The 72,089-nt window shown below is 37.7% G+C and overlaps 2 protein-coding genes across 3 annotated transcripts; one reads left to right on the top strand and one right to left on the bottom strand.

Moving 5' to 3' along the window:
- Positions 1-33,196: 33,196 nt before the first annotated feature.
- Positions 33,197-36,352, bottom strand: LOC110824859 (Putative thiol-disulfide oxidoreductase DCC). 2 transcript variants are annotated; one of them, XM_088212028.1, is made up of 8 exons: positions 36,162-36,351; positions 35,737-35,879; positions 35,509-35,616; positions 35,218-35,274; positions 34,800-34,865; positions 34,595-34,655; positions 34,164-34,207; positions 33,197-33,503 (listed from the first exon to the last, which is right to left on the bottom strand). In XM_088212028.1, the coding sequence occupies exons 1-8, from the start codon at positions 36,307-36,309 to the stop codon at positions 33,465-33,467; spliced, it is 666 nt and encodes a 221-aa protein (XP_088068154.1). In that variant the 5' UTR covers positions 36,310-36,351; the 3' UTR covers positions 33,197-33,464. The 2 variants fall into 2 exon arrangements, with proteins under 2 accessions (XP_088068154.1, XP_088068155.1); XM_088212029.1 differs by lacking the exon at positions 33,197-33,503 and having other exon boundaries at positions 34,172-34,425; positions 36,162-36,352.
- A 196-nt stretch (positions 36,353-36,548) lies between these two features.
- Positions 36,549-61,746, top strand: LOC110825084 (succinate dehydrogenase subunit 7A, mitochondrial-like). Its single transcript, XM_088212030.1, has 4 exons — positions 36,549-36,730; positions 36,881-36,949; positions 37,452-37,554; positions 61,506-61,746. Exons 1-4 carry the CDS (start codon positions 36,674-36,676, stop codon positions 61,586-61,588), a joined length of 312 nt encoding a protein of 103 aa, XP_088068156.1. The 5' UTR covers positions 36,549-36,673; the 3' UTR covers positions 61,589-61,746.
- Positions 61,747-72,089: the final 10,343 nt, after the last annotated feature.

Genomic DNA, 72,089 nt, shown 5'->3' with positions numbered 1-72,089 from the left:
TTTACAGCTTTAAATGCATTATGGGGTTTGATGTGTTCATTTTATAGTTTCGAACGCATATATTACTGTTTTATTAATTATGGGTTGAATGACTGAAGAAGTGATACTGTATGTTGTCTGTTCGGCATGAATTATGATTTGCTTGTTTAAATGTGAATTGATGATGCTTATTGAGGAAAAGTGAAATGAAACATTGTATAGACTGATAATTGTATGATGGGGTCAGCCTGACTAGATATCCTGGGAGATGGTGGACGGACCGGGTCCGTAGGGAACCCTACCGAGATTGTGGTCTCACATGCCGGACGGGGTATGGAGATCTTATGGTTTTGGCGCCCATACCGGACGGGGTATGGGGACGGCCCGTTTCACCCTCATACCGGACGGGGTATTGAGGTTTATGGTTTTGGCGCCCATACCGGACGGGGTATGGGGACGGCCCGTTTCACCCTCATACCGGACGGGGTATTGAGGTTCATGGTTTTGGCGCCCATACCGGACGGGGTATGGGGACGGCCCTGGAAACTGATTATGAATGTTAAAGGTTAACGGGTAGCGGGACCCCTAGGGACCCCCATGGATACTAGTAGGCTGGTAAATGAGAAAAGGATATGTTGTATAATGATTGAATTACAAAAGGCGTGATAAGTGCTATGTTTTACAGCTTATATTATTCCATGATTGTGATAATATTATTATTTTCTTATATTGTTTTCATAAATTCCACCGAGGTAAGTGGATGGTAAAGGTTTTCATGTTAATAAACGAGTTTATTGTAAATTATGCTCCATTGGTCTTTTTGTGTTTTTCTACCCACCTTTACCTCCGTGACGGTGAGATATCGTGATGTTCTTACTGGGCTAGTGTAGCTCACTCCTTAATTAACCATTTCAGATCAGGAAGACATGGTTCCCGAGCCCGTTCCGCAGGAGGACGACGAAGGGGATGCCTAGAGACTCTGTAGTCATGCGCATAGTTTATTTTCGAGCTTTCTTTCTTAGTTAGTTTAACCTTTTATATTTTAAGTACGTTTTTTTGGTTTTTCGTGTAAGGGATGTTAACTGAAATTTTGATCTCGCTTCCGCATTCGATATATTTAAATACTCATTTCATTTTAATATTTTCCGGGGATGTTATAGTTGGTATCAGAGCCGCATTTCCTCGGACCCATCCCTTACACTATAGTCCTTTAAAAAAAAAAAAAAAATACTCACCGATGGGTCGTTACTCAACCATTCCTTGTAAATGCAGGTACACAGAAATGAGGAGAGGAAGGCCCCCACTAAACCGAGCGGCCCAAGATAATTCGCTTCGGGAGGATTTGGACAGATTATATGAGATGGTGGAAGCTCTCGTAGCTGCCCAGCGAAGGCAAGAGGAGAGAAGGGAGTTACCCGGACCTCCTCCGCTAGCGCAGGTTGAGCCCCCGTTACAGCAGGCTGATCCCGAGCCACCCCGGCAGGAGCCTGTTCCTCCACAGTACCACCCGGCACCACAGCCGCGGTACGACCCGGTACCACAGCCACAGTACCAACAGGTACCGCCACAGCATATTCCAGTGCCCCCACCCCATCAGCAGGCGCCACCACAGGGTCCCCCAGTTCACCCTCAGCCGGCCCCAGTTCCTTTACCTCGGGACCCCGCTCCCTCCTTGATCGACCCCGGTTTCATAGAGAGGTACAGGAGACTGAACCCTTCTACTTTTTCAGGGGGATCCTCTTTCGAAGAGGCCCAATACTGGCTGGCGGAGACTGAGAGAGCATTTGAGACCTTGGGAGTAATTCCTGAGCAGAGGGCTGCCATTGCCTCCTACATGCTGGTAGGGGAAGCAGTACGCTGGTGGGAGCTCAAGCGGGCCACCTTACCTGTACCAGTTACTTGGGAGCAGTTCCTAGCGGCTTTCCATGCGGAGTATCTCCCTAAGCACATCCAACATTTAAAGGAAATTGAATTTGCTCAGTTGGTCCAGGGTAATATGACAGTGTCGGAGTATGCCCGCAAGTTCCTGGAGCTGGGTCGACATGCCCCGGAGACATTGTTGGATGAGGGCCGAAAGGCCAGGAAATTCCAGTGGGGTCTCCGCCCGGAGATCAGACAGCACTTGTTGGTGATGGAGCTCGAGACATATTCGGCAGTCCTGGCAAAGGCGCAGATCATAGAAAGGAGCTTCGACACCCGCCCTCAGCTAACGGGAAGTTCCCGACCTTCAGCCCCGCTCCGCAGGCCAGCGCCTACCATGCCGGTCCAACCCAGTAAGAGACCCAGGCCTGCCGTTCAGGGCCCTCCTCAGGTTATGGGGGCAGCTCGTGGGAAGATCTGCCAGTACTGCGGTAGGGATCATGGGGACCGACCCTGCTACCGCCTCAACAACACCTGTCGCATATGCGGCAGTGCCCAGCACTATGCGAGGGAGTGCCCTAGGAACCAGAATCAAGGGAGGCCTCCAATCCAGGGCAGAGTTTACAACCTTACCCAGAAGGATGCCGATGCAGACCCGGACGTGGTACATGGTATGTATACTATCTCTGGCCACATTGCTCATATTTTGTTTGATACTGGTGCATCACATTCTTTTATTTCACATGTTCTTGCTTCCAAAATTTGTGTATCACCTGATAGACTAGATTCATTATTGTTTGTATCTACCGCTGGGGGGGAGACATTACTAGGAGAGGTTGTCTACAGGGCATGTGCCGTGGAGATAGCAGATAGGAAATTGAGGGTAGACCTGATAGGGTTAGACACAGGGGATTTTGATGTAATCCTAGGAATGGATTGGCTGGCGGCGTATCACGCCACCATAGACTGCTTTAATAAAAAGATTGTATTTAATCCTCCCAACGAGGAGCCATTTACAAGTTAATAAAATTATTCGGTACTGATTCTCCCTAATGACAAATTCTTTTCTTCTTAATTCCCAGTGCGTTGATATTGTATTTTCCCTAACTAGGTAAACCCAAGAAGGAAGTTTGTATCCAAGAGATTCCAGTAGTCCGAGACTTTCCAGACGTATTTCCGGATGAACTGCCCGGTCTACCAGGGGACAGAGAGGTCGAGTTCACCATAGACTTACAGCCAGGAACCCAACCCATCTCGGTAGCTCCTTACCGAATGAGCCGCATCGAAATGGAAGAGCTAAGGAAACAAATCACTGAGCTACAAAACAGTGGCTTCATTAGACACAGCATTTCCCCATGGGGTGCCGGGGTTACTTTTGCAAGGAAAGGAGATGGAACGTTGAGGCTGTGTATTGATTATAGAAGGATAAACAAGGTAACAATTAAAAACAAATACCCTCTCCCCCGGATTGATGACCTTTTCGATCAGTTGCAGGGTGCACAGGTCTTTTCTAAAATAGATCTACGATCAGGTTACCATCAGGTAAAAGTGAGAGCAGAAGACATCCCCAAGACGGCATTCCGAACCAGGTACGGACACTATGAGTTCCTGGTTATACCGTTTGGGCTAACCAACGCCCCGGCCATCTTTATGGATCTAATGAACAGAATCTTCAGAGAGTTCTTGGATAAATTTGTCATCGTGTTCATCGATGATATCTTAGTCTACTCAAAAAGTAGAGAAGAACATGCTCATCATCTTGCCCAAGTCCTCCAGGTACTCAGGGAAAAGAAGTTGTATGCAAAGTTGAGCAAGTGTGGATTTTGGCTCGAGCAAACCGCCTTCCTAGGACATGTTATATCGAAGGAAGGGGTGTCGGTGAACCCCGAAAAGGTTGAAGCGGTACTTGGTTGGAAAAGGCTGACAACAGTTAAGGAAATTCGCAGTTTCCTAGGGATGGCGGGTTATTACCGCCGGTTTGTCGAAGGGTTCTCCAGTCTAGCGGCCCCTCTAACCCGACTCACAAAGAAGAATGCAAAGTTTGATTGGAATGAGAACTGCGAAAGGAGTTTTTCAGAATTGAAGAAGCGACTGACTACTGCACCCGTGCTGGCTCTACCGAGTGGATCAGGAGGGTATACAGTTTATAGTGATGCCTCCTATCTGGGCCTGGGTTGTGTCCTGATGCAGAATGGAAAGGTTATAGCATATGGGTCTAGACAGCTAAAGAATCATGAGAAGAACTATCCTACCCATGACTTGGAGCTTGCCGCAATCATACACGCCTTGAAAATCTGGCGCCATTATTTGTATGGAGAGACCTTTCAGATCTACACCGATCATAAGAGTTTGAAGCACATCTTCACTCAGAAGGATCTCAACATGCGTCAGAGAAGGTGGATGGAACTCCTCAAGGACTATGATTGCGACATCCTATACCATCCAGGTAAGGGCAACGTAGTAGCCGATGCCCTCAGTAGGAAGAGTGCAGGCACCCTAGCCCATCTGATGGTTTCGGAATGCAGGTCCATTGGGGCTACGCAGCAGGTTCGACTGCAAGATCTGAAGAGGGCCACATGTTTGAGCCACCTAGCAGTCCAACCCGAGTTAATCCAAAGAATAAAGGAAGCCCAGTCAATCGACCTCGCCCTAGTAAACCGCAAGAAGGATGCAGAACAGGGAGTGAACTCAGAATTTCAGATCTCTGCCGACGGATTGATTCGTTTCAAGGACAGAATGTGTGTCCCAGACGACAATGAATTAAAAAGAGACATCATGACAGAGTCCCATAGTTCAAGATTCGCCATGCATCCAGGAAGTACAAAAATGTACCAAACTATGCGACCCCGATTCTGGTGGAATGGGATGAAGAGAGATATAGCCGACTTCGTATCTAAGTGCTTGGTATGTCAGCAGGTCAAAGCAGAACATCAACGCCCAGGGGGGTTGCTTCAGCCCTTACCGATTCCAGAATGGAAGTGGGAACACATCACCATGGACTTCGTATCGGGACTACCCAAGGCACGATCGGGACACGATGCCATATGGGTAATTGTTGACCGACTCACTAAGTCTTCCCACTTCCTGGCCATCAGAATGACTGATTCGTTGGACAAGTTGGCAAGAATGTATGTCCGGGAAATAGTCAGACTGCATGGGGTCCCAGTAACAGTGGTATCCGACAGGGATCCCAGATTCACTTCTCGGTTTTGGAATAGTTTCCAGCAAGCTATGGGAACAAAGCTGTCCCTCAGTACTGCCTTCCACCCCCAAACCGATGGACAATCAGAGAGGACAATCCGTACGCTGGAGGATATGCTCCGAGCTTGTGTCCTTGACTCCGGAGGCCATTGGGACGACCATCTACCCCTGATAGAGTTTGCCTACAACAACAGTTACCAAGCAAGCATCGGCATGGCCCCATACGAGGCGCTATACGGGCGTCCGTGCAGGTCACCGATTTGTTGGGAGGAAGTGGGCGATAGAAGATTGTTTGGCCCGGATTTAGTGGAAGAAACCACGTCCAAGATAGTTAAGATCAAGAAGAACATCCAGACAGCTCAGAGTAGGCAAAAGAGCTATGCTGATACCCGGAGGAGAGACCTAGCCTTTGAGAAAGGTGACCGTGTGTTTCTTAAAGTCACCCCCTTCAAGGGAATCAGTAGGTTCGGCAGAAGGGGAAAATTAAACCCCAGATACATTGGACCCTTTGAAATCTTAGACAAGATTGGTACCACTGCCTACAGACTTGCACTGCCCCCTGAGCTCTCCCGGGTTCACAATGTGTTTCATGTATCTATGCTGCGCAAGTACAATCCGGACCCTTCTCATGTCGTGGCTCATGAACCGCTTTCACTCCGAGAGGACTTGTCTTATGAAGAAGTACCGGTCAGTATCACGGACCGAGAAAGCAGAATACTCCGTAACCGGGAAATATCATTTGTAAAAGTCTTGTGGCAGAACCACACGCCTAGGGAGGCGACTTGGGAGCTGGAATCAGAATTTAGGGCCCAATATCCTCATCTATTTAATCAAGAGTAATGAGGCAAATTTGGGGACCAAATTTCTTTATGGGGGGGAGAGTTGTAGCACCCGGAAAGGAGGAGGGAAAAAAAAAAAAAAAAAAAAAAAAAAAGGGGGCCACGTCAGCAGCCACATCAGCAGCCACGTCAGCAGTCCCGGCCAACCAGGGCCTGCCACGTGGCAAGATCGCGTCACTCCGAAAGGAGCCACGTTGGCGATCCGCGTGGGTGCGATCCGATGGCCCAGATCAATCACGCGATCGGACGGCCCAGATTCAATCGCACGGACGGCCCAGATTCAATCAAAAACGAACGGCCCAGATTAAAACAAAATGAACGGCTGTGATCAAAAGGCAAGGGGTTATAAATAGAACCCCCACACCAGACCACAAACCCTAGCCGCCAGCCGCTCGCCGGAGAAGACGAACCAGAGGCCGACCGCCGCCACCCGCCGCCACTCGCCGCCGCACCGGGGAAATTTCCGACCGCCGATCGAGGTAAATTTCATACCCCCGACTCGTTTTTCCCCACTGATTCCTCCTATGGCCAAATCGAAGCCGAAATCCCGGCCAAACGGCCGGAATACGCGGCCGAAGCCCAGCGGCGCCGCCGCGCCCCCTCTCGGTTTTTGCCTCCGACGAGGCCCTTCCCGGCCTCCGTTCGATGCAATTTTTATATCACCGTGATCACCATTCTTTTCTCTACAGGTTGACCGGAGCCGAATCACCAAAACACGAACCTCGCCGGAGAGCCGCCGCACCCGAGAGCGCCGCCGCCGGTAAGCTCCGTTTTTCCGTGATTTTTTGGCCCCCCGAGGGCCCTAGGGTTGTTTTCTGACAAGGACCAATGCGAGTGTGGCCGAATTCGGCCGAAAACGGCCGAAAACAGTCAACCCGAGGCGACTCGCCGCCGCCAGCAGCGGCGCCGTCGCCGGAGCACGGCGGAGCCGCCGTGCCGGAGTTGCGATTTGGGCCGAAGGAGGCCCTGGGCCTAATTTGGATTTTTTTTGGAATACGTGCAGGTACTGTTAGTGTGTTTCAGTTTCCCGGGAAAAATTCAGGGAAAATTAGGGACAGCCTGCAGGCGCACTGTGAATCGTATTCGGATCCCGAAAACAGGTAAGGACCCCTCACCCTATTTCCTATCACGGTATTAAAGTTCAAAATAATAAAACGGTATTTCTTGAATTAACGCATGTGTGAAATTGCTTAAGGTTGCTAATGGAGCCCGAGTCTAGTGTGATTGATGATTTACTGTTATTTGGCCTGTTTTACAGCTTTAAATGCATTATGGGGTTTGATGTGTTCATTTTATAGTTTCGAACGCATATATTACTGTTTTATTAATTATGGGTTGAATGACTGAAGAAGTGATACTGTATGTTGTCTGTTCGGCATGAATTATGATTTGCTTGTTTAAATGTGAATTGATGATGCTTATTGAGGAAAAGTGAAATGAAACATTGTATAGACTGATAATTGTATGATGGGGTCAGCCTGACTAGATATCCTGGGAGATGGTGGACGGACCGGGTCCGTAGGGAACCCTACCGAGATTGTGGTCTCACATGCCGGACGGGGTATGGAGATCTTATGGTTTTGGCGCCCATACCGGACGGGGTATGGGGACGGCCCGTTTCACCCTCATACCGGACGGGGTATTGAGGTTTATGGTTTTGGCGCCCATACCGGACGGGGTATGGGGACGGCCCGTTTCACCCTCATACCGGACGGGGTATTGAGGTTCATGGTTTTGGCGCCCATACCGGACGGGGTATGGGGACGGCCCTGGAAACTGATTATGAATGTTAAAGGTTAACGGGTAGCGGGACCCCTAGGGACCCCCATGGATACTAGTAGGCTGGTAAATGAGAAAAGGATATGTTGTATAATGATTGAATTACAAAAGGCGTGATAAGTGCTATGTTTTACAGCTTATATTATTCCATGATTGTGATAATATTATTATTTTCTTATATTGTTTTCATAAATTCCACCGAGGTAAGTGGATGGTAAAGGTTTTCATGTTAATAAACGAGTTTATTGTAAATTATGCTCCATTGGTCTTTTTGTGTTTTTCTACCCACCTTTACCTCCGTGACGGTGAGATATCGTGATGTTCTTACTGGGCTAGTGTAGCTCACTCCTTAATTAACCATTTCAGATCAGGAAGACATGGTTCCCGAGCCCGTTCCGCAGGAGGACGACGAAGGGGATGCCTAGAGACTCTGTAGTCATGCGCATAGTTTATTTTCGAGCTTTCTTTCTTAGTTAGTTTAACCTTTTATATTTTAAGTACGTTTTTTTGGTTTTTCGTGTAAGGGATGTTAACTGAAATTTTGATCTCGCTTCCGCATTCGATATATTTAAATACTCATTTCATTTCATTTTAGTAAATTTTGATGGTATAATTAATATTATTGTATTTGTGCACGTAATTGTAAAAGTAAGTTGATTGTGTAACACCCGGGTCCAGAAATTAGACTTGAGATAATCAAATTTTAATAATAAATAATTTAGAAAAATTTAATTTCTAATTGTTATTTGAAATTTTGAAGAAAATTGTGTTTTGAGTGTATTTGAAAATATTTTTTAATAATCAAGACCAAGGTAGAAATAAGACTTCACCTATTTAAAAGGAAATCTAAAAAACTGAGACAAAAGTGAAAATAACATAAAAGTGGCCATGTGGACTGCCACGTCAGAAAAGTGGCCATGTGGACTGCCAAGTCAGCAGTGTGGCTGGTCGCCGTGCGTCGCGTTGTAAACACGCATCCATGAGGGAAGCCACACAGGCAATCTGCACGCAATGAATCCAACGACGATCTCCTGGCATGCGCATGGACGACCCAAATCCGTTTCATCTTTAAGCTCAATCAAACAGTCAAATTTAATCCGATCGTGCGGTTCAGAGTCGTTTCGCAAATAAGAGTGATCCGACGAGTGGGAATGGGCCACGTGTCCCTACACGAACGGCCCAGATCGACACGAAGAGGGTATTTAAACCTCGCTTCCTAAAAACCCTAACCCTAGCCGCATCTGACCCCGCACGGAGAAGAAAAAGAAGGGAGGCTGAAGGGAGAGCCGACCACCATCGTCGCTGCCGATACCGGGGAGGTGAGTTCTTTTCTCCTTTCACTTCAAAATTCAATTCTAAGCATCCTCACACCCATATCGGCATTGAAAAACCAAAAGGGAAGCCGAACATTGAGAGCAGTGCTCGGTCGAGCCACCGCACCGCGACCCAAAACTGCTACCATGAGCCCGATCCCGTTTTCCGTTTCCTTCTATTTTTTGACCATTGAATTCCTAACATTTTTCTATGCAGGACGACTGAAGAAAATCTCTGGCAGCGAGAGATGAATGGCGGAGCTACTGCATCAGAAAACCATCCCATCGATAAGCTTTGATTTTTCCTTTTTTTCGCCCAAGAAAGGCCACTTAACCTTGAATTTGACAGGTTTTCAAACAAAAACGGCCAAAACTAGCCTGTCCGAGAGGAGATGTTGTCGTAGGCGACGGAGCCGACGCCAAAGCACGACGACACTGTCATGTCAGAACCCTAAACTGGCCAGAAAATTTTAAAACTCTTATTTCGGCCTCTTTTTGGGTATTTCGGGATATGTGACGCATGTTTTCGATTTTCGCAGAAAAAATCCAAGAAATCCGAGAACCACCGGAAAGTGCAATGAAAAAGGTGGTGTTTCGAACACCGACCTGGGATAAGAATCCCTCACCCTTTTCTCCCGTTATGGTTAATTAAAGTTTAATAAATAATAATGGTGTAATTTGTAAATATTAGAAACTCTTAATTAATTAAATACAAGTCAATAGTAGAGCTGGTAACTGGTCAGTATGAAATTACTTATTTTATCTATACTGTTCATTTATTGCGAGACTGTTATTGTTTACTTACTACATGCACTTTAATTCATAGGTTTATTTGCCGTCTCGTTTGTTTATTTACTTAACCGTTTAACCCTATATATTGATTAGTTTGAAATGAATGCCCTGATCACGTTTTTCTTTGTGTAATTGATAGCTGGTTGATAATGTAAACATGTATGTAAAAAGCTTACTGGGTATCATGGAAAATGGTGTACGAACCCGGTGCATAAGGCAAACTCTGCCGTGGACATTACCTCAATCGAACGGGGTTGAGAGGTTCCATACTAGAAGGGGTTGGGAAGTATTTGATCACCCACCGGACGGAGTATTGAGGTGGTGGTACGTTTGGCACCCATTATCGGACAAGGTAGTGGGACAGCCAGTTAATTAATGGATTAGATATTGGGTCCTTGTGTAGGGGGAACCCTATGGACCCCCAAATGTACCAGTAAGTAGGTAAAAAGGTAAACTTTGACTATTATTATTCCTTAGAATATATAATGAATTGCTATCTTGATTATTGCCTTCACAAGTCGAATTTTAAGAACTAAAATGGTGAGTATGAAACTTATGTTTTTAAATTAAATGAATTTACCTATAAAGGAAAATAGCTCTATTGGTTGTTTTGTGATTTTTACCAACCTTTAGTTTTTCGTATCAGTTGTTAAGTGTTGACATTCTTATCGAGTCAGTGTAGCTCATTCTCCTTATTCAACAATTTCATATCAGGAAGACCAAGATCCGGATCTTGAACAGTAAAAAAGTTAGTGACTAAAGGTTCCCTCTCGTTTCCTATCAAAGTTGCTATGCGGAGGTCGATCCTATAGGTTTCTAGTTACATTTCTATTTCTGTTATTTTAATCTCCTTTAAAGGACATTCTTGTAATGTTATTAGGCATCCAAATTTACTGTGCAAGGAATGTAAACCTTAAATTTTCAATTATTTCCACTTATATTTCATTAATTCTATATTTCCATTTCATTAAATTTTGGGCTTTTATAGTTAGTATTAGAGCTACGTTCCTCGGAACCGTTCCTTGAACAAAAAGTTAGAATCATTCAATACAATCCAACTCTCAACATTTATTATGAAATGCAGGTACAAGTACATGAGAAGAGGAAGGCCCCCATTGAATAGAGCAACCCGAAATGGGTCATTTCAAGAGGATGTTGATAAGCTCTTCGAGATGCTTGAGAGATTTATCTCTGCCCAGTAGGCTAAAGTAAAGAGGAGAGAGTTGTCTAATCCTCGACCATTGCCACAATATGAGCTACCCCTTCAACGAGAGGATCCAATACCACCTCGATATAACCCTGCTCCCCCATCGTATCATCCGGCACCGCCGCAGTACAATCCGGTGCTCCCACCATACAATCAGGTACTGCTAGAGGATCACCCGGTCCCTCACTAGCATAATCTAATTCCTTTTCAATAGGATCCAACTCCATCCGGGATGGACCCAAGCTATATTGAGAAGTGCAAAAGATTTAACCTATCTACTTTTGCAGGGGCATTCATGTTTGAAGAAGCTGAGTATTGGTTAGTAAAGATAGAGAAAACCTTTTGCAACTCTTAGGGTGGTTCCTGAACAGAATATCATACTTTCCACTTATATACTCGTGGGTGAGATAGGACATTGGTGGCAACTAAAACAGGCAACCCTACCCATTCTGGTCACCTGAAAACAGTTCCTGACAGCTTTCAATATAGAGTACCTCCCATAACATCTTTGGCATTTGAAGGAGATGAAGTTTGCATATCTGATTCAGGGTGATATGACAGTGTCTGAGTATGCCTAAAAATTCCTATAGTTGGGCCAATACTCTCTTGAGAGCATCATGAATGAAGGCAGAAAGGCGATGAAGTTTGAGTGAGGCCTCTGTCCTAAGATTAGACAACAACTATATGTATTCAAGCTTAACACTTACTCCGCAGTTTTGGCCAAGGCACAGTTAATAGAAAAGAATCTTCGCATCTTTCCTCCAGCAGTGGGCAATTTCAGGCCCCCTGGTTCCACATCGCAGGCCAGCACCTACTGCACCGATTCAGCAAGACAAGAGTCTAGCCCCATGACTCAAGCTCCTCCTCAGACCCTAGCGACAGGACGCAGCAGGACTTGCCAGCACTGTGGTAAGGACCATGGGGACCGACCATACTATCGCCTCAACAATACATGTCGCATATGCAAAAGTGCCCAGCAACTATGCGAGAGAGTACTAGTGAAATCAGAATCAGGCCTAACCTCCAGTTTAGGGCAGAGTCTATACTCTCACCTGCAGGATGCTAAAGCTAACACGGATGTGATACATGGTACGTACACTATTTGTAACTACCTTACATATATTTTAATTGATACTGGTGCTTCACATTCTTTTATTTCACATATTTTTACAAAAAATTAAATGTGTTACCTGAAAGCCTTGATTCTGTATTATTTGTATCTACACTTAGGAATGGAACACTATTAGAAAATGTTATATACAAAACTTGTATTGTAGAAATAGCAAGTAAAAAATTGAGTGTAGACTTGATAGCACTAGACATAGGGGATTTTGATGTAATCTTGGGAATGAACTGATTAGCAGTATATAACACAACTGTAGATTATTTTTATAAGAAGCTTTTATTCAACCTTTCTAATGAAGAGTCCTTCATAAATGTATAAAAGTTTTAGATATTATTCACTCATGGTAACTGCATTGGTTATCAGATGCCTTAACTCAACTATTCTTTTCTACATTAGGCAAACGTAAGAAAAAAAATTACATTCAAGAGATTCCTGTGGTCCGAGATTTTTCAGACATATTCCTTAAACTACCAGGACTGCCGGTAGATAGAGAAGTGAAATTTGTCATAGAGCTTCAGCCTGGCACCCAGCTCATTTTGGTTGCCCCCTACCGAATGAGTCATGTTAAAATGGAAGAACTGAGAAACAGATCAAAGAATTATAGGATAATGGGTTTATCCGAAATAATATATCTTCCTAGGGTGCTGGAGTCATGTTCGTAAGGAAAAATGATAGGTCTTTGAGGTTGTGTATTGACTATAGGGAATTGAACAGAGTCATAATCAAGAACAAGTACTCTCTCCCCAGGATTGATGATCTTTTCGATTAATTACAGGGTGCTCAGGTTTTTTCCAAGATTGACTTGTGTTCGGGTTACCATCAGGTAAGAATCAAAGCATAAGACATCCCTAAGATGGCCTTCAGAACCCGGTATAGACATTATGAGTTCTTGGTCATGTCATTCGGGTTAACCAATATACCTACCATCTTCATGAACTTGATGAATAGGGTCTTCAGGCTATTCTTAGATCAGTTAGTCACAGTGTTTATTGATGATATCTTGGTCTATTCAAAGAGTAAAGAGGAACACGCTCAACATCTGACTTAGGTCTTACAAGTTTTTAGAAAAAAAAAACTATGCGCAAAACTGAGTAAGTGTGGGTTTTGATTTGAGCAGACTTCTTTCCTATGGTACATAATATCAAAAGATGGGGTGTTAATAAATCCCGAGAAAGTTGATGCATTAATGGGTTGGAAGAAGTTAACTTTGGTTAAGGAAATTTAAAGCTTTTTGGGCATGACATGTTATTACCATAAGTCTGTAGAAGGATTTTCAAGCCTAGCCGTCCCCTTAACCCAACTTATGAAGAAAAATGTCAAGTTTGATTAGAATGATGAATGTGAAATGAGCTTTACAGAACTCAAGAAACGATTTACTACTACGCCAATTTTGGCTATGCCAACTAAGGTAGGTGGATATACAGTATACAGCGATGCATCTTACTAATGACTAGGTTACATTCTGATGCAGCACGAAAAAGTCATAGTTTATGGGTTCAGGCAGTTAAAAACTCATGAAAAGAATTATCTCACCCACAACTTGGAACTTGCCGTAATTATCCACCCCTTAAAGACTTGGCACTACTATTTGTATGGGGAGACATTTAAAATTTATATAGACCATAAGAGTTTAAAGTATATATTCACCCAGATACATCGTAAGAGTCATTGGATAGAGCTCCTCAAGGACTACGATTATAAGATCTTGTATCACCCATGTAAGGGTAATATGGTGGCCGATACTCTCAACAGGAAGAGTGCAAGTATGTTGGCTCACATGATGGTTTCTGAATGCAGGGTCATAAAGGCTACACAGCAGAAACAGCTCTGGGATTTAAAAAGAGCCACATGTTTACCTCATCTAGCAATTCAACCTGAATTAATTCAGAGAATAAAAGAAGCTCAATTGACTGATCCCACTCTAGCAGCCCTCAGAAATGATACAGAACAGGGTTTAAATTCAAAATTTTGAGTCTCTACTGATGGGTTGCTCAGATTTCAGGACAGAGTATGTGTTCCAAATAATTATAAATTGAAAAGAGATATAATAACAGAGGCTCATAGTTCAAAGTTCACCATGTATCTCGGAAGTACTAAGATGTATTAAAACATACGACCCCAATTCTGGTGGAGCGGGATGAAAAGGAAAATCACTGATTTCATCTCCAAGTGCCTTGTATGTCAACAAGTCAAGGTGGAGAACCAATGTTCAGACAAACTACTTCAGCCATTACTAATCCCAGAGTTAAAATAGGAACATATCACCATGAATTTTATAATAGGGTTGCCTAGGGTACGCTTGAGGTATGATGCAATATGGGTAATTATTAACCGACTGACTAAGTCCTCTAATTTCTTAGCCATCAGAATGACTGACCCCTTAGACAAAGTAGCTAGAATATATATTCGAGAGATAATCAGACTATGTAGAGTTCTGGTGACAGTGGTATCAGACAGGAACCCCAAGTTCACCTCTCGATTTTAGACAAGTTTTCAGCAAGTAATGTGAACAAAACTATCCCTTAGCACAACATTCTACCCTCAAACTGATGGACAATCAGAATGAACCATTCATACATTGGAGGATATACTCAAGGCTTGTGTTCTAGACTTCGAAGGGCATTGGGACGATCATTTACCCCTAATAGAGTTTGCCTACAATAACAGTTATTAAACAACTACTAGCATGGCTACGTATGAAGCATTAAATGGCTGACCTTGTCGATCTGTTGGGAAAATATGGGTGCTAGAAAATTGATTGACCCATACCTCGTAGATGAGACCACAACAAAGATACTTAAAATTAAAAAGAACATCTAGACGACTCAAAGTAGGTAGAAACGTTATGCGGACACTCGAATGAGAGACTTGGAATTTGGGAAGGGTGATTGAGTGTTCCTTAAGGTCAACCCCTTTAAGGGTATCAGTAGGTTTTGAAAGAGGGGCAAGTTGAATCCCTAATTCATCGGACCGTTTGAGATCTTGGATAAGATTGAGACATCTGCCTATAGATTAGTACTATCTTCAGAACTATCCAGAGTCCATAATGTGTATATGCTATGCAAGTACAACTCGGACCTCTTACATATCTTGTCTTATGAATCACTTCTACTCCAAGATGATCTATCATACGATGAGGTACTGGTTGGGATTTTGAAGTAGAAGAACAGAGAGTTTTGTAATAGAGAAATTCCCTTCACCAAGATCCTATGGCAAAATCACTCGAAGGACGAGGCCACTTGGGAGCTAGAATCAGATCTTAGGATCTGGTACCCTCAATTGTTTAACTAATGAGAGAGTGACAAATTTGAGGGACTAAATTTCTTAAGGGGAGGACAGTTGTAACACCCAAACTTGAAAATTAGGTATGAGATAATCAAATTTTAATAATAAATAATTTAAAAAAATTTAATTTCTAATTTTTATTTGAAATTTTGAAGAAAATTATATTTAGGTGTATTTAAAAATATTTTTTAAAAATCAAGGATAAAATAGAAATAATAGAGAATCTATTTGAAAAGAAACTGAAAAACTAGAAAAAAAAGTGAAAATAATAAAAAAGTAGCCATGTGGACTGCCACATCAGCAACATGGTTGCCCGTCGTGTGCCGTGTGGCAGATATGCGGACACGCATCCACATGGGAAGCCACGTGGGTGACATGCGTACCAACGGATCCAATAACCCAGATCTACTTCTGCACGCACGAACAATCCAGATCTGTTTCCTCTTCAGGCATGATCGAACGACCAGATTTAATCCGATCGTGTAGCCTAGATTCATTCCCAAAATAAGAGCAATCCGACGACTGGGAATGGGCCACGTGTCCCTGCACGGATGGCTCAGATCGACACGAAGAGAGTATTTAAACTTCACTTCCCAAAAACCCTAACCTTAGTCGTATCTGACCCTGCTAGAGAAGAAGAAGAAGGGCGGCCAAAAAAAGAGTCGACCACCGTCGCCGCTACACCAGAGCCACCGCTAACACGGGAGAGGTGAGTTTTTTTTCCAATTTTGCTTCAAAATTCGATTCTAAGCATCCCCACACCCATATCAACACCGAAAAGCCAAAAGGGAAGCTATAAACCAAGAGTGGAGCTCGGTTGAGCCACCGCACCTGCGACCCAAAATCGCTCCAGTGAGCTCGATCTCGCGTTTTGTTTCTTTCCATTTTCTGATTTTTGAATTCTTAACCATTTTTTGTGCAAGACGACTGAAGAAAATTCTCGGCCGCAATAAAAGAACAATGAAGCCATCACACTAGAAGACCACCACGTTAGTAAGCTTCAATTTTTTCCTTTTTCCAGACAACAGAGGCCACCTAACCTCAAATTTTACAGGTTTTTGGCCGAAACTGGCCAAGCCGAAAGGAGGCGCTGTCGTAGGCAGCAGCGACGCCATGTCAGAACTCTAAACCGACTGAAAAATTTCAAAACCCTTATTTCAACCTTTTTTTATATTTTGAGATATCTGACACGTGTTTTTAATTTTCGCAGGAAAAAAACCTAAGAAATCCAAGAATCGTCAGGAAGTGCAGTGAAAAAGGTAGTGTTTTGAACACCGACTCGGGGTAAGAATCACTTACCATTTTCTCCCGTTACAGTTAATTAAAACTTAATAAATAATAACGGTGTAATTTGTGAATATCAGAAATCCTTAATTAATTAAATACAAGTAATTAGTGGAGCCGATAACTAATCAGTATGAAATTACTTATTTTATCTATACTGTTCATTTATTGCGAGATTGTTATTGTTTGCTTACCGCATGCACTTTAATTCATATGTTTATTTGTCTTATCATTTATTGATTTACTTAACCCTTTAACCCTATCTGTTGATTAGTTTGAAATGAATGCCCTAATCACATTTTTCTTAGTTGTTAAAATGTCAATTTGTATTGCATATTTAATTATCGCTCTATTGTTCTGTAATTATGGAATGAGATGGTTGTGTATAATTGGTGGCTGGTTGATGATGTGAATATCTATGTAAAATACTTACCGGGTATCATGAGAAATGGTGTACAGACTTGGACATACCTACCGTAAACATTACCTCAGTTGAACAGAATTGAAAAATCACATACCAGAAGGGGTTAGAAAATATTTGTTCACCCTCGTATTGGACAGGGTATTAAGGTGGTGGTATGTTTGGTGCCCATTACCGAATGGAGTATGGGAACGACCAGTTAATTAATGGATTAGATATTGGGTCCACGTGTAGGGAGAACCCTATGTCTCCTCAAAGGTACTGGTAAGTAGGTAAAAAAGTAAATTTTGACTATTATTGTTCCTTATAATGTATAATAAATTGCTATCTTGATTATTGCCTTCACAAGTCGAATTTTGAGAACTAAAATGGTGAGTATGAAACTTACGCTTTTAAATTAAATAAATTTACCTATAAAGGAAAATGGCTTTATTGATTGTTTTGTGATTTTTACCAACCTTTAGTTTTTCACATCAGTTATTAAGTGTTAATATTCTTAGGTTAAGTGTAGCTCATTTCCTTTATTTAACAATTTCATATCAGAAAAATCAAGATCCGTATCTTAAATAGTAAGAAAGTTAGTGACTAAAGGTTGCCTCCTATTTCCCATCAGAGTTGCTCTGTAGAGGTTGACCCTATAGGTTTCTAATTATATTTCTATTTTTGTTATTTTAATCTCTTTTAAGGAACATTCTCGCATCCCTATTGGGTATCTAAATTTACTGTATCAGGAATATAAACCCTAAATTCTCAGTTTCTTCTGTTTATATTTCATTAATTTCATATTTTCATTTTATTAAATTTTAGACTTTTACAGAGTGAATTGACTTGAATAAATAGATTTGTGCTAGAATTATATTATTTATAAAAGTTGAGTTTTTGTTGAAGTATTAATCCCATTAAACATAAGTACGATATCCTAATATTTATGCGGGTACTTATTTAAAAAAAAATCATTAAATTATTTAGAATAATTAAATTTTTACATAAAACTGTATTATCTGTTTCCATGTCTTATTTTGTTACTGAATACATTTCAAATTTCTTACTAAAAGTAAAATATGATTGTAATAGTAAAAATAAAATAAAATTGAAAAGACAATTGAGTATTTTGCATGAGTCATTACTCTTTTTCATTTTTTATGCTATTAAGTTTTTTTTTTTTTTTTTTTTTACCATTTATTTGGATTTTTCCTCAGAGGTTTTGAAAGAGTGAAATTGAATTACTCAGTCATTTATCTTCATAAGTTTGTACCGATTGAAAATTAAATTAATAGTTAAAATATCACGAAATTAAGATTAGTTTAGAAATTAGGGAGATTGAGAGAATTAATCACATCATTAAGATTTAAATATAAATTAGTTCTAAAAACGAAATTACATGCACTAATAAGATTTAAATAAGAATTAATTTTAAAAAACGGTATTAACTTATAAATAACCAAGATCTATATAATAATTGAAATTATCAATATCGATAATGGTATTAAAATCTATATATACAAAATATTTTATAAAATTAACTATATAATATGATACTAACAATTTTTTCATCGAATAGACATAAAATAATTTTATTTAAAAAATAATAAAACAAATGAAAAAAGAACCTATAAAAGAAAAACAAGATTGAAACTCCGAATGTAGGTAGGACTTTGAGAAAAACAAAAATAAATTTATTTTATTAATTATTTATACAAAAAAAAAATACGTTAAAATATGAATTCTATGTATAAAAGAGTAGTGACAAAGATAACAATCCCAATAGTAAATATCTAAATTTATGCTAACAATTCCTTCAAACACAAAATTCTATGCTACTTTCTATCAATTTAAATCATCGGTGGACTCACCAGAGTCCTTGCCGTTGAACTCTCTGTACTTTTTGCAGAAATTATTGAATTGCACGGTCTGTGTGCGCCAGATTCCAAAATCAGAGACATCCAGTCTCCTCTCAAATTGATCAACCAAATTTCTCCACCAAGCCTCCTTTCTTCCCCAAAAGCTCCTCCGTTCGCGGCCTTCGGTTCTCCACCAAGCCATCGACATTGATTTTAGAGAAAACATGATGATGACGAACAAACAAAATAGGAAATCTTTTTTATAAGGCGTTGGGCTAACACGTATTCAACAGGTGTAAGTAAATATTTTAAGTTTTAATATAATTTGTGTAATTAAGTATGTTTTTGCAGGTCAAATAAAGGTCTAGAAATTAATTAGTTTGAAATTTCTTTCTACCGTGTTTCCTGGGAGTCGGACTTGAGACTTTAGAATGCATTATTAATTCTTAATCATAATTAATAAAATTTTAATAAACAAGATTAGAGGAATGAAAATAAAATTAATTAGCTCTATGATCCTCCCGTGGAAGACAAGTTAAGAAAATATCATATAAATTTATTTATATATTATTTTAAAATATTTAAATTAGTTTTTTACTTGCAAACAAAAAAAAAAAATTATGATTTAATTTTAGTTTTTTTAATTTCTTACTCAAATAATTAAAATTTACATGATTTTTTTATATGTCTTATGTGTATAATGCTCTATAAAATTATATCCATACGGTACTAACGTTTATTAACAAGCAATTTAAATATTTTCTAAAAAATAAAAGAATTAAAACTTCAAAAATAATAAAAAAATTATTTTAAATATTTTTTTGTATGATACAGGAAATAATTTATTATTTTAGCCCAAAATCTAAAGCAAAAAATAATTAAATTAAGACAAATTTTCTATTTTTAATAAATCCAGTCTACAATTTTCATTTGATTTCATGATTAAAAAAAGAATTTAGTTATTGTTGTCATCATATGATACAAAGAAGAACTTTGACAAGAAAAAATTTTATAATTTTGCAAACTTTATTTGCTAATTAACAATTTATTTTGATTAGTAAATAGTATAAATTCACAGATATACTTTTACAAAATTTTAAAATTTATTTGAAACAAAAACTTAGTAAAGATTGATGGTTTTCATTCCTGTTACTGTTTTATATATATACACACAAATAACCTAAATACTTAGTAAATGAAGTAGTATAAGCATATAAAGTATTATTTCTATTGTACCTAAATATTTATTACTTTTTTTTATTATTGTGCGTCCATCAAATTATTTGTTTTCAAGTTAATAACAAATATAATGTTTTAATAAGTAGTTGCTAATAAAACTAAGAATTGAAATTTGTGATATTGAATATTTTTCTTTAATGATTTATTTATTTAATTGAAATATAAAATAATTAAAAGATGAATATTTTCTTTTCTTTTTTTTTTTTTTTGTTTCATTTATTCGGCTAATCTTGCAATAATTAGGTTATAACTTCTTTCATTTCCTCTTATATCAATGAAAACTACATGATTTTGAACTTTTCTATTTTTGCAGTTTGAGAAAAATTCAAACAAAAGTAAGAGGTTAATGTACATTTCTTTAATATAAATTTGTATATACAGCCATCAATAGATAGATAGTCGTATAATCCCCTCTTTTGTAATTAATAATATGAAAACTAATATTAAGGTTTATATTAAATAATGTTAGAAAAAAGTTTAACAACTTTAAAATTTATTTATAAATTCAAGCATTTTAATTTAAAAATAAAATAAATTCAAGTTAAAATAATAAAAATTTAATACATCTAGAATTCTGTGTATTTACGGTCCACTTGAAGTTTGTATTGTATAGAGCATGATTTAAGGTAGTTTATTCTTTAAGCGTCCAGGATTACATCTATTTATTTCTTAAAAGTAATGAATTTTTAGAAGCATCTCATACATGTTTTCCTCTTTAATTCACACTTATATTTTAAAATACTTTAGCTCACAATTCATTAAATAATTTATCTTAGTGATGATGTAACTTATAAGCTATTTATATGAGATATATCAATAGAATACTGCAGTTTTTTATACGAGATATATCAAGAGAAATATTATAATAACTTATATTCAATAATAATGTAACAATTTATTCAATTAATCAAACAGATGTTTACTTCATTATATTATTATATAACTTAGAATGATAAATATCATTATATATAAAAAGACTATAATGAAGTTGTAATAATCAAATAATCAAATGATATTTGTTACAAATGGCTCGGTTTGACCCATTAGAGGTTACTCCATCAACTCTTTATTTGGCTGCTCTACAGCTACAATAATTGAACTGCTATTAGAGGGACTTCACCTACAGCTACAAAGTTGATTACTGTAAGTTGGAATTGAATGAATTTTTGAATGTTAGTGTAAACACGTCTTCCCATCTCAAAATTATCGCCAAGACTACGAAATATGATCTTTCTTTGGCTATTATGTGGCTTGAATCCCTATTGACAAACCTATATTTGCTTCTTTCAATGTAGGTGCATCATTGGCAACTGTTACATGGCCTTTATGTTTCAAGCATTCAACCATAAGGACTTTGTCCAATTGAGATGATCTTTACCTTTCTCCATTCTTTCCTCTGGACTATACTTTCTAAATTCACCTTCTATCACTTCACCACACAACATCTTCTCATCACCTGATTTTAGAATCACACATTCAGTTGCAATGAAAATACAATTAAAATACTATCTCCAATTATCATTTTTATGTTCACACCTGCATATTGACATTCCTCTACACCTCTTTTCACCTCGGGTCTACATGGGTCTTTTATGCCCACCATCCCGATCAGACTCAACTTCTCTTCTTTTACCCTTTTCTATTCATCTTTTGAAATTTGAATATGTGCACTTTTGAAGGCCATACCTTAAATCATTTGCTCCACTGTGCTTCTTTCATTATCAGTAAGGTCTTTCATAATTCCAGAAGTGCAACTTTTATAACCATTTCCCCACTTTTCCATTTCACTCAACATACCCTATGATTAATAACACATCCATGCATCCATGTTCTGAATAGTCAATTTCAAACAAATAAAAATTTTAAGGTAGAAAACTACATATCCTCTCAATCATTTTCTTTTATAATCAATTTACAATCATTGTGATAGCTTGAAAATACCTCTGAGTTAATTCCTTACGTTTGATATATTTAATTTAGCTTTTATATGTGTTTGAAAATATATAATAAGATTAAAGACATAGTTTAGAGTTAAACAGAAAAATGATAGATAAGGATGAATAAGTTAGAATAAGCATGAAGAGACATAAACAAATGTGGGAACCTTTTAGATGAAGTTGTATAATGAAAAATGGTAATTTTTAAATGAAGTGACATAACAGAATGTGACAAATTTTAGATGAAGTGACATGTGAAAAGTGGTAACATTTTAGATAAAGTGACATGTGAAAAGTGGTAATTTATTATATAATGCAACATGTGAAAAGTGATAACTTTTTAGATAGAGTGACATAATGAAAAAGTGATAACTTTTAGATGAAGTGGCATGACAGAATGGTGACAACCTTTCTCTCGTGACTCCCTACTCCTATAAATAGGAGATGAGAGAATGAAGGAAAAGACATTCCGGATGAAGGAAAAATGGTCAGAAACATAAAAGTAATGGAAGAATGAGTACAAAGTGTGTGATTTTTGAGAGTATTGTGAGGTTTTAGATAAAAATCTTGGGAAAACTCTGCTAAATTCGTGAGAGTAAAGGAAGAGGAAGAGAAAAGGAAGAAGCTCATGGTCAAAGAAGGTTATAAACCGTTAGAAATGTGAGTCTTTTTTTAAGTTTTGAAGTTCGATTTCTCTTTAATTTTTAGAATTAGTTTTTGAGTATTATGTTGGATATTTTTTAGTAAAGAAAATGATCGAAAATAGCTTGAAACATTACCGAATTTTTGAAAGAAAAATATCATAAATAAAGGCAGAACTCTATCGGAATTAAGATTAACTGCTAAGGACATAAGGTAAGTGGATATTATGGATTCATTAACATACATTGCTTTGAAGTATTTTATGTATTTTCAATATAAAAATGTGAAAATATTTAATTTGTTTTTCGTATTTGCTAAGTAGATATTTGTTAAAGTTTTACTTCAATATAAATGTTATTTCCCTTTATGTTTTCAAAATTTAATTTTCATATGTGTGCATCACTTATTATGAAAAGAAGTGTTTTGAAAGCACCTGCATTATACTAGACTTCAATATGACCATACATAATCGTTATGTGTTTTGGTGTATTGGTGAAGTAATAAATGTGTACCCATATATATCGTTCCATGTTCAGATGTAAGGAGAAACAGTATGATCTGCATACCCTAATCGTTCTATGTTCTGGGATAACACTGTTTTAAGGTACTCATGTATGTCATTTGATATTCGAGTACATGGAGAACTAGTGATAAGTATTTGTGCCTACACATAATGTATGGTAACTGATTGATATTTCATAATAGTGATGAAGTATATAACGAATCAATTATGAATCTGTTTTCTGATTTGTGCATTCATCTTTTGATTCGTATATCTATTTTTGGAAAGATTATATGATATATATTTTGTTGTATATAAAAAAATTATATATTGCATATACTATGTTGTGATTTCATAATATCGCTTATTGAAATATTTTACCTCATCTCTCCTATCATCCTCCAGATACTGAAGATATTATTGCAGAAGGAGCAGTGATACGGAGAAAAGTTTTGAAGCTAGACTCTAAAATTAACGTTACTATTTCATACTTTTGTTTAGTAATGTAAGTAGAAAAATTTAGAGTCTCGTACATATATTTATATTTTACATTTAAGGGATTCAACACTTCTGCAACTTTATTATGATTAATAAAACTAAGTTATTTTACTTAACTTAAGTCTATGTGATTTAAGTAAGTATGCTCCAGTTATTATCCTATAAGACGGGGTATGGTCCGGGATAAGTGATATCAGAGCACGGTTTTAAGACATCCCTTGAATATGAAGCTTAGGGTTACATGAGACTTATATAGAGTTATGAAACATTTTGAAATGCCTCTAAGTTTGAATTTCATGAATGTAAGAAATGACAAGGATATAAAGAGCAAGCACATCGAGTTCTAGAAGACCATATCAACGAGAGTCTAGATAAACTCATGTGTATAGCCGAAAGCTTAGTTACGGTGGTAGGTCAACACGTGGTCCATAACCAAAGTACTGTTAATGGTAATAATACTAGGACAAATAACACCCAACTGATGGAGGAAAATAATGAAAATCTCATTAAAAGATTCAAAAGGATGAACCTACCACCATTTTTTAGAGTAACTGACCTGATATTAGCCGAATAGTGAATCATGGAGTTAGAGAAGATGTTTGAGGTTCTTAGCCAACTTTAGAGCAAAAGGTACAATTAGCCACATTCATTTTCAAAGGAGCTGTAGAACACTGATGGTGTTTGAAGAAGGGTTTCGAGGACACCGATCCTTTCGAAAGCTTGCGACATTCTACGAGAAGTATTTCCTTGACTTTGTTCGAGAACAGAAGCAAATAGAGTTCCTATAGTTAAAGCAAAGGAATATGAGAGTGGTAGAATATGTATGAAAGTTCATAGAGCTAGCTCGGTTCGCGCTTAACTTAGTAGCAGATGAAGGTCTAAGAGCTAAGAAGTTTCAGAGAGGCCTGTGTAAAGAGATTTAAGATAAAATCTTAGTTTTAAAGATTAATGACTACCAAGAAGCACTGGAACGAGCCTAGATTGCAAACGAATCTACAACCTCAGTCCCACAATAAATATAAAAGGTTCAACCATTCATGTCAAACAATAAGAGGAAGACCCAGAAGGCACAACAACCTGATAAGAGGCAGAAGACGGGCCTTATAGTCCTAATACGAGCGCTAGAATAAATATGTTTGTATTATGGAATGAACATGGTAGTAGACCCTGTTATAAGCTGACAAATGAATGCTTTATATGTGGTAGTATTCAACATCAGATCAAATAATGACCTATCAATAAGGAGTAGATTAGGCCAAAAACTTAAGGAAGAGTATATGCCATTACAAAGACAGATGCAGAAACCTCCCAAGATATGATCCAAAATATGCTCACTATCTCTGATACATTTGTTAAAGTTTTAATAGACATATAATCTATACATTCTTTTGTATAATATGAGTTTGCTTAGTATTTGAATATTGAATAATCACCTTTACATTATGTGTTAGTAGTCTCTACCCCAACCAATAGAGACTTGACCGTTAGTATAGTCTGACGAACATGTATTTTGGAGATTGCCAATAGAAAATTACCAGTAGATCTCATACTTTTAGATATGCATGATTTGAATGTTATATTAGGAATAAACTAGTTAGCAACGTACCATGCCAAAATGGATTGTTATGGAAAGATGGTGACTTTTAATATTCCCAACGACAAGGCCTTTAAATTCAAAGGGATTAAGAAGCCCCAACATCGATGTCTTATATTTTGCATTCAAGCTCAACAATTACTTGAGAAGGGACGTGCAAGGTATTTGGCTTATGTGGTGGAGAATAAAAGTAAATAAGTCAATCTACAACAAATACCCATGGTGAATGAATTTTTTGATATTTTATCTAGAAGATCTTATAAGCCTACCATCAGATCAGGAGATCGAATTCTTTATTGACTTAATTCATGGTACGAGCTCTATCTCTAAGGCTCTATATTGAATGGTAAAAGCTGGACTAGAGGAACTCAAGAAACAACTACAAGAATTATTAGGTAAGGATTTCATTAGACCGAGTGTATCACCATGGGAAGTCCCAATACAATTTATAAAGAAGAAGGATAGTACCATGCGGCTCTGTCTCGATTATAGGTAATTGATCAAAGTTACCATAAAGAATAAGTATTTATTACCTCGTATCGATGATATGTTTTGCCAACTTCAAAAAGCCCAAGTATTTTCAAAGATTGATTTATGTTTTGGATACCATCAATTAAAGATTATGAAAGAAGATGTTCTTAAGATTGTCTTCCAGATTAGGTACGACCATTATGAATTCTTAGTTATGCCTTTTGATCTAATAAATGCTCCCGCAGCATTTATGAATTTGATGAACAGAGTCTTTCAGCCATTCTTGGATAAGTTTGTCATCATCTTCACTGATAATATATTAATTTATTCATAGAGTGACGCTGGACATGTAGAGCATTTAACAACAGTGCTTAGGATATTTAGGAAAAAGAAGTTATATGCCAAGTTTAAAAAGCATGAATATTGGTTAAAAAAGATTGCCTTCCTCTAACATATAATTTCAAAAGATGAGATATCAGTAGATCTAGAAAAAGTAGAAGCGGCAGTAACCTAAAAAAGGCCAACATCGGTAAATAAAGTTTGAAGTTTCTTTGGTCTAACTAGATACTATAAGAAGTTTATTAAAATGTTTTTAAAAGATTGCTACTCCACTAACTCAGTTCACTAGAAATGATACAAAGTTCGAGTGGAATGACAAGTATAAACAAATTTTTTAGGAACTAAAGAAGCGATTGACAATAGCTTCAGTATTGATTATTCCTAACAGTACTGGTGGATTCTCTATCTACAATGATACTTCAAAGTAAAGATTGGGATACGTGCTAATACAACACGAAAAAGTGATAACATATGGTTCTAAACAATTAAAAAACCATCACTAGAACTATCATATCCATGACTTAGAACTAACAGTCGTAGTTTTTACCTTAAAGATCTAGCACTATTATCTATATGGTGAAAGTTTGAGATTCACATAGACCATAAGAGTTTGAAGTATTTGTTATCACAAAAAAAAACTTAATATGTGCTAAAAAAGATTGATAGATTTACTTAAGGATTACGATTGTAAGATCCTATACCATATGGAAAAAAACAATATGGTTGTAGATGCACTAAGTAGGAAGAATACTTGCACTATTGCCTACATGATGGCCTCAGAGTATAGACTTGTAGAGGAATTCCAAAAGTTAAACCTAAATGTCCGACATAAGAGATTAGGAGGATACCTAGCCAATATAAAAATACAACCCATTTTTTGTGCAGAAAATTAGAGAAGTCCAGCAGTTTGATCCTATCTTAAAGTTGATTATAAAAGATGTCAGTAAGGGACTTAGGCCAGAATTCAGACTATTAGAAGATGGTGTGTTGAGGTTTAGAAACAGGGTATGTATGTCGAATAATAATAGTCTAAAAATGAGATATTAAAAGAAGCACACTACTCTAGACTTGCTATGTGCCTTGGTAATATTAAGATGTATCAGAACTTGAGGATGAAATACTGATGGAGTGGGATGAAGAAGGATATATCATAGTTCGTTTCCAAATGTCTCACTTGTCAACAAGTAAAGGCTGAACATCAAAGGCCAGTAGGACTACTTCAGCCCTTGCCGGTAGCATAATGGAAATGTGAACATATTACCATGGATTTCATAGTGGGTCTACCTAAAACAAGATCCCAGTATGATGCCATTTGGGTTATCGTTGATAGATTAACTAAGTCTGTTCATTTTTTGGCTATTAGAGTAAATGACCCACTGGATAAGTTGGTCAGACTCTGTATTAAGGAGATTATGAGATTGGATGGAATTCCAATTGCAATCGCCTCTGATTGAGATCCCCACTTTACTTCAAGATTTTAGACCAGTCTACAGAATGCTATGGGACCAAGCTACACTTTAGTACAGTTTTCCATCCTCAGATGGATGGTCAATCAAAATAAACAATCTAAATTCTAGATGATATGCTACAGGACTACGTCATTGAGTTGCGAGACAATTAGAGTGATCATTTACCTCTAATTGAGTTCGCGTATAACAATAGCTATCAGTCTAGTATTCAAATTGCACCCTATGAGGCTTTGTATGGAAGATCCTGCAGATCACCTATATATTAGAGAACGAATACTGATTAGACCTAAATTAGTGGAAGAAACTACACAGAATGTGAAATTGATTAGGAAGCATCTTTAGACAGCTCAAAGTAGGCAGAAAAGTTATACTGATAATTAAAAAAGAGATTTAGAATTCGAAGTAGATGACCATATATTTTTAAAAATCTCACCAATTAAGGGGATCATGAGATTTCAGAGAAAATGAAAACTCAGCCCCAGATTTATCAGACCTTTTGAGATAATGGATAGGGTGGGAGCTATTGCTTACCGTTTAACATTGCCACCTAAGTTAGCCATCATACATAATGTCTTTAATGTATCAATGTTGAAGAATATCATCTAGATCCATCGCATGTATTCCAATATGAACAACTTACACATCAGGACAACCTATCCTATATTGAGCTTTATGTACAAATAGTGGATCACAAAGAAAAGATATTACGATCCAAGGTAATCTCCTCAATAAAGGTACTATGGTAGCATCATTCGGCTAAAGAAGCCACATAGGAGCCAGAAGAGGAAATGAATGCCAAATACCCACATCTGTTTGTGACCACTAGTAAGTCCAATTTGGAGGACCAAATTTTTTTTTTAAAGGGGGAAGATGTGATAGCTCGAAAATATCCTATCAATTTCCGTCAAGTCATGAAAACTTTTAACTCTTAAAAATAAATTGATGCCATGAATGAAGAGATAAAGTCCATGAAGGACAATGACATTTGAGATCTTGTCCCATCGCCTAAAGATGTGAAATTCATTGGTTACAAATGGATGTCTAAAATCAAAAGGGATTCGAAAGGTAATGTGAAGAGGTACAAGGCTCATCTTATCGCTAAGAGCTTTACATAGAAAGAAAACATCACTTATAAAGAGACTTTCTCTCCAGTTTCATTGAAAGACTCTTTTAGGACTATAATGACTTTAGTGGTACATTTTGATATTGAGTTACATCAGATGGATGTTAAGACAATGTTTCTTAATGGTGACATTAATGAGACAATTTATATGGTGCAAGTAGAAAACTTTATATCCGGAGATGCAAAATAAATAATTTGTAAACTAAAGAAATCCATCTATAAACTTAAGTAGGCTCCCCGTCAATATTATCACAAATTTCATTAAGTCATCATTTCATTTAATTTTGAGATGAATTTAGTAAAAAATTGTGTATATCATAAGTTCAGTGGGAGTAAATATATTTTTCTAGTTTTATATATTGATGACAAACTGCTTACCAGTAGTGATATAGGTTTATTGCACGAAACTCATATATTTCTTACAAAGAAATTTGAGATGAAAAATTTTGGGGACGCCTTTTTTGTATTAGAGATCTAGATACACCAAGATCACTCTTGTAGTATTTTTGAATTATCACAAAAGAGTTATATCGAAAAGGTTATTAAAATGTTTGACATACAGGATTATAAAGCATGTGACTCTCTTGTGTCTAAAGAAGATAAATTTACTCTAAATCAATACCCCAAGAATGGTCTAGAGGCTACAGAGATCCAAAATATTTTTTATGCTTCAGTTGTAGGGAGTCTTATGTATACACAGGTTTGTACGCATTCGGATATTACGTACATTGTTGACATGTTAGATAAATATTTAAGCAATCCAAGTATGAATTATTGGAAAGCAATCAAAAGTGGCATGAGGTATCTATAGAGAAGAAAAGATTATATGCTCACATACAAGAGGTCAAATCAGTTGGAGATTATTTTTTATTCTAATTCTGATTTCACCAGATGTCAAGACAGCAAAAACTCTACACTATGCTATATTTATTTGCTTGCTGAGGGAGTTATTTCCTGAAAGAGTGCTAAGCAATCACTTGTATCCTCTTCTACTATGGCAGTAGAGTTTGTACTTATCAGGCATCTAATCATGAAATATATATGCGAAATTTTATCACTAGGTTATATATTATTGATAATATAAAAAAGCCATTAAAGTTATTTTATGGCAATAAGTCGGCAGTTATATATTTTAATAACAGGAACTCGACGAAATCAAAGTATATAGATATTAAGTTCCTCGTTATTAAACAAATAGTTCAAAGTAAACAGATATCGATAGAGCACATTGGAAGAAACTCCATGATTGCAGATTTGCTCACTAAAGAATTACCACATAAGGTCTTTTATGAGCACATAACTCATATGGGTATTGTATCTTTAGATGATGTATAAGTTCAGTGGGAGTCTTGTACCATAATTGCATTTATTTTGTAAGAGATGTTATAAAATTTATACTTTGGTTTTGATTTTGGTTTATGTATATATAGTTTTATTCCAGTTTTTGTGTTTTTCTTTATATATATTATCTCTAAGTTTTCTTACAGTTGATCTCACTAAAGTTAAGGTAGGACCAATTGGAAATAAGCATGCTTAGATCACATAACATATAATTTTTATCATGCACATCCATGCTTGATCCATGTCATTTGGTTATACTAATATACGTGACCATGGACAAAATTATTCGGTAATGCATTTAGGTATTGATAACACAATTATGAGTACTCCTATGGTTATTTAACGCATAGTTAAGGTGTCACATAAAGCCCAAGTGAGAGATTGTTAGATTTTTTTGGACATGTGGGCATAATGTGGGTTTTGGTATGCGGTTTAGACTATCAATTTAATGAGTCTGTTTAAAAGTGATTAAATACGGTTAAACAATATTGAGTCTTAATGCATCAAGCGTAAGTATGGACTTATAATGTGTAGATATCATTTTTGTAATATTCTTATTTTATAATGGGCAAAATATAAATTGCAAAAGTTTGTCGATATAAAAGGCGGTTATGGTTCCTGAATCACAAGTTCACCATTTTATTTTTCTAAAATCTTGTAACAAGAAAAAATTAATGTTTGAGGCATCATGTTGATTCGAAAGATTTTACTGTCGGATGCGAACAATTCTTCTACGATAGATCCAGGTACACTTCTGCTTATATTTTTCATTGATTCAGTATGAGATTGCGTGTTTAGATTTATACATCTATTGATTTGAAAAATATTTTTATTCTAACACAGTTTTCCTATCTCCTTGTAACCACTTCTAGTCTTAACCATATACAGGTAGGATCAAAATGCTCTGATACCAATATAATCCGTACGAGAGTGATAGAATTTGACAACTCTCAAATAAATATTAATTGAAAATAGAGAGAAAATTTATTTTTGAAGAAGATAAGACAACTTTCATTATTCTCTGCTTTAATTCTTACAACAAAATTTTTTTATATAGTTTTGAGAAGCTTACAAAAATAGTACACATATTAAAATAAGTAAATTTTTAAAATAACATACAAATTAATATCATTTTATTTTTTAATAAATTAATTAAAATTATTAATTTATTTTAAATATTAAATAAAAATAAAAATTATGAAAACAGAAGATTAAAAAGATCACCGTTGATCAAAGTCACTACTCTCTATATTGGCACTTATTTTGGACCAATTTTTCATCCTCCATGAAGATGACTAGGTGTTCTGTAATTCGTTTTGAACAACTAAGACCTGAGGTGATTGAGTCCATTCCATGCTTACCCATCTTGATAACTGTTTCAAATTTAGTTTACGAATTTATAAAGAGATTAGTTAATTCAGCCTTTTGGTAATCCTCCTCCTTAATTGACACTCAAGTTTGGAAATTTAAGAAGCGTTTTATTTATAGCTTTTGTGTTTTAAAAATATTTTTGTAATTAAACAGATAAAATAAAAAATATTTGTGACCCAAAATCTGCTTTTGATATATTTGAAGTAAAAAATTATATTGTGTTACTTTTACAAAACAATTCTACATTTTAATAAAAATTTACATTCAAAATAATTTCACCACTTTTTGCAGTTATTTTTATTAAACATCTAACAATTTTTTACTAATTTTTTTATTTTTTTATTTAATAGGTATTTTAATAACATTTTTTAAACTTAAAAGCATAAAGTAACAACTACTTTAAACACTCACTTTTTCCGTATAGACTCTGTGAGGATAACTAATACTTGCGAGCCTTATTTCATAATCATTAACTAAAGGGTTTTGTCTCTATGATTATCCAAATCATAAAAATTTAAATTTCTAAACTCTTATTTAAAGTAAGATTAATATATATATATATATATTATGATGTATTTAGAAAAATAATATAAGTTCATAGTGGTTTAATAATTTTTTAATTATTTATTGTATAAATTATTTTTTAATTTTGACTATTGTGAAATGGTTGAACTGGATTTGTTTTAGCAGGTGATGAAAGCCATGTGAGGAGTTTAGCAAGTGAAGACAGATCGATTCAATTGTTCCATCAGCCTACCTCCATCAACAAAACATGGGAGACACAGCTTATGGGGCTAGCCTATTAACGCGAACAAGTGATCAGTACCTCAAATGGCTTTACACAAAACTACAGAAATTAATAATGTACATATTCTTTGGAAGTATGACAAGCATTGCAGCTAAACAAGTTGAAGAAATTGCTTGGGACTTGAAAGCAAGCAACAGATCTTCCATCTAGGTTGCGTAGGAATCTGGAGATAACTTTCCAGCTGAGTTTGTGACTTCACTTGGCCATTCAGGGCCTATGTTGAAATTATGCAACCAGGTATAGGTGCTGGCTCACCCAGCCATAAGCTGTTTCGTAATACATTGTGGATGGCCCGGCGGTTCCAATGGTGGGAATTCCACAGGGAAGTGACCAGCCAACTAATGCCAAGTTTGTGGAGAATGTGTGGAGAGTGGGAGTCAGGGCTGCGAATGATGAAGAAGGAAATGTAAGGAGGCAAGAACTAGAGATGTGTATTAGGGTATTTGTGGTTGGAGAAGAAAGCAGAGATCCAGAGAAATGCTGCAAAATGGAGGGAGAAGGCCAAGAGAGCTGTTAGTGTTGGATGGAAACTCAGATGTTGACCCTGATGACTTTGATGCCAAGATACCAGAAATAGACAGAAAAAGGGAACCATAGTTGTCTACATACTTGATGAAACAAACAAGACGGGTGTTGTCTCCTATACCCATATACAGAACGTACAACCAAGTTTAATGTTTAATAAATGGGAAACTCGCCCTACATAGTTTGGGATTTTCTAAGCATTTAAAGCATTGTAATAGTAAAATGTAATCTGCTTAGAAAAGAATTTTCCTGTTAAACATCCCAAATCTGAAGTTGGTTCCAAGTGATCATAGCAGCACAGGTGGGTTTTTAGTGCTGATGACAAAAAGGTTAAACCAAGTAAGTCTTCATGGTATATACATCAAACCACATACCCTAACACCAGGAACTTGAGCAGATCCAGAAGCACATGAAAAGATCCACCAGATACTTTATTAAGTACAGAAACATGTACAAGAGCAAAATTAGCATTTACATTCCCATGACTAAAATATACTTTTGTTGAATTGTGAGGTATTCTCTATGATAACTCTCTGTGGCCATAAATAGCTGCAACTGAGAGAAAATAATACTGCTTCTCATCCTACTTGGAGTTAGATCAATGCTGCAACAAAACCCATGAAACAAACATGAAGAAATTATAGAAGCACACCGTTCGCCTTCAACTGTCTTCAAGTTTCACATCTTACAAGCATTCTTGTCTCCACATACTTCAACCTGTAAGCAAAAAGGATAAAAACATACGCAAATAGTACCTTATCATTTTAATTGCTGAAGCCTGAAGACAACATGAACAAGGACGAAATTGAAAGGAACTGCATTAGTTAGGACATCAATGTCAGACATATACGGAGATGAGGTCATAGCCAGAGATCTATTACTCTCTGTAGTAGTATTCTTATCAGCATTTAATTACTGTCCAATTTCAGAATGCTTCAAAAGTCCACACAAATACCTCCTTTGTATAAAAAGTGAGTTAGTAATCATGTTAAGCTATCTTCTTCAGTTTATAAACTTTATTTCTAGTTTAAGTTCGTTCTTTAGTGAGTTAGCAATCATAGTAAGCTATCTTCTTCAGTTTATAAACTTTATTTCTTGTTTAAGTTAGTTCTTTAGCGAGTTAACTATCATGGTAAGTTATCTTCTTCAGTTTATAAATTTTATTTCTTGTTTAAGTTAGTTCTTTTCCTAACTTTTGTGTGAAAGTAGTCTTCTTGGAAAAACCCGGTGCTCTTTGTGTAGGCACCTAGGTCTACTTTGATGTTTCATTGCAATCCACTTGGCCATCTATTACTTCCATGCTACCCGATCAGCTGCTCTGTAATAATACTTTAAGAAGTTACAAAAACCAAATATAGCAAACTAGCGAATGCTTACCTTCTTCCTTCGCGCTTTTAGAATCTCTTCTAAATCTGGTCGACCTGAAACCAAAATTGGCCATTAGTATCAAATAAATAATCTTAAGACTAATGGGAGAGAAATATGGGGTATTGTTAGTATCAGGTTTGGCAGCAGCTTGTATCCCCAAATCATTTTTTTTCAATACTGCAGGAAAGTTACACAAGATGCCAGAAAGAAATTGTAATCAAGGAAAAAGGGTTCCCATGCATCTGTCCGATAGCCTGAAGGTCCTGACATCCTACGTGGGTAAAATAAAAGAAAAACTCCCTTAGTCATCAGATGTCTATCATCATAGACTTGTCTTAAGAGATATAATTCGTAATTATACAAGTACTAAAAAGGAGATCACACACAAAGGTACTACGAAGGAGTGTGATAGCAAAGATCATCCTGCTGTAGTAACAGACCTGTAATTTGAAGACGATATTTAGCCCAAACACCATATATGACATCAGCTATTGTTGTGATCTGCAGATACCAAGGTTACTAAGTGAGTGATAAAACATAGATTCCGAAAAGAGAAAAGAAAACAAAATTTTCTCAACCATTATAACTTCATAATGGAATAACAGACTAACGGAGCTATAGATCATAATGAACAAAAAGACATACTGGTTCATATTTAGTAATGGCATAAACCCATCCGAGACCAACTTGTTCATATAATCTTCTAAATGCCTGCAACATCATGCATTTGGGTTAATGAGAAAGAGAGGGAGAGAGAAAAGTAATTGATCACATATGCGAAGTGGGGTCACTGTTCTATCTAACACAACATGACAAGCCCTTAGCTTAGTTCAATTAGATTCTCACATAATACGTGTGTGAGAAATGCATGCAATTGAAGAAAATTGGTTTTTCATAATCCTTAGTTGAAATAGAGATAGCATGCACATTTCAAACTGATGCTAAATGGAAGAAAATAAAAGGAAAAAAGTCAAGGTTATATAAAAGATTGATATAGCCATTAGTTGAAAAAATTGCTACTTTTGGATAAGAAATGATAAGGATAGGGAAAGGATTACTGTACCTCTACATCTGTGACTACTGTTCCATCAGAAAGAATAGCATGGATTCTCCCCATCGCCTAAGAAATAAGAACAGAACTTTGTAAGGTATTTGACAAAAAGAGTCCTTTTATTTGCTCATTAATTGTTAAATGAATATTCTAGCTGTTATCTTTTACTTTGCATAGAACTAAACACTTTTCAGCCTAGAAGACCCAGGAAGTAGACAAATCATTAAATTTTTTGACATCTAGAAAATGCAAGTATGCCAAAGCTCTCAATGACAACAAAATCACCATCATTTATTTACATACAGTTTTAAAATCCAGGCCTTGATTCTCCTCAGGAGAGTAGTCATCTGAGCTTATGTCGACAAATTTTATAGTACCATACCCCTTATTCCTCTGTCTTAGCATGTTAACCTGTCAAATTGAAAACAAATTAACGAAAGCATTTATGCCACCTTGCTCATAATACACAAAGACATCACTAACATAATTAAAAGCTTAAATATCAACCCAGATGGGTCTCTCCTAACAGACCTCATGCATGCAGAGAGGGCAATCTCCATCATACAGCATTTTAATCTTCCAATCTTGTGGGACTTCATTTTCATCCTTTTTCCTGGTAGCAACAGAATCCGCTGTTGCACCCTGGACAGCGCGAATTGGATACTTATATCCTCCTGCAAACAAAAGCTTATCATTTCTCGCATATACATAAACATCATACATTCGCTGCACTTGAAACAATCAAAAACTTCACAAGATTCTTGAATGGTCAATATATTTAGAGAAGAAGGGCCAAAACATTAACTTAACCAACCCATAAATCCAATTACTCTTGTTATCTCATACATGCCACGAGAAAGAAAAAAACAGTTACAAGGAACAGAGTTGTATAAAGGAGAGGTATCCATCAAATGAAGAGTGCGTTTAGCCAAGGAAGAAAATAGTGGCGGACTGACCTCTTTGGGAAATGGGAGGAGATAGGAGCTGTCCATGGAGAGGACGCGAAGAAGGATGGAAGCTGAGATGAAGACAGTGAGGAATTGATAGAAGAGAAGGGTGTCTTTGTCTCCCAATGCAAGCAGTAGCAGCTCCTCTGATTGCCATGGATTCTTGTCTTGCCGAGCTTGAGGTTTCTGTAACTTCGAACCTAATTAGTTAATTTATTCATGGTTCTGGTTTCCGTGTACACGTGGCAATCTGGGCTTCACGCAGACATTTTAGGGGGGGAAAAGAAAAGATTCTAACAAAGTGGGAGAAAAATAGGAAATGGTATATTGTGCGGGTGCTACCGAAAAATCGATAATTAATTTATGTACCCCGGAGGATCAGTTGTGCAAATTTGGTGTTTTGGCTGCCTGGAAACATCAACACCTCGTCACTTAATTCAATCACCTCCCCTGGCTCTCTCGCTCTCTCTCTCTCTCTCTCTCTCTCTCTCTCTCTCTAGTCGCGACGAGTTTCTCTGAAAATGGCGTTTCTACTGAATAAAACCTCCATTTCTTCTCACTTTCGATCGCATTCGCAGGTATTCATTTGATTCTATTTGTAGATATATATATATATGTACACATGAACATATATGTAAGAATACATCAGGTATCGGTTTTGTTTAGTTGCTGTATGATTTCTTGTGATCTTTATCTAACTCTTTTATTCTTTCTCTTAAAATTAACAGAAGACGGAGGACGCGCTTTGTCTGTCTCGCCGTGGATTCCATGTAGAGCTCGGGGCTCGCGAGAAAGCTGTGAGACTCGCTTCCATTTTCACTGTTATTATTGCTCGTATAGATGTTGCTTTGCTCATTTTTCTCTTTCGTTTTTTCCCAGATTTTTATTTGCTTATTCGTTCATCTAGAGTTCATGTCCATTTAGGTTTTTAGGGCTTTGTGATATGCCTGATTTTTTCCTTTAGTTGCGATAAGACAAAATCGGCGTTTTAGCTTCTAGATTGAGTTAAATTTGTTCAGTATCAAATTAAAGGACTATTGGACGATTTAGTTTTTTATTTTTTTTAGCTTGAAATTTATATTTGAGCTTGTGTGTGCATGTGGCTGAATGGCGGTGGAAGGGTCCTTCACGGTAGGAGATAATAGCTTTTAACTGCTAATCTTATATGTAAATTTGATCATTTCTGGGTCAACGTTTTTTTAAAAAAATGGTAAATATTACTTAGTTTTCTGTACTTCTTCAGACATGTGTCTGGTTCACTTGGAGCACCAGCTTATTCTTGCTTTCATACTCATGCAGCTGTTGGTTGAGGATCCAGCTCTGAAGAGATTCAACTCACATAAGAAGGGTGTTTGGCGGATAAAAAGAATGGGGGATGTACTAACGATTGTTGTAGTTGCAGGTATGCAAGTTATTGTTGATAAGGTTGAAAAAATGATAGAAGATATCTTATTGTGCTCTTTTTGGTGATTAGTAGAGTTGATGGTTCCAGTCTGGTTTTTGTAATCTTTGATGCACCTGGAAAAAAAAATTTGGTTGTGCCTTTAGCTTGTTTTTGACGTTTAACTTTGAAGACATTATTTGGGAAAGGCCTACATGGGATGGATGCACTGGGATGCAACTTCTAATACGCTTCTTTTCTCTGGAAAGAAAAAATGAATAACACTTTGAAAGAAATAAGATGGAGTTCATGAAAGTTATTATGAAAAATCTTGGCCATGTTTCTAAAAAATTTTGGATTTATGACATTCTGTTCATTAAACGTAAATGTCATAGCTATTTCTTTGAAATAAAAAAGTGTAGCATAATTATGCTTATTTTGATGTATCTCCTAGAACACTCCATAAATGGGCCTTTAATTGCATTTCAAGCCACCAAGTGGAAGCTACTTTTCTCATCAGAATCATCCCATAGAGAGCATCACTGATAGCTTCTTTTTTCTTTTTTTCCCCACATTGACCAAAATAGTTAAAAGCGCCAAATAATAAATTGATAAATTAGCTAGAGTTGTTCTTAGTCAGTACCAAACTTTTCTCCTTTGAAAGGTTAACTCTTTTTCCATTTCGCAAGTCTAAATTCAGACCTACTCACAATTGAGTCCCAAGGGACAGTCTCAAATATTTTATGGAAATGTAGGCACCTTATGTCCCAAATCTGAGAAGGAAAATTGAATCCCAACCTTTTCTGGTTGGTACCAACTCAAACTTGGTCATATTGATTTTGAGATCAGATACCGCTGGGAAGCAAAGTAGAACACATCTAAGGTTTAGTAAAGCTTACGGGTCGGATGTATGGAACGAGGTGGAACATTTGTACAACGCTATCTACTTATTTATTCCTTAGCTTCGAAAAAAGAGGCGACAACAGCAGAATCTTTCTCCAACACCCCAAATAATGGTATTTGGGTGCTGGATTTGACCACAGATCTTGATGATTTAGACTTGGGAGGTGAATGAATATGTCAGTTTATTCCATTGTTTGTCTATATCGTAAAAGGTCAAAGGAAACCTTGAATTACCCAGATTGGAAACTCAATTCAAAAGGGGTCTTTTTGGTAAAATCCTACTATCTCTATTTAGCAAAGGGTGAGAAGAGCCACTGTGCAATTCTTATAGAAATTGCTTTGGGGGCTTTTACACCTAGAATGGCCTTCTTTGCAAGGGAAGTGACAAGGGAATGTACTTTAACCATGGATAATCTCATTAAAAAGGGAATAGTTATTGTGGATAGATGTTATTTATGTAAGAGACATGCGAAGTCGGGTAATCATCTTCTTCTCTGGTGCTACTTCTCTTATCGACATTGTTCTATAGTTTTTTAGTCCATTGGGGGTTAATTGGATAATGGTTGTTTAGGTAAGAGGGAAGATTGGAGCATGAAGGGGCATTCATGGGGATAAGCATTAAAATAAGATATTAGCCTTATCCCTCTGGTTACCTTATAAGTTATTTGGAAGGAAAGAAGAGAAGGTTTTTTGAGGGCGTAGAATTTTCTTTTTATAAGGTCAAGAGTATTGGTTTCGAAACCTAAGTTTTCTAATAAAGGTTCATCGTTTTTATACTTATGATGATTTAATAGATTTGATTGATATTTTTATCTCAAAAATTAGACTTGATTGATATTTTTATAGACCTATAAAGCTTTATGTACTATTAGGCTATACAATTGATGCCTGTATATTATACTATTTTTACTAAAAATAATACTACTATCCTAATGTTGATTCAAATTTCAATTTTGTGGAATAAGAATAGAAATGTAATGGAAATTAAATGAAAATCATAGTCTAATTCTAGATTAATTCCATATCCAATTCAAATTAGGTGCTTATGTGTGTGTGTATATATATATATATTTTGTAAAAGGCCAAAATTAGGGAAATAAAATAATACTGAAATTTATTAATTAGCGGAAGCAGTTTAGAGTTTAGGGTTACATTCTTTATATAGTTTGATTAAAATGCCCAATAGGGTTAATGCTCTTAAAGAACATAAATGAAAAGTGTAATAAGGAAAACTGTTGTGATCCACCTCTGTTCGAAACTGGAGAAACGGAGAGGCAACATTCTAATTAGTTTTTTTACTGTTCAGAATCCGGATCTTGGTCGTCCTGATATGAAATTATTAATATTAAAGGGGGGGAGTTACACTAGTTCAGTAAGAATATCAACGCCTTACCACTGATACAGAAAATTAAAGATTTATAGAAATTGTAAAACAACCAATAAAATTTATTTTTAAAATAAACTCGTTTAATTGAAAACATTAATTTTTTTAATTCTCTTATAAGTTCCTAAATATCATTTATGAATATAAGAATCATAATATTAATTCACACTACGCATTCTAAAATACCAACAGCAATAACGTTTATCATTTTCACTTACGTACCGGTACCGCTAGGGGTCCATAGGGGTCCCCACTACACGTAGCCAAACATTTACGCTATAAATCAAACGGTCGTTCCTATATCCCGTCCGGTAATGAGTGTCAAACATACAATCGCCTCAATACCCCACCCAGTATGAGTGTAATTTAAACAATTTTTAGTCCCTTCCAGTATGAGACTTTTTAGTCCCGTTCGACTGAGAGTAACGTTCACGGTAGGGTTTACCCTAAGCATCGTGTTCGTACACTTTCCCTAGGCACCGGTAAGCCCTGTTTATTTGACACAATTTATTCATGTGTATTCTCTCTATTATCTACTATTTAGGCCTAAGGGGCCCTCACATCTATATCACAAACATACGAGTGCACATTTTTAAGATAGGTACATGAATTAAGAACACATTAAACTAATATAAACATGTTGTACACACAATGGAGTGATCGGATAACATAGACTGAGGAATCTATCCATATTAGTCATAGATTTAAAGTGAATAAATTATAGTATGTAGGATAGTGAATAGATAAATAAAATAAACGACTGAAAAATAAATATTGCAATTAAAACTCAAATAGGTATAAACTAACCGGTTACTTACTCTATTGGCCGCCTGTATTTAATTAATTAAAGGACCGCAGATTAACTTAGATTTCCGTTTATTATCAGTTTAGTTTCAATGAAGTTGTAACAGGGAAAAGGGATGAGAGATCTTTACCCTAGGTTGGTGTCCGGAACACCGCTTTTTTTTTACTATGCTTCCCAGCGGTTCCCGGTTCTTGGATTTATTGGGTTTTATGTTAATGTTAAAATCAAAACTTACGTCAAAATAATGTGGAAATACGCAAAAAAGGGTCAAAAAGGGCAAAAAAAATCTGCGGCACGGCACCACCGCTGGTTCTGCCTTATACGGCGGCTCCTCTCAGGCAGGCTGGTTTCGGCCGATTCTGGGTAAAAACCTACTCAATTCGTGATTAGGTGGCGTCTGTTGGTGGAAAAAGGAAGAAAATCGAGACTTACTAATGTTTTCGATCTCCAACGTGGTGGCTCTGCCGCGGTCTGGCGCTCGTCCTTTGCGGCTCGTGGCTTCTTCAGTCACCCTTTCACCGGAAAATACGTTAGATGGCCATCGAGAAACGGAAGGAACGGGAAAGGATTTTGAGTTCACCAGAGTGTTTTTTAGTTTCAGTTGCGGCGGCTAGGCCAACTCCGCCCTTCATTTATGGCTTTTCTTCGAGTTTTTCTGCATCAAAAAGTGTTTTGGGTAGCTTAGAATGGAAAAACGGGACCAATGGGAGAAAATTGTGCTTACCAGCATCGATTTAGGTCTCTGGTTCGGCAACGACGGTGACTGGCTTCTCCTTCGGCCGCTTTTTTTCTTCTTCTTCTCCGACGAGCAGGTGTGCGGGTAGGGTTAAGGTTTTGGTGGAAGAGGAGTTTAAATACTCTCATTCTCTCGATCTAGGCCGTCCATTCGAGCCTGCATGGACCGATCTCAGCTATCTTATCCCATTTATTCGTGCGCGTGGGAGTGAATACAGGCCGTTGGATCGGTTGGCACAAGGATTGCTCTTGTGGAACGCATGTTCACGTGTCCGCCACGTGGCGCACGACAACTAACCGTGCTGCTTACGTGGCCGTCTTACGTGGCCGCTTTTCCCATTTTTGCACTTTGGCCCCTGCTTTCAATTTTTCTTTTTAAATGGATTCTCTCTTATTTCCAGTTTGGTCCATTTTTAAATTGTTTTTAAAGACATTCAAAATGCAAATATCTAAAAAAAAAATTCTAAAAAATTAAAATTAAATACTTTATTATTATTCTTAAAATTAATTTATGTTATTCCGAGCCTAAATTTTGGGTTTGGGATGTTGCAACTCTCCTTCTTTAAGAAAATTTGGTTTATCAAATTGTTGCCCTCTAGTCAAACAGTTGAGGATATCGGATCTTGAAGTCTGATTCCAACACCTAGGTAGCTTCGTCCTACGAGTGATTTTACCATAGTACTTTGATAAATAGGATTTCTGTGTTGCAAAGTACTCTGCTCTTCCAGTCCAAAATACGTTACCACTACCTCCTCATAAGATAAATTTTTCTGAAGTGGAAGTGACTTGTAGGACAAAACATGTGAAGAATCAAGATTATACTTATGTAGGATCGACACATGAAAGACGTTATGGACTATGGATAGCTCTGGAGGCAGTGCTAGTCTGTTGGCGGATATTCCAATCCTGTCCAAAATCTCAAATGGTCTGATGAATCGGGGTTCAACTTTCTCTTTTTTCCGAACCTGGTGATGTCCTTAAAGAGGATGACCTTAAGGAACACTCGATCATTTTTTTTAAATTCCAAATCTCTCATTTGGGTGTTCGCATAACTTTTCTGTCCACTCTAGGCCGTTTGAATGTTTTTCCTGATCTTGACAATATTCACTGTGGTCTCATTTATAAGATCTAGGCTAATCAATTTCTTCCTGTCGCCCACCTCTTCCCAACAGATTGGTAACCTACAAGGTCGGCCATATAATGTCTCATATAGAGTCATACCAATACTTGTCTGATAATTGTTATTGTAAGCGAACTCTACCAGGGGTAAGTGGTCATCCCAGTGTCTTCTGAAATCTATAACACAAGTTCTGAGTATATCATCCAATGTGCGAATAGTTCGCTCTGATTGTTCATTTGTCTGGGGGTGGAATGCTGTGTTAAGAGACAATTTCGTCTCCATTGCTTGTTGAAGAATTATCCAAAATTGAGAGGTGAATCTGGGGTCCCTGTCCAATATCACTGTCACCAGAACTTCATGTAATCTGACTATTTCCCGAATATAGATTCTAGCTAACTTGTCCAAGGGATTTATCATTCTGATAGTCAGGAAATAGGAGGACTTGGTGAGTCAGTCAACAATCTCCCATATCGCATCGTGTCCCGAGCATGCCTTAGGCGATCCTGTTGTAAAGTCCATGGTGATATGTTTCTATTTCCATTTCAGGATTGGTAAAGGCTGGAGTAGCCCGCTTGGGTGTTGATGCCCTGCTTTGACCTGTTGGCATACAATGCACTTGGAGATGAAATCAACAATTCTCTTTTTCATCCTGCCCCACTAGAATTAGGACTGCATGTTTTGGTACATCTTAGTAATTCCTGAATGTATGGTGAACTTCGAATTGTGAGCTTCTGTCATGATATTCTTCTTCAACTCGCTATAACTAGGAACACACTACATATCTTGAAACCTGAGCAACCTATCAGTAGAGACTCGGAATTCTAAATTCAAACCCTGTTCTGCGTCCTTTCTGAGAGCTATTAGAGTAGGACTGGCCAGTTGTTATTCTCTAGATTAACTCGTGTTGGACTACTAAATGAGTTAGACATGTGGTCCTTTCTAAGTCTTGGAGCTGTATCTGCTGTGTGGCCTTTATCATTCTGCACTCAGAGACCATTATGTGAGTTAACATATCTACATTTTTCCTGCAAAGGGCGTCGGCTACTACATTACCCTTGTCCAAGTGATACAGGATTTTACAATCATAATTCTTAAGGAGTTCTATCTAACGCCTCTGACGTATGTTGAGGTCTTTCTGGGTGAATATATGCTTTAAACTCTTATGGTTCATATAGATTTCAAATGTTTTCTCATATAAGTAATAACGTCATGTCTTCAAGGCGTGGATAATTGCGGCAAGTTCCAAGTTGTGGGTGGGGTAATTCTTTTCACGAGTTTTCAACTGCCTGGACCCATTATCTATGACCTTCTTGTTCTGCATAAGAACGCAACCCAGTTCTTGGTAGGACGCATTACTGTATACTGTATGTATACCCACCCGTTCCATTCAGTGGAGTCAAGACTGGTGCGGTAATTAGTCATTCCTTAAGTTCTGTAAAGCTTTTTTCACATTCCTCATTCTACTCAAATTTGACATTTTTTTTCGTAAGTCGTGTTAGAGGAGCGGTTATATTTGAGAATCTTTCTACAAACTTGCGGTAATAATCTACCATACTCAAGAAGCTTCGAACTTCCTTGACCGAAATAACTGTTTCCAACCTATCACTACATCAATCTTGTCGGGATTTACTGACACTACATCTTTTGATATTATGTGTCATATGAAGGAAATTTGCTAGAGATAAAATCCCTACTTACTCAATTTTGCGTATAGTTTCTTTTTCCTAAAAACTTGTAAGAACTGAGTCAGATGCTGAGCCTGCTCTTTTCTGCGCTTAAAGTAGACTATGATATCATCAATGAATATTACTACAAATTAATCCAAGAACGGCCTGAAGACCATGTTCATCAAATCCATAAAAATTGCAGATGCATTAGTGAATCCGAATGGTATGATCAGGAACTTATAGTGCCCATATTGGGTCCCGAAGGCTGTCTTAGGAATGTTTTCTGTCTTGATCTTCACTTGATGGTATCCCAAATGTAGGTTGATCTTGGAAAAAATTTAGGCACCCTGTAATTGGTTGAAAAGATCATCAATCCTGAGGAGGGATTATTTGCTATTAATTGTGATCCTGTTTAGTTCTGTAGTTAATACCTCAAAAACCCATCACCTTTTCTTGCGAACGTGACTTCAACATCCCAAGAGAATATGCTATATCGGATGAACCCATTATCCTGCAACTCCTTGATTTGTTTTCTCAATTCTTCTATCTCGATACGACTCATTCGATATGGGGCAACCGAGATGGGTTGGGTGTCAGACTGTAGATTTATGGCAAATTCAACTTTTCGATCTATTGGCAATCCTAGTAGTTTATTAGGGAATACATTCGGAAAATCTTGGACAATCGGAATATCTTGAGTGCAAATCTCTTTCTTAGGTTTGCCTAGCGTGGAAAGAATAAATGAGTTAAAGACATTTGATAAACAATGCAGTTATCACGTGTAAACAATATCTAAATTTTGTTTATTAATTCGTGAAAAACTCTTCATTAGAAATGTTGAATACAAGCTTTTTATGAAAATAATCCACAGTAGCGTGATAAGTCGTTAACCAGTTCATTCTTAAAATTACATCAAAATTATCCTGTGTTAAGTGCTATAAGATCTACGCTCAATTCCCTACCTGCTATTTTTATGATACAACCTTTATATATAATATTCCCCAGTAATGTCTCACTCCCATGTGTTGACACGAAGTGTACATAATCAATGTTTTCAAGTAATACATTTAAATTTTGAGTAAAAGCATATGAAACAAAAGAATGTGAAGTATTAGTATCAATTAAAACATATGCAAGGTGGTTGCAGATAGTATACTTATCTTGTATTATATCTGGGTTGGCTTCAGCATCCTGTTGGGTGAGTGTATAGACTCTGCTCTGAACTGCGAGTCTAGCCTAATTATGATTTTGCAGACTCTCTATTGCGTAGTGATGAGCACTTCCACATATGCGGCAGGTGTTGGTGAGACGATAGTAAAGTCGGTCTCCATGATCCTTGCCACAGTGTTGGCAACCCTTGTCGCATTCTGTTACGAGGCCTAGGAAGGAGCTTGAGTTGTGGGTCTTGGTCTCTTGTTCTGCTAGTTCAGTGTAGTAAGTATTGGCCTGGATGTGGAACCGGGAGTCTGGAGTTGCCCATTGCTGGGGAAAAATGCGGAGGTTCCTCTCTATCAATTGTGCCTTGTCCAAGACTGCTGAATATGTGCTGAGCTCGAAGACATAAAACTGTTGTCTGACCCTAGGACGGAGATCCCACTCAAACCTTTTTGTCTTCCTGCCTTCATTTATTATGCTCTCAGGAAATTATCGGCCTAACTTCAAGAATTTTCGAGCATATTCTGATACTGACAAATCTCCCTAGACTAAGGTCCAGATAGAAAATTTTATCTCCTTCAAATGTCGGAGGTATTCTGGAAGGTACTCAACATTGAAGGTTGTCAGAAACTGTTATCAGGTGACTGGAGTGGATAGAGTAGCTTGCTTCAGTTGCCACCAACGCCCTGCCTCACCTACAAGCATGTAAGTGGTAAGAATAACCTTATGTTCGGGAACTACTCCAAGGGTTGCGAAGGCTTTCTCTATCTCTACTAATCAGTATTCAGCTTCTTCAAAAGTGGATATCCCTGTAAAAGTAGATGAATTGAGTCTCTTGTACCTCTCGATGTAGTTTGAGTCCATCGTGGGTGGAGTTGGATCCTGTTGAAGGGAAACTGGATTATGCTGGAGAGGAACCGGGTAGCCTTGTGGCGGCACCTAGTTGTATGGTGGAGGCACCGAATTGTATTATGACGGTGTCGAATGATACTGTGGAGGAGCAGAGTTTTACCGTGGTGGTACTAGATCCTCTCGGTGTGGAGGTGGTTTATACTGTGGTAGTGGTGGAGGGGGATCAGGCAATTCCTTTCTCTCCTCCCTAGCCTACTAGACAAAGATGAATCTCCCAAGCATTTTGAAGAGCCGATCAACATCCTCCCGAAGTGATCCTTCTCGAGCTGCTCTATTTAACGGGGGTCTTCCTCTTCTCATGTTTTTGTACCTACATTTCATAACAAAGGTTTGAGATTTGGGTTGCATTGAATTACTCTAACCCTATGTTCAAGGAATGGTTTCGAGAAACGCAGCTCTGATACCAACTGTAAAAACTCAAAATTAGGGAATTAAAATAATAGTGAAATTTATTAATTAGCGGAAGCAACTTAGAGTTTAGGGTTATATTTCTTGCACAGTTTGATTAAAACGCCTAATAGGGATACGAGAATGCCCTTAAAGAACATAAATAAAAAGTGTAATGAGTAAAACTAATGTGATCAACCTCTGCTTGAAACTGGAGAAACGGAGAGACAACTTCTAGCTAGTTTTCTTATTGTTCAAGATTCGGATCTTGATCGTTCTGATCTGAAATGGTTAATAATAAAGGGGTGAGTTACACTAGATCAATAAGAATATCAACACCTTACCACTGATACAGAAAATCAAAAGTTTGTAGAAATCGTAAAACAACCAATGGAGTTCATTTTTAAAATAAATTCGTTTATCTGAAAATATATATTTTTTTTAACTCACCTGTAAGTTCCTAAATGTCATTTATGAAGATAAGAATCAAAATAGTAATTCACACTACGCATTCTAAAAGACTAACAACAATTAATTTTTATTATTTTCACTTACCTACTGGTGCCGCTGAAAGTCCATAAAGGTCTCCACTACACGTGGACCAAACATTCACTCCATAAATCAAACGGCCGTTCCCATACCACTTCCGATAATGGGCGGCAAATATACAATCGCCTCAATACCCTGTCCGGTATGAGTGTAATTCAATCAATTCCCAATTCCTTCCGATATGGGACTTCTCAGCCCCGTTCGACTGAGAATAACATTTACGGTAGAGTTTACCCTATGTACCAAGTCCGTTTACTCTTTTCCTAGGCACTCAGTAAGCCTGTTTATTTGACACAATTTATTTATGTGTATTCTCTCTATTATCTACTATTTAGCTTTAAGGGGTCTGTGACATCCCAGATGCTAATTAAGAGATGTGGGTGTCAGATACAGAAACAGAATTACGAATGCATGATAAAAATTATATGCAGTTGAGCAAATTAGTACAAATATATAAGTTCCAATTATACATATAACTGAGCCATGAAGTAACTGCAAAATACAATGTCAAAATATAAAAGAAACCGCTTCTTTCATTATACTATTAGACTCATCAGAGTGCGAGAACGATCATGCACTCAAGTTTTGCGAATTCACAGGATCCTCATAAACTTCAACGAGTAGGTCAGCTGGCGGTTCCTCATTATCTTCCTCATCTGGGGGGAGGGGGGCATGAAAAGAGTGAGTTTCATATGCTCGGTAACAAAAACAGTATTTAGATAATATCGTAACGTTTTAAAGGGTGAATTGTTTTAACATACACTTACTATTTGGTTACGTTATAGACCTATTTTGCTTTATAAAAACAATTTATTTATTAAAAAAAAATATCACATTGTAGCCAACAATCAAAATAAACACAACATACCAAACAATAGAGAAAATCAAATAAATCATGAAATGCTCAGATTTTCGTGTCATGCTTCGCGAAGTCATTACAACTTCAATCTCTGAAGGCCGATATAGAATTCCGACTACTTATGTGGAATGATCAGATCAGATTCAGATAACGACAATTTGTTTAGGCACATTCCAGCTTGTCAAATCGTGGCACGATTTATGCCCACGATCGTACCAACCATAGTGGTCCTACCAGATATTTTATGGTCACGATAGTACATAGTTAAAGTTGACTACTAACAGATATTCGCGTCACCATTCTCTCATCCACAAGGAGCAGTCATCTTACATCTTTTCAGATCAGATGGGGGAGGGAGAAAACAGATATCCCGGATGGGAATAGGGGAACAGATACCCCTTAGTGATAAAGAGGTTAATGAAACACTTGATGCGTTATGCATGTCAATACAAATACATATTTCGGACCATTTATGCTTCATTCCACATATTTTTTTTTTATTCCTTTTATTTTCTAGATAACCTTATCGGTTTTATATTATTATAATTACATGCAAATCATCAAGTGTTTATCACTCACATAGCATATTTGAAATTAAGAACAATTCAACTTATTAAGCTTACAAAATACAAAGTATGCAAAACCGGCAAAATCACATAATTATCAATTTAATATTTTCTTTTTGTCTAAAAATACTCCTTAAAACGTTTAAAAAAATATTAAATTTTTTACCAAAACCTTAATAATTTCTTCTACATCATTCTTCTTTTCTTCATCTCCTTCTCTCTCTAGATCACTCTCTCTCTCTCTCTCTCTCTCTCTCTCTCTCTAACTCTTGAAAGGTGGAAGAACAAAAGTGTGGAGAAAATGGGAGGAAGGACCCCTATTTATAGAAAATAGTAGTTGTTAGATTTGCAACAAGTGGTAAAATCTGGTGAAGAGAGAGTAAAAGGATGTTTGGCACGAAAAAGGGAGGAGAAAAACCTCCTCCACCACTGGCGGCACCACCAGCAGCAACATGTTACACAAGGTGGGCGGCGGTACACTGCCCGGGGTGGCAGTGACCTCACCAGCCCAGCGCGTGCGTTGCTGGCCTAGACTGTAGATGCCGGGCTACCCTTCCGCGCGCAGGCCTCAGGCGCGTAGGCCTATCCACGCAAGCCTGCTGCGCAGACAGCACGTGCACAGTGTGCAGTGCCTGCTTGTCTACATGCGATGTGACGCGCGCAGATGAGTCTCACCTGCGTGCGACTAGGCACGCGTGCAGGCCTATCCTTTGCGCCACGCACAATGGGACGTGCAAACTGTGCGAACATTCTGCACCTGTCGTGAACGCACATGCGCACGGACTAACGCGCGGGCAGTCCATTCTCGTAGGATTTTTCTCTCGGGATTTTTTCCCCCGTTTTCCGTTTTTCTTTAAATTCGTTTATTTTAAAAAAATGACGATTAAATAATTAAATTAAAATAAAATTAAATAAAATCAAAATAAATAAAAATCAGCATAATTTACGAATTACGATTAGAAGTTGTGGAATAAAATAAATGAATTCAGTGTGGCCTTAAAGCCTGAATAATTTAGGTTTTCCAAATACAAATTAAGCACAGTCGTGAGCGAGGTGTTGTAGGGTCTGTACATCTATATCACAAATATATGAGTGCACATTTTTAAGATAGGCACATGAATTAAAAAACATATTAAATTGATATAAACATGTTGTGCACGCAATAGAGTGACCGAACAATATAGACTGAGGAACCTTACCACGTTAGTCATAGATTTAAAGCAAATAAATTATAGTGAGCAGGATAGTGAATAAATAAGTAAAGGAAACAACTGAAAAAATAAATACTGCAATTAAAACTCAAACAAGTATAGACTGATCGGTTACTTGCTTTATTGGCCATCAGTACTTAATTAATTAAAGGACTGCAGATTAACTAAGATTTTCGTTTATTATCAATTTAGCCATAACAGGGAAAAGAGGTGAGGGATCTTTATCCTAGGTCGGTGTCTGGAACACCATTTTTTTCACTACGCTTCCCAATAGTTGCCGATTCCTGGATTTCTTAGGTTTTTTTGCTAAAATCAAAACTTACGTCAAAATAACATGGAAATACGCGAAAAACGGCCAAAAGGGGCAAAAAGAATCTCATCGGGGTCAGTCTAGGGTTTTGGCCGCCGTGCTGCGCCACTGGTTCTGCCTTCTACGGCTTCTCCTCTCGATTAGGCTAGTTTCAGGCGGTTCTGGGTGAAAATATGCTCAATTCGTGGTTAGGCGGCGTCGATTGGTGGAAAAAGGAAGAAAACTGAGACTTGTGTTTTCAACTGGGCTCCGCCGCTCGTCCTTTGCGGCTTATTGGGTCACCCTACACTGTAAAATATGTTAGATGGCCGAGGGTTGAGAAACAGAAGTAACGGGAAAGAATTTCTTTACGGAAGTGTTTTTCAATTTCGGTTGCGGTAGCTCGGTCGAGCTCCGCCCTTCGTTTACTGCTTTTTCTCGAGTTTTCTTGCATCAAGAAGTGTTTTGGATAGTTTAGAATGGAAAAACAGGAAAAACAGGAGAAAATCGTGCTTACCAGCATCGATTTGGATCTCTGATGCAGCGGCGATGGTGGTTGGCTTCTCCTCTGGCCGCCCTTCTTCTTCTCTGGCGAGTAGGTGTGCGGCTAGGGTTAGAGTTTCGGTGAAAGAGGAGTTTAAATACTCCTCTTCTCTTGATTTGCGCTGTCCATTCGGGGCTACGTGGATTGATCTCAGCCGTAAGATCCCATTTATTCGAGAAACAAATCCGAACCATTTAATTGAAGGCACGCGGACCATTTGATTGCGCCTCATGGGGGAATGGATATGGGCTATTTGCACGCGCTGGAGCGACTACGTGCCGTTGGATTGTTTGGCATGTGAATTACCTGCGTGGAACGCGTGCTAGCGTGTTCACCATGCGGCGCACAACGACTGACCGTGCTACTAACGTGGCTGTCCTACATGACCGTTTTCCCCATTTTTGCACTTTGGCTCTTTCAATTTTTCTTTTTAAATGGGTTCTCCGTTATTTTTATTTTGGATCCTTCATTTTGAAATTGTTTTCAAAAACATCCAAAATGCAAATATTTAAAAAACAATTCTAAAAAATTAAAATTAAATATTTTATTATTATTCTTAAAATTAATTTATGCCATCTCGAGTCTAAATTTCTGGCGTGGGATATTACATATTTTGATCACTGTCAATACAAAATCCATAGTTGTGCACTTAAGATAGGAGTGATCTTGATCTAGTTATGCATCAAATAGTTTTAGTCTAGGACTTGAATGAGAATAGAATAGATCTGAATCAAACAAAACTTTGTGGTCATGATATTTTTAAAATTCAACACCCTTAGCTTTCCTGCTTATGCTGGATTAAGTATTGTAAAGCATTTATACTAAAAAATTGAAACACATTAACATCAAAAGTGGTGTTTTTTAGTGTAAATTATGTGTAAATTATAAATAATTTTTACGGATCAAATAACTATATTTAGGACTTGAGTGAGAATAATTAGTTTAAACCAAATGCAATTTAAGCTTGGTAGTGTTGCATTGTCCATATGAAGGGAAAAGTCAAAATCTAATTTGCCTATGTTTGTTGGAAGTATGATGATAAATGCTTCTGTTTTCCATTATCAAGAAAAGGTAATAAATCCTTCACATTACCCCAGATTATTTTTGAGATAAAAGAGAGAAATGCAATTAAAATGGACGTCAGGAGACGTAATATACAAGAAAGAGGATTTAGAGCTCAGTGAGAATATTTACAATCGAACCTAAATCCTCAAAAGAGTCAAGATTGTGGCCAAGTACAATAGTACCAAAAAGTACAGCCACCTATTCTTTGATAAAATCAAAATTTGTCTCTTTACCCTCAAATATCCTATAATTTATTTCTTTCCAAATGATCCGTAAAATAGTTAATGGGATTACTTTATGCCATCTATTCCTTGTTTTAAGCCCTTCCCAAGCCAGCAATTGATCCTTAACAGATCCAGAAATAACCCAGGAGATGCCAAGAAGCTTGTAGATCATAGACCATAGCTCAAAGGCAACCAGACACCAAAGAAGGTGGTTACAAGACTCATAGTTTCTTCTGCACATAGTACACCAGTTAACCATGGCATAACCTCTTTTCATGAGGTTATCAATGGTGAGAATACAACCCAAGAGGCTTCCCAAGCAAAGACAGAAATTCTGGGAGAAACATTGTAATTCCAGTTAATCTTGCGAGGGAAAACAATAGCAGAATCCGCGCTAGCAATTAAGAATTTATAGAAGGATTTAACTGTAACGGAGCCTTTTTTTACACAAATTCCAGCATAATTTATTAGGCTCAGTCCCCATATTCACATCAGCCAGCAACCGGTGCAGATTCACATATTCCATCACCTCTCAATCTTTTGAATTTCTTGTGACAAATACATCCTAAACCAGGGGGTTGCTGATCCTGTAAGCTTTTTCTAGAAGCATGTTTTTGTCTTTGGCAATAGTATAAATGTGAGGAAACTGATTTTGCAGACTTAACTGACCACACCAAATATCCTGCCAAAACCTGATCTTGTCTCCTTTCCCGGCCACCCATTTACAGTTGTTCCATACAAGCTCCTTGGAAGTCATAATGCTCTTCCAAAGACTGAAACCAAAAGAGTTCCTATTAACATGACTATAATCAGACGTATCGTTGCCAAACCATTTACAAGCAATAACTCTCTTCCACAAGCTGTCATTATCATTCCAGAACCTCCAAATCCATTTGCCATGTAAAGCTTTGTTAAGACACAATATTGATCTTATGCCTAAGCCACCATCTTTGGTCTGTTTTTGGATATGCTCCCATTTAACTAAATGGAACTTCCTCCTCGTGGCGTCATCCCCCCAAAAAAATCTGTATTGAATAGCTTCAAGTTTTTTGGCAACATTTTTGGGAATAGTGAGCCCCAATAAAAAATAAATGGGGAGATTGGATAAGGTGCTTTTGATTAGAGTTAAACGCCCTCCCTTAGATAGGAGTTTACTTTTCCAGCATGCCAGTGTGCTCTAAAACATATCAATAATTGGCTCCCAACTGTTTTTGTCTTTATGTCTAGCACCAAGAGGTACACTCAAATATTTTAATGGAAGTTGGCCAGATTTGCAACCGAGAGCATAAGCAAGAGGACCAGCAGAATTATCCCCCAGATTAATCAGTTCAGATTTATCTATATTAATCTTCAGCCCTGAGACAGCCTGAAAACACAATAAAATGCAACGAAAGCGTAAGATGTTATTAACATTATCTTGACAAAAAAAAAGTGTCATCAGCGAAGAATAAATGTGAGAATTCCAGTTGACACTTATTCTTTCCCACTAGAAGGCCTCGGAACGTCCCAATAGATCGAGCTTGCATTACAAGCTTGTTAAGTGCTTCCATGACAATAATAAATAAAAGTATGGAGAGGGAATCAACTTGCCTTAAACCCCTAATAGCATCAAAAAACTTTGATGGATCACCATTTATCATCACCGCAAAACAGGGGTGGTAGTAATACATTCTCTAATCCAGCTATGCCATTTAGTTCCGAATCCAAGATTCTCAAGCATATGATCAACAAAACCCCAAGAGACATGGTCAAAGGCTTTCTCCATGTCTAGCTTACTTAAGATGCCACTTTTTTTATTTCGGATCACATCATCTACCACCTCATTGGCCATAAGGATGGCATCGGATATTTGCCGACCATGCACAAAAGCTTGCTGATTTTCCCCAATGATCGACCCAAGAATTTTGGACAATCTAGAGGCCAACACTTTAGAGAGAAGTTTGTATGCACAGCCTACCAAACTGATAGGGTGGAAGTCTTTAATTTTTTAAGCATTCTTCCTTTTTGGAATCAAACCATAAAATAGCATTCAGAGATTTGACAAAGGAGGAGTTCTTGTGGAAATCCATGAAGAAATCCATGATATCTTTCTTAACCACACCCCAAAACAGTTGAAGAAATTTCGTGTTAAAACCATCTAGACTTGGAGCTTTATCACCCTCACAGCTCATAAGACAATCATAAGCTTCCATTTCAGAAAATTCAGCTTCAAGTAGGGAAACATCAGCCTCATCCAATCTGTTAAAAAGGCAATTATCCAATTTCGGTCTCCAAGAACAATCTTCGGTGAACAAATTTTGGAAACAATTGCGAGCACTGTCCCTCATATCGTTGTTGCCCTCAATTCTGGAATTGTCAATACAAAGTTCCTCAACATAATTTATACTTCTGCGGTAGTTGGCCAGGCAGTGAAAATATTTAGTATTTTTATCGCCTTCTTTGAGCCATTTTTCCCTACCATTTTGTTTCCAAGAAATAGCTTCCAGATTGAGTTTGGAGGCTAACTCAAGTTTAAGATTATTCCTTCTTTCTCTGTCAGTAGCAGATAAGCCCAGCTCACCATCCTGCTTATCAAGAATACCATTTTCCTTCATGAGATCACTGATTAGACCATTCTCCACCCTGTCCACTTCTTTAACCCACACTGTAATTTCTTCTTTCAGTTTTTTAAGCTTGCTGGCAAGGCGGAAACTAGGTGTCCCTCTGTAGATAGAATTATTCCACAGATTCAACCATGACCCTGAAACTCTCAACTTTAATACCATTTATTGTCAATTCTGAATGGGGAAGGACCTCATTTGATACCCCCAGGATCTAGAACAATAGGAAAATGATCAGAGAGGGTTCTAGTAAATACCTTTTGAGAAAGATTAGGCATTTCCAGTAGGAGTTCATGGCTGACGAGAAAGCAATCAATCCTTGAAAAGGATGGAATATGTCTGTCATTGCTCCACGTCCAATTCCCCCCTTTCAGCGGAAGATCAACCAGACCGCAAACATCAATAAATTGTTGGAAATCACTAGCTTCAGAAGTAGAGAACAGGTTACTGGACCTCTCTCATCTCCTCGGGGTCATGTTAAAATCTCCACCAATCACACCTTTATTTTCCCATCTGTGGAAGCAAGCTAATATTTCATCCCAAAAGGAGGCCCGCTCCGCGCTGTTGTCTCTACAATACACACCAGTGAAGAACCAATCAGAACCTGTAATAGAGTTGTTAAATAAGCATGATGCGGTAATTTCCCCCAAAGAGCATATCTTTGCAATCAACAACGTTTTTATTCCACATAACCAAAATGCCCCCAGCATTACCCTAGCCGGACTAGAAACCCAGCCAATAGAGTTCACATTCCACAGACTGTTAATGATTTTCTCAATAACCTCCTGAATTTTAATTTCTTAAAAGCAGACAATCGTTGATTTGCATCTAGCTAGACACCCTCTAATAGTGTTCCTTTTACTTGGGTCATTGAGACCCCGAACATTCCAAGATATAGTTTTTTCTATCATTGATTCACTGAAGAATTCTCTGCATTAGCTCCCTCTGTATGACCTTCGATTCTGTCATAGTTTATAGAGCACTGGAGTCGTTTCAATTCCCTTGAACCCCCAACTTGCTGCTTATTCTTTCCTTTGTTGTTTAGGGACTATTCTCAGTCTTCTGAGCATTTCTTCTATCCAGCTCAGCAAACAGAGCTAAAGCTCTGTCTTCAATCCCGTCATACGAGACACCAAGCATTTGGCTAATAGCTCTTATATTCTGAATAACCCAGAAAGAATATATCTGAGCTTCACTCCACTCAGCAGGCACACTAATCGGCTGAATAATCTTCGTCATTTCAGAAGATATGGGAGAAAGAGAATAATCAGGCTCTTCATTAATAGCCAAAACGCAAAGGCTATCACCCTCATGATTCGGAGATAACACCTCAAGAGGAACAACAGACCCAGTAGCCAAATGGTTGACATATTGGAAGAGATCAGAATTTAAAGAAAACTCATGATAGGGGACAGAGTCGACGTACCTCATCTCAGAGCAAAGCACGACCATATCTTCACCATCACCACTGTTAGGGCACAACTTCGACGCTGTGGGTGTGACTGGTGAAGGACCCCCCATGACTTGCTTGTTCAGCACTTTAGGGTCCAAGTCTTGGGTCTGGTTGGTTTGTTTGGGTCTCCATTTAACCTTCGAGCTCCTTGTTTTAAACTTTGGGCCTCTAGTCTTGGTCCCAAGAATTTTCTGGGCTTCCTTGCTTGTCCCCACGTGATCAATCCATTTTCCTTTTTCAGCCCGAGTGGGTTTGGGCCTATTCGTATTGGGTTTGGAAGAGATGGATTTAGCTTTTCCCCTGCTTAGCACAGGAAAGTGGTCACTAATTTGAATTTTGAATTTTGAAAAGATTGGGTCGGATCCCTTCTCTACCTGGAATGGTGACGCGCGGTCTGCTTTCAGCACCTCAGCAAAAGATTTCAATCCCACTATTCCAACCAGAATTTGCACACCGCATCTGCATTGAGGACAGTTGAAGAGAAGTGTGCATGCGGAAGGGTCGTCCGAAACATTGTGACTATCTGGGAGGCACACTGGAGGAACAGGTTTGGCTTTTTCAAAAGGACTTTCCAGCGGAACCACCAATAGCTCAAAGATTGCTGTCATCATGCGCCACCATCCCCCACCTTGGTAGCCCTCCGGAATGAAAATGCGTTTGAAGGAATTTCTGTTTACCTCAGATAGAACAAGCGTTCGACCTCTTCAATTCCGACAGAGCACGATATAGAGGTGTTGGGCATTATCAATCAATTTCTTGCCCCGCATGACTCCACTTTTAAGCCAATAAAAATCACTTAATGCGTCCACCAACCATTTGGCCTCAGCTTTATTCAGAGAGATTGTGGTGCGGGAGCCCCTCCCATTTTCACTAATTCTTGACCCATCAAGCTTTTTACCGTCACAAGCAACATCAAAAGATTTCCAGTCAACAAGAATGAAACGTTTGGAAACATTCGAGGACATTACAGGCTGGAAAAAAATTATTAAGGCAACGCCAGACGAGGCCGACCTCAGTCCTAGAGACCTTAGCAAGACCGAAAAATATTCTCCAAGCAGAGGGAAGGATAAGAAAATAAGATGGAATGGGTAGTTGTGACGAAGGAGCAAGAGGGATTAGAGAGAGAGTTTAGAGAGAAAGAGAGGGATCACATTACCCCAAATGCTTGTAGTTTTGTCTTCTCAAAGTAAGGATGCAAAATTACGAAATCTAACTTTCCTATATGTTTGTTGGAAATTTGGTAAGCAATGATTCTGTTTTCCAATTATCAAGGAAAAGTGCTTTATCTTCCATAACCGATCTTGTCTAATTGACTTTTTTAGAGCAAATTACCAATTTAGTTCCTAAACATTAACCTTTTTTATTTTAGTCCTAAATATTTTTTTGTTACAAAAGAGTCCCTAAATTCTTTAATTCTTTTCAAAGGCACTGGCAGCATTAATTTTAATAGGAAAAAACGGGACTTTTACAGAATATATATATATATATATATAGAACTCTCTCTCTTCTCTCTCCCCCTCTCCTTCTCTTCGAAGCTCTCTCCCTTCACCATGCAAATCCTCAACAAGAGATTTTATCATTTTCTTCAATAATCCACAACAAAAGTGCTTGGAAATATAAGGATTTAGAGAAATATAAGAAGATTTCATCATTTTCTTCAACAACCCACAACGACGGTGATCCAAAATATAAGGATTAGAGAAATATAAGAAGATTTCCTCATTTTCTTGACAATCCACTTCAGTAGAACTTCAACTATTGACATCAGCATTTCCATTTGGCTGATTGAGCCATTAAAAAATTTATCTGGATTTGATCTCACGGTAACAATGAGTCTTAAAACAGAAGCCAAGGGGCATTAGATGGACAATTTTGGTTCAGGGTTAAAAAGTAGGTACATATTTTATTTTTAAATATTCAAATTAGTCCCTGTACTATTTTTTTTTCACTTTTGGTGCTACTTAAAAAACTATATGTTATAGTCCCTGGCTGTTAAATGCCATTAACATCATCAGTGGTAATGCCATGCAGCAATAAGTTGGATACATGTCTGTTAAATATCAGCTGTCACGTGTTCGATGACTAGAGGAGAGCAGGAACCAATTGAATTGATTTAATTGGTTCAAACCGTACTGGTTAGGGGAACCGATTCGATTAAAGCAGTTCACTGCCCTAAATTAGTTTAACCAACTTGGTTAAACTGAAATTCTGTTTGATTATGGTTCGCCGGACCAGCAGACCAAGCCAAAAGAATAATCGAATATATATTTTATATTTAAATTATAGTTATATATAATATAATATATAATTATCCCCCAGTTCAGCCCTCTTCATAGTTAACCCCTACACTCGATCCTACAAACACCCTCAATCCTCAACAACTTCTAAAGTCTCTCACCCTTGCTCCCACATCTTTCTCAATTGAACCAGAGGAGGTCCAGTTGTGAGCCATCTAGAGTCCAGACCAGAACGGCTGAACCACAGGTCCACAAAAGCTCTCTCTCTAGTCTCCCCTGAGTCTACTCGACTCTCTCTCGTCTCTGTGAGTCTGTGCCTATTTCTCTTTCCCATCTCATCTAATATCTCTCCCTCATGATCTCACACTCTCACTCACTCAGTCACACTCACCAGTCACCCTCATCCTTCAGTCCAGCGGTCCCCCCTACTCAGCACTCACCAGTCGCCCACCACAGCGAGGGTCCATGGTGCTCACCCTCAACTTGGATTATGTATCAAACTCTCATAAATATATTTTTAGTTTAATTTTGTATTTTTATTTTCATTTTATATTTAATGTGGCTGATGTTATTTCTACGCAAGTTTGGTTTTACAAAGTTTGGCTGCCAGCCAACTTGCAAGGAGAGGTTTTCTGCTTCTTTTTTGTTTTTGAGGAAATTTCTGCTTCTTGTTTTAATTAAGCCATTGGTCCAACTTTTGTTGGATTTATTAAAAGTCCTATGTCTCATTTGGGAACAAAAAAAAATTGGAAACCAACAAAAGAATTAAAAATTCTAAGTCCCATCCAGAACCGGTCAGTTTGATTTTGGTTGTAAGTCCTGGTTTGGTCAGTTCTGTTTGGTTAAGTGAGATATGTTGGTTTTTTATTTTTATTTTTAAAAAATGATATAGGTTGGTTTTTTCGGTTAAATTTTTTTTTTACCGAAATCAACCAAACTGACGGTTGCATACCCCTATTAGTAACATAGCATCTGACGTGGTGAGTTTTTAAAATCTAGGAATTCATGAACAGGTCCAGATAAATAAAGGCAATTGATTTGAACCTGCCTGTATACAATACTAACAAATTCCCAATGCCTCGTGGATGATCCTGACAACTTCCTCATTGATTTCCTCAATTGATGATGAGCTCTCAGGCGCGCCATCTGCTACCTTTTCCACTGACTCATAAATCTTCATGAGCCTTGCCTCCACCTACTTTAAAAGCTTCCCATAGGCCTCGCACATCTCATCAAGTGGCACTGTTGCTCCTCTGCCATGAAGGACACTATTGAAGGCGGTCCATGTTAGTAGGATGTGGACAAAGGACGAGTTCATCAAGTGATTTGGAGAGGGAAGTGGCAATCTCCTCCACTTTTGTGTAGGCCCTATCTACAGTCTTGTGGTCAAGGTGGGGGCCCAGTGTGTTGAGGATGAATCAGGTTTGGGCGATATTGAATATGGCATTGGTCATTGAGGCCAAGACCTCGGCTTGGATGAGGTCGGGGATCTTGGTCATTATTTCTTGGGTTTAACCTGAAAATGAAGGATGAGGAGGACAGTGTGGGATGGCAGCAGCTGTGGAGGAGGAGAAATGGAGGTGGGAATTATATACATAGACTGGTTCAATTGATAAAAACTCGGTTCTCTTTATTTCTTTAGACTAGTTCATGGGTTCCCAGATTTTAAAAACTTGCCACGTCAAATGCCATGTCACTGGACACATGGCATCTGATGTGAAAATTTTTCCAATCAGAACAAGAAACTTGTCAACTCGTTGGAATATTTGTCGCACTAACAGACAAGGACCAAAACAAATATTTTTTTAAGAATAGAGAGACCAAAAGTGTAAAAAAATAGTGTAAGAAGTAATTTGAATATTTAAAAATAGTATAGGAGCCAATTTAGTATTTAGGTTAAAAAAAAGTACGAGAAATTATATGAAAGAGATAAAATTGAGGGGATGAAAAAAGAAAAGGAGAGGTTTCAGTTTAAGGAGATGGCTGGTTTTTTAGTCATCGCTGGAAACGACCTGCTGCTTCCTGCTGACAACTTTCACAATCTTCAGACTTGGCTTGCCTATTGTGCTCTGCGACCGAGTACTTCTCGATCTTGACCACATGCAGGTCCTTCACGTTTTATTTTGGCTTCCACCAGCTGGCCAACAGAGATTTCGTAGCAGCAGAGGCAAGGAGAGGAAATGCCAGCAGCAGAAGCGAAAGGAAGAGACAGAGGTGGCTTTGCCTGCTTATTAATATATTTCAATTTATTTTTTTTTCCATCTACAAAGATTGAGAAAAGAGGGGGGAGAAGGAGAGAAGAGAGAATCCAAACAAGCTTAATAGTTGTGTTTTGTAAGTTAAGTTGGACAGAGTTAATGATTTGAAAAGAATTTGAAATTTTCGGACATTGTTTTGTGACGGAAAAAACATTTATGACAATTTGAAAAATGAGCTAAAGTTTGAGGACTAAGTTCGTAATTTTTCTATATTTTTGTTTGAAGTTTTTGTAACTTTTGCTCTTTAAACGACCACTCTGAGGAGCTTGAGTTATAAAATTCATGTTGAACTTCTGGATGTTGGAGCATTAGTAAACTTGCCTTATGGAAGATTTGCATTTCCTTGGATGAAGACAATCTAGAATGTTTTCTTAGAAGATTAGATGAACCGGGAGGAGGACATCAGGTTGCTGGCTTGTTATAACAAGCCTAATTCTAGTTGTACTGAGCATAAGTAGGTTTTCATGTTAGTTTACTGCTGTGAAGATGATTGGTCTTCCAAAACAATTCTTAATGTTTGGCTGTCATGAAGAGATTCCCGTTTACTTTTGGGTATACTCTCAAATTTAAATGCTGATTTTTGTGAATTCTGTTATTGTAAAGTACTCCTTTGGGGTTGTCCAGAGGGGAATGAGAGAGCTTTCAAGGTGGTTAGAGTTAATTGATTCCAAACATTTTATTCAGAGGTCATTCTTTGTATTCAGGGGAAGATCTAAGGAACTTCTAGAGGTCCTTATTGCAAATACTTTTATGTAGAGGCAGCACCCTCCTTGGCCACTTGTATATTAGATTTATTTTTCTTCTAAAAAGAAAAAATTAATTTTAAAGTTATATCAACATGCAGCTGTAGATTATATGTACTTGTGTGTGAGTGTGTTTCTTCCTTTTTTTCCTGACTGAATCATCACAGTCACTGCATGTTTAAATTTCGTTTTTTCTAGTGTTTGTGATATTAGATGAGTATGGTTGTAGAACTATGGCAAGTTTGTCTTTCATCATAAATCTCTCACATAATTGTAATTATTTCTTTTTTTCCTTTTTATTTTCAGGCTGTTGCTATGAAATTTATGTCAAAGCAGTGATGAGAGAAAAAGCTCGGAAACAGGCAGGTGCTGCAAGTGCGAGTGCGTAGAGTCTGTTCGTCTAGAGCTGTTCTTTTTGTTGCTTAGAATTGAAATTGTCATGGGTTTACCTCGTTGTTCAATAAGCAGAACAGAAGTATTTTTATGAAATGCTTGAAATATTGGAGCTGTTCAATTACATAGTGTATCTCATAAAATTTTCATGTTATATCTTGTGTTTTGAGGAATTTGTGGCCAAGTAAATTTGGTGTGGAGGCATTTAGTCTGAAGTGCTTGAAATATTGATCTTCCTTTCATCCTAGCTCAAGTTTGAGAGAGAAATGCTGGTCAATGCTTTATTTAGAAAAAAATATCATAAATTTTTGTGGAATTTATTTGATTTCAAACGAATTCTAACCAAATGACACTGTTGGGTAACCATGTGATGTTTTGCAATGCCAGATAGTGTTGAACCGGTACATCACATCAATTTTATATTTTATGTTGTTTTGTATTATGTTGTGATACTTGTTGATGCCAAGTTGTGCATATTGTTGTGTTCCAGGTTAGCTACGCATGTTTTTCATAAACATATATCTTTCTTAAATTTTGTAACGTTTCGAAATTATAAATTGAATGTGAAAGCGAAATAATAGAATTATAATTTATATTTTTTACATAATAATTTAAAATATTCAATAAAATTACGGGAATGATTTTTTTAAAAGAATAAGCGAAAAATTAAGAAATAAATGAAAAATAAACAATTAGTTACTTTATGAGGATCTTTACTAGTTTTTAAAAAGAGTCTGATTGATGAATTATTCACAATCTCTTTATTGATCGAGATTTGGATGTTAATTCTCTTGATCTGAAATGATTAATTAAAAGGTAAGGTACACTAATTCAGTAAGAATACCACACTACTCACCGATACAGAAATGAAGGTTGGTAAAAATTATAAAAATAATTAATAAAGTTCTTAATTTAAGTAAATTCATTTATTATAAATAAAATTATTTATTGCAATCTTACCGTTGCAAGATTTCTAAAACCGACCTATAAATATAATAGCTCAACAACATCATAATCTCATATTCAAGTAAGTAAGAATAATAATTTTTTTTTTATTTGCCTACTAGTATCTATAGGGGTCCATCATAATCTCACTATGCGTAAACCAACATCTAACCTTGTCAACTAACTAGTTGTTCCCATATCCCGTCCGGTATGAGCGTCAAAATACTATCCCTCAATACTCCGTCCGGTATGAGGATGAAACGGGTCGTTCTCATACCCCGTCCGGTATGAGGGTGAAACAGGTCATCCCCATACTCCGTCCGGTATAAGCGCCAAAAATACTAATTCTCAATAACCCGTCCAGTATGAGGCGATGCTCACAGTATGGTTCCCTATGTACTTGGTCCGTCCACCATCTCGCAAGATATCCAGTAAGGGTATCATTCATTCATTCACTTAATCAATCAATTTTTCGTTTACATTTAATTTTTAATTTCACAATTTAATTGTAAATCACGCAAGACAAGCAATACATGCATCAATGAAACACAACTGAATTATCTTACCAATTCCAGAGTATTATCATACATTTAAAACTGTAAAATCAAACAATCAGTTAAAATAAAACAAACAGTAATAAATAACTAGTTCCGGCTCCATTAGCAATTTGTAATTAATTATCGAGATTTCTAAATTTTGTAAAATACTGTATTATTTATAATTAGACTTCAATTCCATAACAGGGAATAAAGTGAGGGATTCTTACTCAAATCGGTATCCCAAACACTGAACTTTCTACTGCGCCTACTGGCGGTCCCCGAGTTTCTTGAAATTTTTTTCAGAGATTAAAACACGTTTTACATACCTAGAAATATCTCAAAAAAAATCTAAAATCGGTATTAAAAACTTTTTTCGACCAATTTCAAAATTCTGGCACGCCGCCGCCGCCGCCCTTGGCGGTAGTTTACCTCTGACTGGCCGTTTTCAACCAGTTTTGCCCGGTTTCGGCCGGTTTTATACTCATCTATATAAGAAAACACGTTAAGGGGTATCGGTTGGCCCCAAAAAAATCAAAAAATAAAAACTTACCTGCGGCGGCTCCGCGGCTCACCTTCACGACTGGGTGTTTTTTTTCGATCAACCTGTAAAAAAAAGAATAGTGACCACAATGATGGAAAAATCACACAAAATGAGAAACAGGAAAGGACTCATCAGAGGCGAATTTTTATTTTTTCTGCGGTGGCGTCGCCAGGCTTTACCTGCAGTTTTCGGTTCGTCCGTCATTCTTTTTGCTCCGATTTGGCCATGAGAGTGTTCAAAATCAAATTTCGAGCGAATTGGAGAACTTTTTACCTTATTTGATGGTCGGAAGTGGCTTTAGTGCGGCGGTGAGCTACGGTCGGCTCCCTTTTTTGGCAACTGGTTCTTCTTCTCCGGCGTGGGGCTGGCGGCTAGGATTTGGATTCAGTGTGAAGTGAGATATTTATATCCATCTTCTATAAATCTAGGTCTTTCATCGCGTTTGATCTCAACTGTCCGATTGTATTTAAAGAGAAAATGAATTTGAACCGTTCAATGCGATTGGATCTAAACTGTACAATCGCATTTAAAGAAAGAACGAATCTGGACCGTTCATCGTGTTTAATCACGACCATCTGATCGCGCCTGAGGAGGGAACAGATCCAGACCGTTCACATGCGCGGGATTGCATTCGGGCCGTCCGATCAAGGGCATATAGATTGCCAGCGAGGCCTCACACGTGGTACCGAGTTAGCGTGCCTTGCCAAGCGATGTGCTCCGGTACGTCGGGGCTGCTGATTGGGCAGTTCTACGTAGCATACTTTTCTTTAATTGTATTTTAATCCCTAATTTCTGATTTTTCTTTCAAAAATACATTCGAACTTAAATTTTCACCCTTTTTTCTCAAAATTGTTTTCAATTTTATTCCGCACCTATTTTTTCTTAATTTTATATTAAATAAAAATTATATATATTTTTTAAAATTTTAAAATTAATTCTGAATCAAATTTTAAATTCGAATATTATAAATTTTACTAGTGAGCTTTTTTATGTGGGAGAACATAAAATGCCCGAAAATAGAATATTTAAATCTTTTAAATGCAGTGTTAAAAATATTTGTAAATATATTTAAAAAAATATTACTTAAAAGGACATGGAACGCTTTCCTGCAAAATACGTGATATAATAAAGAATGAGTTATGTTTCTACATATCCTCAAAATGCAACCATGGTTTTGTATATTAGTATAATAATATTTTCATAATTTAGTATAAAAATTATAACATGAGTCAAGGAACACACATCATATTATGTAAAGTTATTGCATGACAAGGATTTTAAACTCTAATATGATATTTTATTAATAAAATATAATTTATTTATTTCTACATCGGAATATAATTTTATTTTATTTTATTTTATTTTTTTCAGATGAAATTGTAAGACATAATTGAAAAAGCAAGCTCATATCAGTAATAATTCAACTACTCTATCATGAATAGAAAAGAGAAAAGGAAACTTTGGCCAGTAGTAACAGTAACATTCTGAGTTATAAGTGCAGTGGTTCTTTGAGAACTCATCTTCTTTTTATACATTTGCTAGAAATTTCATATTTTAATAATATCTCAACAACTCACAATTTTTTTTTTTTTTTTTTAAAAATAATAATAATAATAATATAAATTTATTTATTTTTATAAATTTTCTTACATGAACGAGGAAGAAAAAGTTTGGACAAACGTTAATGACACACTCTTTATAAGATGTGTGTGAATTTTTTTTAGGATAAAGCCATGACAGACGAGAAGATTGCATGATTATGTTTGATTTATGTCTCCAATATTTCTTCATATAGGATTAATGTGTTTAAGTGTTAAAAGTAAAGTGTAGAGTTGCACAACTCTTCAATATTTGGGTTGCAGTGGCAATTGATATATTAGGCGTAATGAGCAGCCTAAAAAGTAGTTGTATGCAAGAAAACATTTATAATATATTCTATAATTATCAGCGTGACTTTTATTTTCTCATACTATATAGTTGAGATTAGTTTCTAATCATTTATTTGTTTGGCTTAATTTATATATTCTTTGAATTGTTCAACCTCATTGACAATAAATTTTTTTTTTATTTTTATTTTTAAACTATATGACTTATTAGTAAAAAAAAATATTAATTGTAATATTTTGAGCTCAAACACTATTAATTTCAAACCTAAACTATTAGTTCTTAAAAGCTTAAACTCAAATTATTAGTAACACGTTACTGGAGTTCTTATACGAAACTCAACAATTACATATATTTTTTTTAAGTAGAATTAGGGTATTTACTAAAATCTTTGATGTTCTCATAAATGTTACACGTTGTACAGTTATAAATCACAATTTAAAGACTCATCAAGTCGAAGTCACCGAATAACTACATATTTTAATATCATTTATAACACTATGGACCCAAATATACTAATCTAATAACATTTCTTACTCAATCAACTGATCTTTAAAATGTCAAGTTAAGTTATTGATAATATGTAACGACCCCGAAAATTTAAAAAAAATGTATGTATTAAAAATTTTAAGTGAGGAAGCGAAATAAAAATTCTGATTAATATCCCTTACACAACAATCAAAACGTACTAAACGTATGAAAGAATAAACTAACTGAAGTAAACACTAGTAATGAATGCTATAAATAAATCTATCAAATCCTTAGTCATCTACTCGCCGTCTTCCTACGGGACGGGCTCGGGAACCAAGTCTTCCTGATCTAAAATGGTTAAGTAAGAAATGAGCTACACTAGCCCAGTAAAGACATCACACTATCTCACTGCCACAGGAGTAAAGGTTGGTAGAAAACAAAAACAACCAATGGAGCATAAATTATAGCAAACTCATTTATCAATAATAAAAACATTTACTGTCCACTTACCTCGGTGAGATTCATGAAAGACAACTTATGAAATACAATAACATCATAAACATCATAAAATCATGCACACTTTGTAGCATAACACATATCAAACTCTCATTTTTCAATCATCGGACAACAATTTTTCTCTTTTATAAGCCTACTAGTATCCATGGGGATCCATAGAGGGTCAAAACACATAAGCTCTCCATACCCCGTCCGATATGACAGACCACGTTCCCGGTAGGGTTTCCTACGAACCAGTCCATCCATCATCTCCCAGGATATCTAGTTAGGCTGTCGACATCATCCATTTATCAATTCACAAACTTTTTTCTATTTTTCTTGGTCTCAATTATTCAATCAAATATAATCACGTAAACCGATAATGAACACCAAATAAGACAATAACGGGTTCACAATAATTCAAACCATAATAAATGAAACCGTGATTCATGCATACGAAACCATAGAATAAATACATCAAATACCATACTACATTTAAAACTATAAAATAGATCAAACAACAACTGACCGAAAAATACATCAAATTCGGGCTCCATTAGCAACCTTAATTAATTATACACAATTCATTAAATACCGTTTATTCATTTATTGAGCTTTAATGCCGTGATAGAAAATAGGATGAGAAATCCTTACTTGTTTCGGGGTCTGAAATCGGGTTCTCACTACGCCTAATAGCTATCCCTAAATTCCTTGAATTTTTTTTCGGAAAACTGAAACACACTTCCGGTACCTGCACGTGTCCCCAAAAAATCCCAAATCAGACCCAGGGCCCTTTCAGCCAATATTAAAATTCCGGCACGGTGGCTCCGCCGTGCTCCGGCGACAGCGCCGCCACCCACGACAGCAATCCGCGTCGGGTTGGCCGTTTTCGGCCGAATTCGGTCAAACTCGCATCGATTCCTGTGATAAAACACCCCTAGAGCCCTCGGTGTGCCAAAAAATACGAAAAATTATGACTTATCGGCGGCGGAGCTCTCAGGTGCGGCGGCTTCTCCGGCGCGAGTCGCGATTTGATGTTTTGCTCCGGTCAACTTGTAGAGAAAAGGACGGTGATCACAGTGGTGTAAAAATTACATCAAACAGGAATCGGAAAGAGCCTCATCAGAGGCAAAAACTAAAGGAAGATACGGCGGTGCCGCTGAACTTCGGCGGTGTTTTTTGACCGATTGGCCGGTGGTTTGGCTTCAATTTGGCCACAGGTGAATTCAGCATCGAAAAACAAGCCCAGGAGAGAAATTTTACCTCGTTTGGCAGTCGAAAAATCCTCCGATGCGGCGGCAGGTGGCGGCGGCCGGCTCCTCCGGTGACTGGGTCGTCTTCTCTGGCGAGGGTACTGGCAGCTAGGGTTTGGGGTTGGTTGTGGGTGAGGTTATTTATAACCTTCCTCTTTTAATCTCAGTCGTCTATCACGTTTTAATCTGAACTGTCCGATTGCGATTAAAATAAAAATAAATCTGGGTCGTCCATCGCGATGCAATCTGGGTTGTCCATGCGTGATTCAATCTGGGCCGTCCGTGCGCGCTTTTGATCTGGGTCGTCCGTGCGCGCGAGAAGGATCTGGGCCGTCTGATCGCGCACACGCGGATTGCTCACGTGGCCCCGTCCCGTGTGGCTACCCGCGTCAGCGTTCCTGCCACGCGGCGTGTCCATGTTGGCTGGGGCTGCTGACCGGGCTGCTGACGTGGCGCATCTTTTCTAAATTGCGTTTTGACCTCCAATTTTTGATTTTATTTTCAAAAACACCCACAGAATCCAAATTTTCACCCATTTTTTCCAAAATCATTTTCAATTAATTCCCAAAAATAATTTTACCTATTTTTATCATTATTATTATTTTTATTTTTATCTATATTAAATAAAATTAAATTAAATTACAACCTTATGAATTAATTAATAAATAAAATCAAATCAAATAAAATTCCAATAAAAATAAAAATAAAATAAAAGTTTTTGGTTTGTTACAACTCTCACCCCATAAAGAAATTTGGTCCTCCAAATTTTTCTATTACTCTTGGTCGAACAAATGGGGATACTGGACTCTAAAGTCTGATTCTAACTCCCAGGTAGCCTCCCTTGGCGTGTGGTTCTGCCACACGACCTTTACAAATGATATTTCCCAGTTGCGGAGTATCTTGCTCTTTCGGTCCGTGATACCGACTTGTACTTCTTCATAAGATAAGTTCTCTTAGAGTAGAAGCGGTTCATGAGCCAAGACATGAGAGGGGTCCGAGTTGTACTTAAGTAGCATGGATACGTGGAACACATTGTGGACCTTGGAGAGCTCTGGAGGCAGTGCTAGTCTGTAGGTAGCAGTACCAATCCTGTCTAAGATTTCAAAAAGTCCAATAAATCGAGGGTTCAGTTTTTCCCTCTTGCCGAACCTACTAATTTCCTTGAAAGAAGTGACTTTAAGGAACACCCGGTCGCCTTTCTCAAATGCTAGATCTCTCCTCCGGGTGTCCGCATAACTCTTCTGCCTACTCTGAGCTGTCTGAATGTTCTTTCTTGATTTTAACTATTTTAAACTTGGTCTCCTCTACCAACTCCGGGCCGAACAATCTTCTATCGCCCACTTCTTCCCAACAAATCGGTGATCTATGTGGGCGCCCATATAACGCCTCATATGGAGCCATGCCGATGCTCGCTTGGTAGCTGTTGTTGTAGGCAAACTCTATCAGGGGTCGATGGTCGTCCCAATGGCCTCCAGAGTCAAGGACACAAGCTCGGAGCATATCCTCAAGTGTACGAATTGTCCTTTCTGATTGTCCATCAGTCTGAAGATGGAAGGCAGTACTGAGAAAAAACTTTGTTCCTATGGCTTGCTGAAAGCTACTCTAAAACCGAGAAGTAAACCTGGGGTCTCTGTCGGATACCACTGTCACTGGAACTCCATGAAATCTGATATTTTTCGGATATACATTCTTGCCAACTTGTCCAAGGGGTTGGTCATCCTGATGGCCAAGAAGTGGGAAGATTTGGTAAGCCGATCAACAATTACCTAGATGGCGTCATGTCCTGAACGTGCCTTGGGTAATCCCGTCACGAAGTCCATGGTGATGTGTTCCCACTTCTACTTCGGGATCGGTAAAGGCTGAAGTAGCTCACCTGGGCGTTGATGCTCTATCTTAACCTACTGACATACCAAGCATTTAGATACAAAGTCGGCTATGTCTCTCTTCATCCCATTCTACCAAAACTGGGGTCGCATGCTTTGGTACATTTTGGTGCTTCCGGGATGCATGGAAAAATTCGAGCTGTGGGACTCTGTCATGATGTCTCTCTTTAACTCGCTGTCATCTGGAACGCACACTTTGTCTTGGAACCGGAGTAACCCATCGGCGGATACTCGAAATTCTGAGCTTGCTCCCTCTTCTGTATCGATATTGCGGGCTACTAAGGCGGGATCGACTAACTAGGCTTCTCTTATTCTCTGGATTAACTCGGGCTGGACTGTCAGGCAGCCCAAACATGTGACTCTCCTCAGGTCCTGAAGTCGAACCTGTTGTATGGCCCTAATTTGCCTGCATTCTGAAACCATCAAATGGGCTAAGATACCTGCACTTTTCCTGCTGAAAGCATCTGCTACCACGTTGCCCTTACTCGAATGGTATAAGATATCACAATCATAGTCTTTAAGGAATTCCATCCACATTCTCTGACGCATGTTGAGATCCTTCTGAGTGAATATGTGTTTCAAACTCTTATGATCGGTATAGATCTGAAAGGTCTCTCCGTATAAGTAGTGGCGCCAGGTTTTCAAGACATGTATGATTGCGGTAAGCTCCAAGTCATGGGTGGGATAATTCTTCTTATGATTCTTTAACTGTCTGGACCCATATGCTATGACCTTCCCATGTTGCATCAGGACACAACCCAGGCCTAGATAGGAGGCATCACTATAAACTGTATATCCCCCCGATCCACTCGGTAAAGCCAGCACGGGTGCAGTAGTCAGTCACTTATTTAATTCTGAAAAACTTCTTTCGCAGTCCTCATTCCACTCAAACTTGGCATTCTTCTTTGTGAGTCGGGTTAGAGGAGCTGCTAGACTGGAGAATCCTTCAACGAACCTGCGGTAATAACCTGCCATCCCCAGGAAGCTCCGTATTTTCTTAACTGATATCAACTTCTCCCAGCCAAGTACCGCTTCAACCTTTTCGGGATTCACTGATACTCCTTCCTTCGATATGATGTGTCCTAGGAAGGCGGTCTGCTCAAGCCAGAATCCGCACTTACTCAACTTTGCATATAACTTCTTTTTTTCTGAGGACCTGCAAAACTTGGGCAAGATAGTGAGCATGTTCTTCTCTGCTTTTTGAGTAGACTAAGATATCATCGATGAACACGATAATAAATTGATCCAAGAACTCTTTGAAGACCCTGTTCATCAGATCCATAAAGATTGTCGGGGCGTTGGTTAGCCCAAATGGCATGACCAGGAACTCATAGTGTCCGTAGCTGGTTTGAAAGGCCGTTTTGGAGATGTCTTCTGTTCTTATCTTCACCTAATGATAACCTGATCGCAGGTCTATTTTAGAGAAGACCTGTGCACCCTGCAGCTGATCGAGGAGGTCATCAATCCTGGGAATGAGATATTTGTTCTTAATTGTAACCTTGTTCAATCCTCTGTAATCAATACACAGTCTCAATGTTCCATCTCCCTTCTTGGCAAAAGTGACTCCAGCACCCCAAGGGGACAATGTGTCTAATAAAACCACTGTCTTGTAATTCAGTGATATGTTTTCTCAGCTCTTCCATCTCAATGCGGCTCATGCGGTAAGGAGCAACTAAAATGGGCTGGGTGCCTAGCTGTAGGTCTATAGTGAACTTGACTTCCCTGTCCACTGGGAGTCCGGGTAGTTCGTTCAGAAACACATCTGAAAAGTCTCGGACTACCGGAATCTCTTGGATACAAATTTTCTTCTTGGGCTTGTCTAGTTAGAGAAAATAGCAAGATTAAGGTACTAGAAAATTAAGAAAACTTGCCATCAAGGAATAAGTACTAAATGATTTTATTAATTTGTAAATGGCTCCTCATTAGGAGGATTAAATACAACTTTCTTGTTAAAGCAATCTATGGTGGTGTGATACGCCGCTAGCCAATCCATTCCTAAGATTACATCAAAATCCCCCGTGTCTAACCCTATCAGGTCTACACTTAGTTTTCTATTTGCTATCTCCACGGCACAAGCCCTATAGACAACTTTTCCTAATAGTGTTTCACCCCCAACAGTAGACACAAACAACATTGAATCAAGTTTATTAGGTGACACATTAAGTTTGGATGCAAAAATATGTAAAACAAATGAATGCGATGCACCAGTGTCAAATAAAACATGAGCAAATGGTCACAGATAGTGTACATACCTTGTACCACGTCCGGGTCGGCGTCGACATCCTACTAGGTGAGGTTGTAAACCCTGCCCTAAAAAGGAGGTCTTCCTTGGTTCTGGTTCCTCGGGCACTCTCTCGTATTGTGTTGGGCACTACCACATATGCGACAGGTGTTGTTGAGGCGGTAGCATGGTCAGTCCCCGTGATCGCTGCCACAGTGCTGGCAGATCTTTCCACGTGCTGCCCCTGAAGCCTGAGGAGGGGCCT

Source organism: Carica papaya, chromosome 9 (assembly GCF_054855325.1).
Source record: "Carica papaya isolate Zhongbai chromosome 9, ASM5485532v1, whole genome shotgun sequence".
NCBI classification, from domain to species: domain Eukaryota; kingdom Viridiplantae; phylum Streptophyta; class Magnoliopsida; order Brassicales; family Caricaceae; genus Carica; species Carica papaya.
This window is presented reverse-complemented; position numbering and strand designations above follow the sequence as displayed.

What these genes read in the sequence shown, in the direction of transcription:
- LOC110825084 (XM_088212030.1), top strand. Translation starts at nt 36,674, where the DNA reads ATGGCGTTTCTACTGAATAAAACCTCCATTTCTTCTCACTTTCGATCG. An exon ending in ACTTTCGATCGCATTCGCAG is followed by an intron (nt 36,731 to 36,880) that starts GTATTCATTTGA and finishes TAAAATTAACAG; the next exon opens with AAGACGGAGGACGCGCTTTG. An exon ending in TCGGGGCTCGCGAGAAAGCT is followed by an intron (nt 36,950 to 37,451) that starts GTGAGACTCGCT and finishes ATACTCATGCAG; the next exon opens with CTGTTGGTTGAGGATCCAGC.
- LOC110824859 (XM_088212029.1), bottom strand. Translation starts at nt 36,309, where the DNA reads ATGGCAATCAGAGGAGCTGCTACTGCTTGCATTGGGAGACAAAGACAC. An exon ending in TCCTCCCATTTCCCAAAGAG is followed by an intron (nt 35,880 to 36,161) that starts GTCAGTCCGCCA and finishes TTTTGTTTGCAG; the next exon opens with GAGGATATAAGTATCCAATT. An exon ending in CAGTAGTCACAGATGTAGAG is followed by an intron (nt 34,866 to 35,217) that starts GTACAGTAATCC and finishes ATGATGTTGCAG; the next exon opens with GCATTTAGAAGATTATATGA.